General features: G+C 36.8%; 3 protein-coding genes across 3 annotated transcripts; all 3 read right to left on the reverse strand.

Annotated features, from left to right (window-relative positions):
• Nucleotides 1-10,287: 10,287 nt before the first annotated feature.
• On the reverse strand, nt 10,288-13,177 carry LOC104223004 (small ribosomal subunit protein uS12). The gene is made up of 4 exons (XM_009774356.2): nt 13,064-13,177; nt 10,967-11,122; nt 10,747-10,873; nt 10,288-10,634 (listed from the first exon to the last, which is right to left on the reverse strand). Exons 1-4 carry the CDS (start codon nt 13,066-13,068, stop codon nt 10,494-10,496), a joined length of 429 nt encoding a protein of 142 aa, XP_009772658.1. The 5' UTR covers nt 13,069-13,177; the 3' UTR covers nt 10,288-10,493.
• Nucleotides 13,178-22,390: 9,213 nt separating this feature from the next.
• LOC104223003 (uncharacterized) lies at nt 22,391-30,873 on the reverse strand. The gene is made up of 6 exons (XM_009774355.2): nt 30,796-30,873; nt 30,621-30,692; nt 30,351-30,518; nt 28,052-28,147; nt 23,977-24,099; nt 22,391-22,762 (listed from the first exon to the last, which is right to left on the reverse strand). Exons 2-6 carry the CDS (start codon nt 30,666-30,668, stop codon nt 22,679-22,681), a joined length of 519 nt encoding a protein of 172 aa, XP_009772657.2. The 5' UTR covers nt 30,669-30,692; nt 30,796-30,873; the 3' UTR covers nt 22,391-22,678.
• On the reverse strand, nt 30,867-32,389 carry LOC138886552 (uncharacterized). Its single transcript, XM_070168387.1, has 4 exons — nt 32,061-32,389; nt 31,603-31,633; nt 31,368-31,516; nt 30,867-31,012 (listed from the first exon to the last, which is right to left on the reverse strand). The coding sequence occupies exons 1-4, from the start codon at nt 32,078-32,080 to the stop codon at nt 30,880-30,882; spliced, it is 333 nt and encodes a 110-aa protein (XP_070024488.1). The 5' UTR covers nt 32,081-32,389; the 3' UTR covers nt 30,867-30,879.
• Nucleotides 32,390-72,089: the final 39,700 nt, after the last annotated feature.

The following is a 72,089-nucleotide window of genomic DNA, read 5'->3' on the forward strand; positions in this document are numbered from 1 at the left end:
ATTTTGGGCCAATTTTGGCTCAATTTCAATTAAAATATACCAGCCCTGTCCCTTAACCCCCCCCCCCCAACTATCTTATTTAGTCCTAAAGAAAATATACAAGTAGAAAGAAAAATCTTTTTGGTATATATAATTTAAAGATGCAAACTAAAATATACAAATAAAAGGTAAAAAAATATTTTTGGTATTTTTAATAAAGGAAGGAAAATAAAATGCACAAATAACTACAAATCATCCAAATATTAGTATTTGTAGGAGAATTAGAAGCGAGCAAAAATTAGGTATTCACAGTTCCCGCAAATTCCTTCATGGACCTCTCTCATTACATAGTCCGTCTCCGAGGCTCTTAAACATCGGGAATACGGTCCTTGGAATGATCTCCTATATAATTGTCCACCAAGAGGTTGTAGCGAGCCACTTTGGTGCGTAGTGCCCGGGACACCTTCAGGTCTTCGGGCAACTTGCCTTGTCGTATATAATCGATGAACTCATTCCTCCAGTCCCAGACTAGGTTTGTTGTATTTACTTCACAATGGTCGTCCACATCCAGTACCGAATGCATAAGTTTAACGACAGCACTGGAGTCAGATCTTTTGATATATGTGGACAACCCCAAATTGGCCAATGCATCTGCTTCTACGTTCTCTTCTCTCGGGATATGTGCGATCGACTACTCCTTGAATCGTGCAAGCAAGGTTTGAACTTTAATCACATACTGTTGCCTGTGTTCCTCCTTCGTGTCGAAAATCCTATACGCTTGGTTTACTACCAGTTGGGAATCATATTTGATTTCTATGACCTTGGAGCCAAGTCCCCAGGCCAATTCGAGTCCTGCAACCAAAGTCTCATACTTAGCTTCACTGTTAGTTAACATAACAGCTCTTATGGCCTGCCTCAGGGTCTCCCTTGAAGGCGTGATTAGGATATAAAGCCCCGTAAAATCTTACCTAAAAACTTGGAATTTCGTGGTGCCGAGATAGGTTTTTGGGTTGAATAGTACGCTAAAGAGTTAAAGAAAAATATTTTGTAGAAGTGTGCATTTCTGCGGCCCATTATGTGGCCGAGAATCACTTTGCGGGCCGCAGAATGGCTGCAGAGTGAGGCAGTCTTCTTGGCCGTTTTTTATTTCATTTTTGCGGTCCACCAAGCGACCGCAGAACCATTTTGCAGGCCGCACTCCGATCGCATATCCAACCTCAAGATTTCTCATATGGTAGTTTTTGGCGCATTATGCGACTGCAGAATGACCGCAGAAGCATTATGCGACCGCAGATCTACGTCAGGGCTCCTATTTTTTAATTTTTAAACCCGACCCTATTCAGTTAAAAACACATATCATACGCCATTTTTAGCTTATTCGTGATATTTTTAGAGTGAGGGAAAAAGTTCCTAGAGTGAGAAAGTGATTTTCATAAAATCACTCCTCAATCCTTGCTTAAAAATTTGAAGATTATCAAGAAAAGCACACTAGGTCTTCACCCTAAAGGTAAGAATCTATACCCTAGTTGTTAATTTCAAAAATTCAGTAAAAAGGGGATAACTAGGAAGGCAATTATTGAGTGTGGGGGTGGATATCTTGCATGCATGTATTCTTAAAGTATGTGGGAAGGTTGTGAGCTAAAGATAGTAAAGAATGGGGTGTGGAATGGTGAAATCTTTCATAAAAATGGGCCTTAAAACCTTAATGCACACTTGGAGGTTGATAAAATGCTCCCATGAGCTAGAACCATGATCATTTTCCTGATTTCAGTTCAATTTATTATATTTCTACAATAGATTGGTGTTGCTAAGATTCCCGAAATATTTTAGAGTGTAGGGGAGCTCAACTGAGGTATGCATGGCTAAAACCCTTCTTCCTATAATGAAATCCCACGGTGTTCACGTAATTGGTGTAAGTCCCCCATTGATCATTATAGAGTTTGCTATTCCAAATATGTTTGTGTTGTAAGATATATGTTCAAGGTGTAATCCAAATGCCTTAATGCTTCATCATGTTATCTTATCAATTGAGGATGTGTTCAAAATGTGGAATATGTGTTAAAATGTTAGGACTTCAAGTCAAATTCGAATAATGATTGTTATGCCAAGTTGTATGAAAAACCTCTATGTGCTTAGGATTCCCAAATTGCTCATATGTGTACTAATGTCTTAAATGATAAACCTTAGTGTTGTTGATGATGATAATAATGTTGAATGTAAAAAAGAAAAAAACCGGAATGGTGAAATTCGACCAAGTGCCAAGAATCACTTTATAAATGAGGCCACTTGTGCCAATGTATTGAAAAGTTGGGAAAGAAACATGAAGTGAGATGATTGATTGAAAGGATGATGTCTCAAATGAGATGGCTAGCCGATCGGGCCATAATCAAACGTCATGCCGTACATATGGTGGTAACTCTATTGAAAATTGTAATTGGAATTGCAGTGGTGGTTGATGTCTCTTATGAGATGGCCTAGCCGATCGGGCCGTGATCGGACGTCATACCGTACACATTGTGGTAACTGTGCTGGAAATGGTAATTGAAATTGTGGGTATGGTTGATGTCTCAAATGAGATGACCTAGCTGATCGGGCCGAGATCGGACTCCGTGTAAGAACACGGTGATATTATGGATTGTGGCATATCGGCACTAAAGACTCCCCAACCTAATAAGATGGAAATTGACTTGAGAACTTATGTGATCCTTACTTGATGTTTTAGTATTGTTGAAGTTCATATTGCATCCTTGATTGTTTTCTCCCCCATGTATTACTATTCATTCTATTGAGATGGTGATTTAGCTTTATATACTAGTACTATTTAATAGTATTAACGTCCCTTTTGTCGGGGGCGTTGCGTCTTTAAATGGATGCAGGTGGTTCCATAAAAGACATTGTTGATCGCAGTTAGTCGTGCGTCCTCTTCCCAGCAGACTCGGTGAGCCCCATTTCATCCCGGGGGTCATGTATTGTATCTTTTGTTCATATTTTTACCATGTTTTGAGTTATACCCGGGGTCTTATCGCTGGCATTATCATAACTCTCTTTTGTATCTTTAGAGGCTCCGTAGACACTATGTGGGTGGTATATGGGTGTTAGAAAAGTCAAACGTGAATGTGTGTATTTGAAACTTACCCATAATGTAACTGATGGAATGATTTAGTAATGTATATATGAACTTCCTATTGTCTAATTAATGAAAACATGCCTTCAATTAGTCATAAGTGCGTTGGGTAGAAAGTTTCTAACAGACTTGCTCGACTAGATCCACTCGGTTGAGCGTTGGTCGCGCTCCCCGAGGTTAGGGCGTAACATAGGACCACCCCGAGCCTGGACCCTTTCATATTGGAAGCTCCATCCGTGAACAAGGTCCAAACTCCTGATGTCATTTCTGACACTAACATCGCTTCTTTAGCAGCCAAGGGCAATAACCTGAGATTGAAATCGGCCACAAAGTTAGTCAAAACTTGTGCTTTGATCGCAATCCTAGGCTTATATTCAATATCGAACTCACTAATTTCAACTGCCCATTTGGCCAACCGGCCTGATAACTCAAACTTTTGTAGAACATTCCACAAAGGAAAGGTTGTCACAACGACTATCGGATGGCACTAAAAATAAGGCCTAAGCTTTCGAGAGGCGATTACGAGAGCTAAGGCCAGCTTTTCGAAGTGCGGATAACGAGCCTCCGCTCCTGATAAAATTTTACTAACATAATAAGCAGGAAATATTGTACCTTCATTCTCCCAGACTAGAACGGCTTTTACTGCTACTTCTGAGACCGCTAGGTATATTAGCAATTGTTCACCTTTTGCCAATCTCAATAGTAGCGGGGGTCTTGATAGATAACATTTCAGGTCTTTTAAGGCCTGTTGACATTCTGAAGTCCATTCGAAATTGTTCTTCTCTTCAGAAGTGATGACATTTTTTCTAGGATCAGAAGATGAACCTGCTTAGAGCGGCCAATCTTCCGATTAGCCTTTGAGACAGGTTGTTCCCTTTCACCAGTATTATACAATTTGTGATGTGCTCCTAAGGATCTGAGGTCCTATCATACTTTGGTATGTCCGGCATCTTGAACAATTTTAGAATCAATTCTGGTGTTGTGCTCGGCATAAACGGCAACTAGGTGTACTTCTGCGAATCTCGGCCCTTTATGGTGGTGCACCCGGAATCTAGTCCATTTAGGCGTGAAACTCCTTCGCGTTCTTATCCATCCACTCGTTCATCTCCCTCATGAATCTCAGGAGTTCGGTTTTAAAGGGATCATTACTGTTGTCATTACCGGATCCGCTACCGGTTCCCCAGCTCCGTCAACATCGACCTCACCCCTCGGGGTGTTGTTATCAACTCTTTGAGCCCTTTGATTTGCAGGAGCACAGAGAGGAACTGGGCCTCTTTCATTTGCGTTGTTGGAAGCACCTAAATGCTTCAATTACATTATGACCCGGTCCTACCTTGAGAGATGGCCCATGGTGGCTTTCTGTTGCTCTCTCAAGATCCTTACTATCTTTACAGCGAGTTTGTCCTCCATATCATCGGGAGTTAGTTCCCGCACATGTCGGGGATATTGTTTGCCATGGACTGGAGTTTCCACGTCCCCCTCGTTGTGGGTGTCACTGATTAAATCTTTATGTTAAGGCAAATTTTCATGCACCTCAACGTTGTGTGTGACGTTGACATCGTAGCTGTCATTTTCAATTTTTTGCTATGAAACAAAAAATCAAACTAGTTAGTAATAGATGCAGGGATCAACTCAATTACATCCAAACTGCTTAGCCGTAAAACGGTACGGTTGAATTTGCTACGTGATTTATAGACAAGCAAACTGATTTGATCCAAAAATGATAAACAAATTAAAGATAAGGCTTAGCGTAAAAATCAAAAAAAAAATGACATGCCTGGCTCCGAGAGCGATGCTTCCGAGGATAGAAATAAGAACAATGTTAAATAACAAGTAAAATTATCTTATTTAGCTTGAGAATATAATGTAGCATAAGTTTTGCCAATAATTTTCCCCTTTACAATGGCGGTTGAAACTACTATTTATAGCTATACATAGGAAACAAGATCCTAGGATCAAGCCTCTCTTAAATAACAATAAAGGGGGCCATTGATGAATATATAATGGCAGACCATGGATGCCAAAATTCTCTGCAACGATTGCCTGTCTAATACTAGGGAATATTCTTCATTAAATTCCATATGGTGACAAACATTCGACCCGCTCACGTTGATTATGCTCTCTTTGGAGCCTATTCGATGTCAACTATAGTCGTTGTTCCCGGTCTTGATTCTTACTCGATTTGTCTTCCGCCTGTCTGCGATTTCACGTGTCATGCTATCATTCAATCAATTTATATAAACTGATTTTGCCCTATACATCCACAAATTTGAAATTTTCAGATCTTCTATTTCAAAATTACCTAAAAATGTCATGTAAAACTTCTTTTGAATGAGCAAGATATACTAGGAATAAAATTCTTAGTAGGAAAGAACAAATGGGGCAAACAAATTATACATCTTCCATTTCGTGTTATATATGATTCTGTTTTAGTTAGTTCCGAAATTTATAGTAATACCATTCCATATTTGGTGTTGTAACTCTTTGATTAATTTTAACATCATTTCATTTTTATCACACCTCCTTTTTTACACTACACCCCCGAGAAGGGGTATATAAGGGAGTTTTTTTCCAACTTAGAGTGACAATCGAAACGGGATTATTTATTTAAAGATTCAGAGTCGCCACTTGGGATAATTTATGGTGTCCCAAGTCACCGGTTCAAATCTCGAATCGAAGAAAAGATTGACTCTATATTACAGTCCGCGAACCAGAAATCCGGATAAGGAATTTTATTAACCCAGGAGAAGGTGTTAGGCATTCCCGGATTCTGTGGTTCTAGCACGGTCGCTCAACTGTTATATTCATCTTAATTATCTGATTTAAACAATTATGGACCTATGTGCAAATTTAACTTTTTAACCGCTTTTATTTAATTTTAAGGAAGATTGCAACGTCATTTAAATTATGTCTTGAACCACGTCACATAAATACACCCGTAGTCCGCAACACATTTTATATAACGATGTTGAGATTTGGATTTGGGTCACATAAATGTGCACCCGAGTTTATGAAGGTAAATTATTAAAATAACGCGCCTAAAGCAACTGCGCGCTTTCAAGTTTGCGAGGGCCATGGAAGTTCAACTAAATGGCACGCCTCGATTTCTAAAGATTTAAAATATTAATTAAATGAGGGCCATGCATTTTAGGATTTTATTTGGCATGGCACGCCTCAAATTATTCCAAAGGGGCTTTACTCAACTAAAACAAACTACGGATGTTTATAAGTTTTTTTCTTAAACTACCTCAAGATTTTTGAAATTGCAAGAATAACTAAGAAATAAATCGTTGTGAGGTCGTCACTAGGAAATGTAATGGCTTGTGGAAGGCTTCTCACGAGAGCCAAGACAAAAAGAGATGGATGATGAAATAGTGCCCAAATGCTTGAAAGAACGAGTCCAAAGCCAAAGTAGAGGGACCTCTTCCTTTGTTCCCTTTATTTATTTATGTCTAAAACATACACTTTTAACAGCAAAAGACATGGACAAAGGATAAAAGCAGAGATTCTGAAACTTGAAATAGGAAACAAACGTCTTCTGCCACTTAGCACATGCACAATAAATGGCAGATTCATTCATTTGACCAAATGAGAGAACATCGAGCAAATTAAAAATATAAGAAGTAGGTTACTGATTTTAGCTCAAATTATGCACATAGTTAATACTTTATTCCATGCGGCCTTTCTTTAAAGTTAGTAGCTTGAATTCACATTCATGATGCATTCATGTTTTTATCCTCAAGGAATGAGTATATCAGGAACAAACAAATCAATTCAAAACTCTTGTGAGTTCACAAAGTGCTTAACTAACAGTATAGAAGAAAGTAAAAGCACACTCTGTTGTTCCCCTACAACCACACTTCTAAGAAGGAAATTGAAAATGCTACAAAGGAAAGGGAATTCACAGGGACCTATCCATGGCTTGAAAAAATAGAGCAACCTGCGTACATGGTCATACAGGAGAGATTTCAATTAAACCAAAATAGGTTCAATAACGAGGTCTAACAGTGCAGAATCTGTACTCAAAACTGCGCAGATCTGCTGCCTAAATAGTGCAGGACATGGCAGCTTTTCAGCAGGCTAACAATCCGAACAAATGTCCCCAAAATACTGCACGTATCAGCTCGATCTACTACTGAAATTGACTTCTTCAGCAGCTCGAAAAAGCAAAATTACTATGGCAGTATCAAGGCAGATGAAACTTTGACAGAAGAGGGAAAATAGAGCAAGTATGAGCATACACAATCCGCGAAACGATTTGGCTTTAACACCCCTTTAGACCAATGCAAAGCTAAATCAAACATGACAAGAATGAACCAAACTTCATCATGGAACCCAAGTTAAATCAGTGTATTACTTGACAAGTGAGATCTAAACCAGATGCCGCTTCAAAACAAACGTGAATCACTAAACTTCTGTCGTTCGTAACATGTTCTGATAGATGCAACTAGATGCAACTGATTGAGCAACAAAGCAGCAGTAAAAAAAGAACTAATTGGGTGACAATTTCTTGAACTCGTATTGAATTAGAGATGTGCAAGAAATTCTGTAATCGTCACTGAATCGACAAACATATGCAACACCTCATCTAACAACCACAGACTCGATCAAGCCTCCATCATTTCTACCAAAGTCAAGCAATTATGTCCTCCATCACTATGTTAGATGAAGACCAGAACAAGCGTATAACATCCGATCGATACATAGTTAAGAAAGCAAAACTGAAAATGAAGAATATAGCTCATATTCTGAAATCAATCACGTGCTAATCATACCATGACAAGAACAAGTTAAAACTAATTTTTATTGTCTTAAAAGTCTCATAAACTGATTCATCAACTTAAGCGACTAAGTGTAACAATAACCTCACTCTAAATGGCTTTTCAAGGTTTATATTCACCACAAACAACAAGTAAAATAGAAGAAAGGAAAGGATGAACCTGAAGAAACAAATCTGAATAACAAAAGATTTCAGCAATTGCACCAACAGAGAAACTAAAAACCACAGCTTCGATCAAAATGAACTTGACGACGAAACTCGAATTCGAGCAGCTCAGACAACTTCCATGATTTTAACTCCCAGAAATGAAATTAAAATGACGGGACCGATTTTTCTTTTTTGACTGTCACTTAAACCAACCTAAAATCTTACGTAGCAATTAATCAAAAATGAAACAGAATCACTTTTCTTTTTTGCATTTTTCTGGACTGAAAAGAGAAGAACCTCAAAGAAGATTAGAAAAAAAACCTAAATTTATCAAACTTTCTCCAAAAATCCGGAAAAAAAATCCCCTTACACCAGGAAGAATCCTCACCTTATATCGACCCGCCTATGTTCTCGAACCTTCCACCTTTATCTCCAAGAAATCTCTCCCCAAAAACAAAAATTCTCTCCCCAAAACAGATTTTTACCCTGTTTCTGATGAAAGGGGGACAAATGGAAGGATTAGATTAACTCGAATCCAATCTAACGCCCCCCATTTTTCCATATATCATCCAAAAGGTGAAAATCCGAAACAAAATCGAAAAGAGCATGTGAGGGGAGGGAATCTGTCAGAAACGGTAAGAAATATGGTGATGATGAGAGAGGGGGAACGCGTGAGGTGAGATTGGAGCTCACTCGCCCGAATTTTGGCAATTTTGGGATTGGATTCAGGTGTTCTTTGGAGAAGAAGAACAGTACGCGTATCTCATGGGTTTGGGACTTATGGCTCGTCCGTTCGTTTTTTGTGTTTAATTGGGAATGGGTCGGGTTTAGGCATGGAATTGGGCGGGTTTGAGGGGGGCTTGGGTACTTAACAATTGGGCCTGCGGTTCTTAATTGGATTTGGCCCAACAGATTTTTAAGAACAAATTCCCTTTCCCTTTTCTTTTGTTCTACTATTCCTCTTTTTTCTTTTCTATAATTAATTGAAATCCCAAATTTAAATTGATCTAATCTTTAAAATTAGGCTAATCATCTACTATAATATTTACAAAAAATTAATTACTCCTAAATTAAAAGAGGAAATTACTAATTTAAAGCTAAAAGGCTAAAAATGCAAAAGTAAGCCAATTTTTGTAATTTTTTCCATTTTTATAAAACAACTAATTTGCTAGTTAATCCTAAAATGTAGAATTAAATCCTAAATGCAAATGCCACGTATTTTTGTATTTTTCATTAGTTAAACAAAATTAACATGCACAGACAAATGCAAACAATTAACAAAAAATGCCACAAAAATCTACAAAATTGCAAACAACGGAAAAAATTATTTTGTTTTGAATTTGTGGGAGTAATTCATATAGGGCAAAAACCACGTGCTCACAATTTTTAATAGAGATTTCTTATAAAAATGATTTATGTCTGCAAATGGGAGGGATGATACTTTACTTCAAGAGGGAGAAACCCCTACGCGATATATGGGCATCATCTGGTGGCTCCTCCATCCAGCCAAAAGCCACTTACCGGAAACGAGAAAAAATTGTTTGAGGAAAAATCTGTAAGTTGGAAGAGCATTTGGATTTTTGCAAATAAAAAAGAAAAGAGAAGTATTTGATCGATGGTTTAATACCGAATCAATATTTGTCAATATTTGAGGGACTAAAATTATGAATTTCTCTTTAACTTATTCTCTCAAAAGGAGTAAACGAGAACACTTGCTCATAGTAAAAGTGGGTGCAGTAATTGCGTTTGAAAGTAGAGCACTATTTCATGAGAATATAGAAGTGCAGATTACAATACTTAGGTGCGACTAAAACTGCACTTTTACGTGTCACGCCATTAATTGGCAGTTTAATCTTCGCCTTCAGATCTGTTAGACTTAGGATGATAGTTTTTCTTGGATACCCTAAGCTTCAAGGGTAAATTTAATATTGTGGTCTATATAGAAGAAATGAACTGCAATATTAAAAAATCAAATTAGAAACTCAGTCAAATTTTCAGGTGGATTAATATCTTTCCACAGATAAAAGAAAAAAAGACAATTCGATTGAATATTTATTTTTATATTCTTTGCTGTTTGAAAACGAAGAACGGTCACAATGGGGATGGAATTAGACTGTGTTTATGGATTGAATGAGTTTCAAGCTATGTTGCATCTCGTCACGCCCTGATCCAACAAGCAATGAAAGTCCAAGGATTTTAAGAATGCATTTGCATAAAAAAATTTAGCGGGAAGGAAAACTAATAATAGCACACATTCTACCTCCAACGGCTCAAAATTCCATCAGAATATCATCCATCATTCATTAACAGAAGGTGAAACAATTGGCAGCAATTGGCAGGTATTGGCAGAACCACATGACAAACTATACTAGTAAAAGGTTGGGGAAAATGAAAATAAAAAATAAAAGAGCTGATCCTTACAAAAATTCATTCAGAAGATACTTGCACTTGACCTGGAAGTATTTAAGATCTTGGCTTCTCCTTCTTCTCTTTGAAGAGAGCCAAAAGTGAGACACCAGACACCTTCACAACCTTGAACCTAACACCAGGAATATCTCCCACAGCATGTCCCTTACGACCAAATCCAGCAATCAACACCTCGTCCTACAAACAATAAGATGAGATTTATTCAACATTAGAGAAAAACATAAGACAAAAAGGAAAAAGGACAAAAATTGCAACGATGGACACATAATGATATGATCGAAACACGTACATTCTCTTCAATGTAGTTCAAACAACCATCGTTGGGTACAAAAGCAGCTATTTTCTTCCCATTCTTAATCAGCTGAACTCGAGCACACTTTCTAATGGCAGAGTTGGGCTGCTTAGCTTCAATACCGCTGCAATTCGTTCAGTGAAAGTTAGGTCTGTCAAAACAAGTGCACAAATTTTTGTCTAAATGAATAGTAAATGGCTAGCAAATTTGGCCATACATTTTCTCCAGGACAATCCCCTTTGCATGAGATGACCCTGCAAATGGCTTCTTCCATTCATTGCCAAGATGAGATTTCTTATAAGATTTATCAGCCCACCGCTGCCTCCTACGGTGGGACTTCAGCTTACGACCAGCTCCCATTCCACGTGTCTTCCTGTATTAGAATGATTACAACACAAGCTTCTAAATTACCAAAAAAGGAAATTTCCCAATATTTGGCCAATCAATGGAGAGAAAGCACATGTATATACAGAGAGCAAAATAGAGAAGTTGACCAGCAGATCACAAGGGATTAAATAGTTAAACTACTCAGCAAACAGCATTTGAACTCAAAACCAGAGAAAATGGTGTGCAAATCATATACTCTAAAACCAGTAATATACATGAGAGATTTTGCAAACTACTTACACGACACTTATTACCACTTAGAAAACAAAATCAACAATACATGTAACCCAAAATAACTTCGGAAACAGTGAAGGAGATCAATTACAACAGGACATTTGAAAAGATATTTCAAAATGGGGAGCCATGTGCAAAGACGGAACTAATGCATGGGGTGAAATGGATTTTACTAGACAATTTCACCTCAAAAACTAAAATGGCTTTGCAAACCCAACTCCGTTCATGCTAGAAATGCAAGCATCATCTGAAAACATTACTAATGTTTCTACTAATCCCAGCTTCAGCTCAGCCATTACAAAGATTCCATAGTAGATCAATACTGATTCTGTTAAAACTATAAGGGATACTACTTAGTAGCTTATTTATCTCTTTCACCTTCCTCAAAATGGTGTCTAGAAAGTGAAAAGTAATAGGATAGATGTTTCATCTCCACTGATATGCAACTCCATGGAGCTACAAGAGCCCAGAACAGTTTAGAGAGACAGTTGTTGTATGTCCATTAGCATTCAAAGCAATTCACTGCCCTGTAAAGGGCTCAACTGCTTTGCCAAGATGGACCAAAGAAACACTCATATATATCCTTAAAATAGAAACTCCATCAATCAACATACCAAAAGAAACATTGTGATAGTATTGAATCCACTAGTCTTTCCAGCACAATAGAAATACTGTTTCACAAGTATCACCTTAAACAAAAAGAAAGTTTCTTAAATGAGGCTTTCCAAAAACAGCATTGAGTCAGAAAACATATGTAGACAGCTGCTCTAGATCCTAACTACTGATTCCAAACACCTCCTGCGTCCTACCTTTACTCTTTTTGGTTTAGGTAGATGTTTCATCTCTACTGATCTATAACCCCATGAAAATTGAGGAGCCAAGAACAGTTTAGAGTGACATTTTGTCTAAGTCCATTAGCATTCAAAGCAATTCATTGCCCTCGAGAGGGCTAAACTACTTTGCCAAGATGGACTGCAAAACTAAGCGTTCATATAGAACCGTCAAGTAACAAGTTTTAAAATATTCCCCGTTGATTTAACTTTGCACAATGACCCAGAAAAACTAGCTAGAAACAGAGTTATCACAATGTGCATTCCATTCAACACTATAATAAGTACACAAATTGTTATATTTCTTTCTTTTCCTGCAGAAAGGGGGTGGGGGGTGTTCATTAGCAAGATGTTTCATCTCTACTGATCTATAACCCCATGAAGATGGAGGAGCCAAGAACAGTTTAGAGTGACATTTGATATAAGTCCATTAGCATTCAAAACAATCCATTGCCTTCAATAGGGCTCAACTGCTTTGCCAAGATGGACTGCAGAATTATGCATCCCCACAAAACCGCCAGCTAAACAAGCTCATAATTTGTTGTCCCCATAAATCTAACTTTCTCAACAAAGCAGAACCAGCTAATATTAAAAAGTTACATTACCAAACTAGTCATTTTTCCACGTGCTTGTTTCTATTATTTTCAGTGAAGTTCCTTAATACCAATATAGCCATAAATGATCTCATTATGTTTTGTTTCAATACCCATAACTTTTCAAATGCATTTCTATAGACTGATATGGATTCTATTAGCATCTCCAATACATTAAAAGCATTATAACATACCTAGATGAATGGTTTACAAATAAAGTGAAGAAACAAGCAAAGAGACACGATGAATAAGAGAAGAGGAATAGATTACCCCATGATGATAGAGCGAAATTGCCTTTGCTGCTGCAACTGGGAGGATTGAGGGTGGGGCTGAGGAGCTGCGAAGCTGAGACTACTGAAGCGAGCGAAACCCTAAATCTCTAACGAGTTTTAAAGGCCGCTTTCGGGTTTTATCTGCTATTTTTCTGGGCCCACTACGGGAAATTTCTTGTAAAATAGCACGGTATAACAAGTTTTCGGACTGGTCATTCAAAAATAACCAGTATTTACGAAGTCAATGAAAAATAGCCACTATTTTGCTGCAACAGAGATCGGTCCAGCATAATATACTAGAGTTCGATGCACCTGTATATGAACTCCAGCATATTATGCTGGATCGGTATACTTTGTTGACTCTAGTATAATATACTGGAGACTGGAGCACCGATGCTCCAAACTCCAGTATATTATACTAGACAATTATACTTGTTGGAATTCCAGTATATTATGTTGGAGTTCTAGTGTACTTATGCTGGAACTCCATCATATTATGCTGGAGTTCCAACATACTTATCCTGGAACTCCAGTATAATATGCTGGAGTTCAAGCATACTTATGCTGGAACTCCAGTATAATATACTGGCGTATTTTTCGGATTTTGAACAGTGTTTTCGCTCAGATTTATCTTTACATGAAAAATGGCTAAATTTCGATTACTTTTAAAACTGGACTATTTTTGAACGACCAGTTGTATTTTCCGTCAATCACCCTAATGAGTTTGGGCTAAAGCCCATCATCAACATGATCCAAATGAAAGAAATTTGGGAGAAATTCAAAAATAGTCAGATTTACAAGTGACCATTCAAAAATAGTCACGCTTTCAAAAGTAATTGAAATTTAGTCATTTTTCATGTAAAGATAAATCTGAGCAAAAACACTGTTCAAACTCCGGAAAATAAGCCAGTATATTATGCTGGAGTTCCAGCATAAGTATACTTGAACTCCAACATATTATACTGGAGTTCCAGGATAAGTATACTGGAACTCCAGCGTAAGTACACTAGAACTCCAGCATAATATATTGGAGTTCCAGCAAAGTTTATCGGCCCAGTATAATATGCTGGAAGTTCATACACAAGTGCTTGAATCTCCAGTATATTATGCTGGAACTTTCCGTGTGTTGGAGTTCCAGCATAATATGCTGGAAGTTCATACACAGGTGCACCGAACTCCAGTATATTATGCTGGACCGTTCTCCGTTGCTACAAAATAGTGGTTATTTTTCAATGACTTGACAAACGCTGACTATTTTTGAATGACTAGTCCGAAAACTGGTCAGCCCGTGCTATTTTTAATATAATTATAGGTTAGATAGATAGAGTATGAGCAAATGCCAGTGACTTACTTTATAAAATTTAAACCTATTTTAATTATATTTCTTTAACAGTTTTGGAAATGTCTCCTTCTATAAAAGTTTCTTTCAAAAATTGAAATTGTTGATTCTTTTTTCAAACTGGTCTTGCGAACGTTTCGTTTAGTTTTGGTTTCCACCAAAGCTTTTCTTCAGTTAATAATTTGTTTTTGTTTAAAATTATTTTATCAATCAAATAGGTTATTACTTTTTTAAAATCTTTTTTTAATGTATAATAAATCTGAGTCAAACACCACCCGACTTCTGTTGGATAACGATAAGAATAAAAGTAAAGAAATTTAAAGATGCGGACGAATTATCAGCCAACATTCACAAATTTAAAGATTCAACCTTTCAATTGTCAGTAACTATCTTTTGGCTATGTTAAAGAGCCAAATCTAATCTATAAAATATGACATTAAAAGAGACAAAATTACTTGTACAAAGATTCGCATAAAGATATTTTATGTTGCAATGTCATAAATATAATGAAACTATTTATATAGAGGCAACATATGTGTTTCATACGTGTGATTGTGATGGGTTTTGAATATGAGATTCTACTATCGTTCTGTGTAATTTTTCAGGTAGAATTAGTATATAATTATAACGGTAAAAACTTACTCGCATCGGGTGTTTACACCAAACCAATAGATACATGACATGTGTCTTGCATATGGACTTCAATCATTTAACCATGGTAAATTATATACATTCTCATCTAATTAAATTAATTAACCATAGTAAGTTAATATAGTTTGGTGTAAACACCCGGTGTGGTTAAGTATTTACCGAATTAGAACATTACATTCGATTATTTAAAAGAATTCTATTATTAGCTAGTATCGGATTACTAAATATTAGGCACATTATTATTAAATTACTATTTTATCTCTTTTTAACAAAATATTTAAGGGTATAAAAGTCGATTATTTTAAAGATATTTTAGTTGTTCAACATTTAGCGTGAAATATTCGTGCTTTTATAATATATAGATTAGTCTTAGGGTACGCGCTTTGCGCGTGAATTCATATCGACAGATAAATTATTTTAAACAATAGTATAAATATTAGTATTAAGTAATGTGTTTGAGTTATAAAATAAAAATTATTAGAAAAAGTATAAGTTATGAGAACTTCTTGCAAGAATATCGTACAAAAATTTATTGTTATTTCTATAACCTAATACTAAACCCAAACAAATAACACGAAAATACTTTTATCGTGATTCTTTAAAGATTTGTCAAATAAGATAAATGAAGTTCTTTTTGTGGTCTTTTAGAGATTTTATTTTTTATTTTTTGATAAAAGTCTTTTAGAGATTTGAGAATGAAGTGGTTGATCCTATATAGCTCATAGAAAAAAAATTGATTAGTATGACGTAAACTCGAAAAATAACTAATGTTGAGTTAATATTTTATAATAGTAACTTAATATATAAAAAATATAAGAAGATGTAATTTGTTGGGGGAAAAAGTTTAATTAATGACAACACATTTAATTTAGAATGTATTTTATTTTTGTTATTTCATCCTTATTACTTCAAGTTTTAATTTTAATAATTTGACTCTTAATAGTATACTATAGGCAATTTCTTTCACTGTAGTGGTCTCCTTATGAAAATAAATTTAAATAATAATTGTCAACTTGAAAAATAATTTTACTTGTATGGTAAATTTTATTAATTAATTAATTAATTTTTCAATAATTAGTTAATTCAAAGAGTAATATTTTCTCTCAACTTTCATAAAACAGCTAATAAATTTTTAATGCATTTTTGTAATATTAGCTCATTCTTAGTTTTAAATATCTAACCGCTACTATAATTTTATCAAAAAATAATTCTACTTTCAAAAGGTAAAAAAGTTAGTCTTACATTTCATTTTTAAATTTTTGTATTTAAAGAATCATTAGTGATGTCGACTTCTGTCAACTACTCCTCTCTCTCTCTATCTCTCTTTTCTTATATTTTTATATTTTTTTTTAGTTATTTATTTTAATTATTGAAGGTAGTTTTCAGTTATTTTGCAAAAGATAATAATTATATTTAATAGTAGTACTTATTAGAATGTAATTATTTTTAATACAAAAATATTTTAGCAATAATGTTTGATTGAAGAATAATTTGATCGTTCAAATTTTCATGGACATTCAGATTTATCAACTGATTATTTAAATTTTCTCACTTTTATAATAGTATAATAAATAATGGATAAATTCCTTATTTTATCTCTTTAAATAATTTTTCCACCATCTTCTCGAAATAGATTGATTAGAATTCCTCTCATTATTCTCTCCTATGTGACAACGCCTTCAATTATTTATGTTTGATGAATTAGTGCTTTTTCTGTTTATGAGAAGATAAAATTCGTGTTGGTGGCTAGATTCAATTGGTCAAATGGAAATTGTTCATAAAATTGATTGTTAACAAATTTATCAAATATAAAATTATTTATTTAATGAAATATTTTAGTTATTAAGGATATAAAAAGAAAAGAAAAAAGGAGAGCATGCTTAGGGACAACTAACATATTGTCGAACATGTTAAGGAGAACAAATGTTGGGAAACTTTAGTTAAATTTAATGTTAAGATTTTCTACACAGTTCAATAAGGAAAGATTTAATAATTAAAGTTTAACTAATTTCAAACTCTTAAATATTAGGAAAATAATTTAAATGACAATTATCTAGTGTAAAATCTATTTTTAAGGGGTTAAAAAGACTAACGGCATTTCACTGAGGGCCTTCGTGCTTTTAATATATTATAGATTTTTTATATAAAAAAAAACTTTGGTCTCACACACTTATTGCTTGTTAGGGATTTCTCTATTGGATTGGTAGATTTATACTATATTTACTCTACTGATATTATTAATTGTTCACAAACTCTACTTGGTTTGCATGATTTTATGATTGTTGACCACCAAACTCTACCATATTGGCATAACTTTGTATTATATGCATTTAAACCAATTATTAGATTCTTCATCAACCAGTTGACATGACTTTGTGTTTGTTCAATTATTTACTAAACTATACCAAATTGGCATGACTTTGTGTTATATGCAATTGACTTATTTGTTATATTGTTTAATTAAGTTTAGGGATCTGTACACAAATAGCCGTCCATATTTATTACTTTTTCTAGCTATATATATAGTTTATATATTGATTATGCATAATTATACACATATTTGGGTTAATTCTGATTGACATAATTTTGTTGTATATTTCAACAACGTATCCTTCGAAATTGCAATTCCAATTCGTCAAAATCACATCAAATCTGCTTCAAATGATCTCAACTTTGAAACAAAACTTTCAAATATTACAATTGATCCTCGATCGCCAATTTTGTCAATAACACCAAATAAAAAAATCACTTTGCTTTTTCAACACTTTCTAAGGACAACAATAAAATTTAATTTTTAAAGTAAATCACTAAATCATTGTTTGAACTACGAGTTTAAGCATAATTTTCCAGCATTCAAATGATTATTAACAGTAATCAATCATTAATTTCCAATTTTCACCCTCAAACAAAAATTTCAAGCTTTCAATATTGAGTAACTATATTGTTCTTCGTGAAGGAAAAGTCTATTTTATAATAAAGTAAAATATGGGGACAATATTTAAGGAAAAATTACGTCCGTTGTCACTTGACCCAACTGCCTAACTGAAAATGGCTTAGGTTTGAAGCCCTTATCCTGTTTGGCCTAGGTTGTATATAACCTAAAAGAATCTTTTCATCATTTAAACCAACATTAAAGACTCAGTTCCTCTATAGTCCATAGCCCACATAAGCTTCTTGATATCTCTCTTTTATGCATATTCTGTCTTATCATATAAGCACACTTCAACTCCAAGTGCGAAGCTGGATCTTTGAACAAGATTTGAAGTTGCACAGTTACAAATTTACCTCATCCTTGCTACTAGGTTTAGTATTCTCTTCCTTTCAGCGTATATAATCATAAAACCTCCATTATTGGAGCTCAAGTTTCTCAAATCTAAAATTTGATTGATTAAAAAAAAAAACTCCATTGAAGGTTAAGGCTTTAAGTTTGAATCATATATGAAATTTTGAGTTTGAAAGCAAATTCAGATCTAAGATTTGAGATTAATTTGAAATGGGTGTTATTGGGTTTGCTTGAAAACATCATTGGTTGTTGTTCCAATCGATTTGAAATATCAAGAGGAGTTCAAAACTTAAATTTGAAGTGATTTGAAGCAGATTTGAGCTATATTTAAGTTAAATTTTAGAAGAGACTCAAGAAAGAAGAAGAAGAAGAAGATGAACTTGTGAAGCTCCATTTATATGATTCATTGGTATGGCAATGCATAATATTATATAATAGTATATATGGGTATATAAACATCTCTTATACACTATTATACCAAGCTGATACATTATTTACAGGTATTCGGTGGATTACTAACTTCTTCTTCTTCTTCTTCTTCTTCTTCTTCTTCTTCTTCTTCATGATTTTAGTGTTAAAATTGAGGTGTAATGGTATCTAAAAGGTATTTTGTTTGTAAACGTATATAATTATTGTTTTTACACAATTATACAACATAAGTATATTGTTTAGACATTATAAACACAAGTGTATATATATTGTATAAATATGTATAAGTGTATATAATTTGTATATATAGTATATAAGAATGTACAACAGCGAAATTAAATTTTTGTGTGTTTTCTTACCTTTTCTCAAGTTGGACAACCTCCTTTAATTGTTTTTAACTTATTCTTTATTTTGGGTTAAACTCTATTAATGACATCATTGAAGAAAAAAATAAAGAACTAAAATCTAGCAATAATGTATGTATAAGAAGGAATTACCACCATTGACAAAGCAAAAAAGCAGCGAAATTTATTTTTATTTGTTTGTTTATAAATGAATGTATATTTTACTAATTGTTTAATCGATTTCTTCTACTTTTATATTCATATATTATATATTTAGTAACTATTTAATTGAAATCCAGCAAATTCTCTGCAACTGACAAAGGGAAAAAATGCTACCAGTTCTTCTATTCTTCTTTCTCTTTTTATATTTAAATATATTTTTATTAATTGTCTCATAAAGTTAACTTTGGTAGGAGATGAGTACATAATCTCTCCTCAACAATAGAAATGTTGAATAGCATTGACCATAAGAAATGCTGACTGTGTGAAAAAATGTCGGGTTTTTAGATTTGGGCCTATTGTCTTTGGGCTATAGATTTGCAAAGTTATAACTGGGCTACTCAGTTGCAATGTGTGTGTATGAATTATACTTATACGTAATTCTCCCAATATTTAAAGATCAACCCGTTAGGGGAACCACCGATACGATTGTGAACTCATTAGTCATTATGAACTCCAAGATCAAATGTCTTTGGTTTGGCATTTGGATTTGTTTTTCTAATTTATTTTTTACATTTAAAAATTTTGTTTTAAGGGGGAAGGGGGAAGGAGTAAGGAGTAAGGAGGTAGGGGTGAGCCATAAATCGTGCATAATATAGTTATAACCCTTACGCTACAACTTTAATACGAATTAGGATTTGGTTTTGGCTCTTTTCAATATCAATTTTGGAGTAATTTTTGGACGATATTTTTGGAGAAACCGAAGCAACAATAAAGAAGAAGAGTTGTACTACCCTTGTATAAAATGTGCATTATACTTACTTCCATGAAAATTCAGTATTTGCTGACCAACATATATTCACGTTGTTTAATCTTGTGATGTCCCTCTTTTATTTATTTTGCATATACATACTCCCAAAGAAAGCAAGTATACTATTTTTATTGTTTTATTTGTTTGATTCTTCTGTCCCTCTTTCATTTATTTTGATGCAGTTATTTTTTTTTTTTTTTTTAATCGAAAGAAAGTAAGTAGAGTCTTTTTTTTTTTATCATTCTCGTTATTTGATCCTACTCCTTTGCGCTATATGCAAGTCAACCAAACTTCAATTTTTGTTGCTAATAATTCAATAAAGAGGTTCGAATTTGGCTTAGGAGCCATGCTCCAACCAAGTCTTGCTCTACTGTGACACACGAACGTTTATTAACAAAGGATAAAATGAATTTGACTTAGGGCTCATGCTCCAACCAATATAAGCTAATACCTATAACGAAACATGAAATAAATGCAATAGGCTTAAAATTGACAAAAAATTGAAAGATTTTATGAAGACACCGGGACGAATTTATGTAGGAGGGGTGGGTTCACGTGAACCCATGCTCCCTTCCCTAAATTATATATCGCATTTGTATTTTTCTGATTTTTGTAAATAAGCACGTCTAAACCCATGTTGAAGTGTGAACTTTGGCTTAGTGGTCAATTAAAGCATTTGTAAACAACGTATGATATTTAAAACGGTAAGTAATAATTTTATTATTGATAGTTTACAAAGTATAAAAACTCGTCGAAGAAAAATAATGCTAATAATTTCTTACGTTATTATAAAAACATGCTTCTTTTTCTTTATAGTTTCCCTTTCTTTCTTTGTTCGGCCTAAAGTTATTCTTTTAAATTAATCTTTCACTAATAACGCAAAATCACGTATACATAAAAAGATTCACATAATAGGATGGATGAAGAATTTTTTAAATAATTTTTAACATGCTATATACAACGTAAGATATTTAAAACGGTAAGTAGTGATTTTATTATTGATAGTTTTCAAAGTATAAAAAATCATCGAAGAAAAATAATGCTAATAATATTAATTAGAGTTTACTCGTCAACTTGGATAATCGTGAAAAAACAAAAATTATATTGTTAAATCATATAGATATAAAGATATTAGCACACCCATGTTCTAAACATCCCTGATATGCCTCTTAGAATATCACATTAGCTTTCCACTACATCAATGCAGTCTCAGTTTACCAAAAGTGAAAAGGATTAAAAATTAATGTGATTCTTGGAAAATGGCATAAAATTTTGGACTTAAAACCTAGGTTCAATTCCTACTTGTTCCTTTATAAGTTTTTAATTACACATGCTTCTTTTTCTTTATAGTTTCCCTTTCTTTCTTTGTTCGGCCTAAAGTTATTCTTTTAAATTAAGCTTTCACTAATAACGCAAAATCACGTATACATAAAAAGATTTACATAATAGGATGGATGAAGAATTTTTTAAATAATTTTTAACTTGCTATATACAACGTATGATATTTAAAACGGTAAGTAATAATTTTATTATTGATAGTTTACAAAGTATAAAAACTCGTCGAAGAAAAATAATGCTAATAATTTCTTACGTTATTATGAAAACATGCTTCTTTTTCTTTATAGTTTCCCTTTCTTTCTTTGTTCGGCCTAAAGTTATTCTTTTAAATTAAGCTTTCACTAATAACGCAAAATCACGTATACATAAAAAGATTTACATAATAGGATGGATGAAGAATTTTTTAAATAATTTTTAACTTGCTATATACAACGCAAGATATTTAAAACAGTAAGTAGTGATTTTATTATTGATAGTTTTCAAAGTATAAAAACTCGTCGAAGAAAAATAATGCTAATAATATTAATTAGAGTTTACTCGTCAACTTGGGTAATCGTGAAAAAACAAAAATTATATTGTCAAGTCATATAGTTATAAAGATATTAGTGCACCCAAAAATTATATTGTCAAGTCATATAGTTATAAAGATATTAGTGCACCCATGTTCTAAACATCCCTGATATGCCTCTTAGAATATCGCATTAGCTTTCCACTACATCAATGCAGTCTCAGTTTACCAAAAGTGAAAAGGATTAAAAATGAATGTGATTCTTGGAAAATGGCATAAAATTTTGGACTTAAAACCAAATGATTTCTGGAGAGAAATGAACACTATACATAATGGAAAGATCCTATAAATTTCTGGACTTAAAATAAGAAATATATGGTATGAAAACCATAAAGAAAACAAAGATCCCTTTACCTTTAGAGCCATATAGAACTAAAAAACGAAGCATGTAAAGCATTGCAAATGACTCAAAGAAATGTTCACCAAAATTCAATTAATTCTTTTGAACTCTATAATATACATTTTACAGTTTTAAGATCAAGAAGCTAAACTGTATTCATTAAAATGTCTCCGGTTCAACATGCCTAAATTTAGCATATGTGCCTTACCAAGTAGTCGCGGACAGCAGACCTATCAGTCACCAGAAACTACATTGTAAAGCCTAAGGGACGCCAATGATCTTTCCATCCACACCACATAATATGGATATGAAATCTAAAAACAAAACCAATAGCAGCTGTGAATTGCACAATCATGCAACAGACTTTTCGCCTTCAAGTGGAGACTCCTCTTGTATCATCCAACTCCTCTCAGCCAAACAAGGCCGGCCAAGTTTCTGCCAATAAAATGTTATCAGTCATAACATCAATCTGAATGCAACACATACATATGAAATTTATGTTTAACTTGAAAAGTGCAGGTATTCTAATCAATACGACAAAACTCGTAATTGACAACCAGGTCCTACTGAGGTGTTATAGAAAGAAAATTCCAAGTCATTGTGCAAGAACCAATCTTACATTTCTCTTTCACCAAAAGCTTTAAAAATCAATGTGTTAATTTAGATACTTTTTTGATTTATTATTTTGCTTAAATAAGTTAAGCTCTGCATGCTAAACTGTTCTACCGAGCTGCTTCTTTGAAGGAAGTGAACCTTCAAGGTTTCAGCTAGAATATTTTGTCTGCTATCTCTCGTCTTTTTGGGCAAAATATGAACTTTTAAATACACATATCAGGTAGTAAATATTCTCCACTCTTCGAGAGAGCTTTAGACTTTTTGAGCATAGCTTATATGACATTGCACCTCCTTGGTGCTTCAGTTAGTTTCATTTTATATGGCAGTGTTGATTGAGCAAAGGAGTTATAAGCATGAAAATAAAACTTCCTCGCTATCTTTCTCAGTTCCTTTCCTCATCCAATCCTATCTCATTTGTCACGATCTCACAACTTCAACGATTATTATACTTTCCCCACTACTTTGATGTTCTTGGGAAGAGATGATCTTAAAACGAGTATTTTAAGATTATACTGAAGGCCAAGCAGGACTACACCATCACCCCCCTCCCCCCCCCCCCACACACACACAACAAAAATAAAAGGAAATGTGAAGCACGAACCCAAATAAACATTAAATAACGGTTTAACCCGCAACCCATTTTTTGAACCAAACTTGGCATCAAATAAAATGAAAGGAATATCATCCCCGCACTCATTGGATATAATGATACTATAATATAAAAGAAAACTAGTTACTCTAACCTAAATAGAAGGCTGCTGATGGGATTTACCATGTCATTGTTGTAAACTAAAGGGAAAAGGATATTAAAACAAATTGAAAACGTGGAATAGAAATTACGCAAAGAAATAACGATCCTGCGGCAGCTTGAGGAAGCAGCAGATAAGAGAGCATACAAAAAGATATATCCAAAGAAGTCAAGAAACTTAAGCATTGCAGAGATCCAAATTATTTATCAAGTCACAAAATAAGTTTGGAAGTGAGGTGATCATATAAGCCCAAAAAAAGAGAGAATATGTATCGAACTGCTTTACCATATTCAACGAATAATCACTTTGTTTCTCTAACTCGCGCAACACCTCCACTTTCAACTCAAACCATTCGTCAATCCAGGCAAAGCAATTACGATGACTTTCCAGGAAGAGAGCCCTTTCACCCTAAGAATAAAGATGCCAAGGGAAAATCAGAAAGAGGAAAAAGAGCAATATCATATTTAATTCCCAGTGAGTTCATGGTGATATAGATTATAAGCACTGGAGCTTGAACATAATCTTTAAAAGTTTTGGAAAAAAACCAGTTATTTACATAACAGATTCACTAGAACAATCAATTGTTCTCTGCACTTGTTCAATTGAGTGATCATTTACACAAGAGCTGGGCCAACAACTTGAGTATTCTTCACTAAACAACCATCAAATGCACCACAAATAATTAGAGTTTGGAAACTAAGCACACTGCTCCTAGATGTCAACACATTCTTTTACCTCCCTCAATCTACCTCAGCGATACAAAACTCAGTACTTAGAAATCAATTACATCAGTTTTGTAGAGGAAACAAGCTTTGGCAATGTCACTAGATAAACCACTTGCTATTGCAGTCAGGTGTTTCAGAGAACATAGGTATCCTCCTTTAACTGATACTAGTATTAATACCCGTGCGATGCACGGATAAACTCTTAAATATATTACTCATCAAACTTGTGAAATATCTTATTAAGGTACATTAGACATTTTTCTTAAATTTCAATTGTCAACGCAATGAACCTAATAACAACCTTTCTAGTAAAAGGAAAAAAATCATTTAGTCACAAAATAACTTGTTTGTAATCTTCTCTTTTCTCCGGAGCTTCACGAATATTGCCATTTGCCATTTGCCCCCTTCTTCAATTGACATTTGGATATGAGCTATACTTCGCTTATTTTTCTTTATTATATTTTTTTTATCAAAGTTGATGCAGTGTTCTATGAACTAATTGTTCTCCTTTTTCATAATTGTCAAACTTGATACAAATTTTCTCTTCAATCTCGAAACCCTCTTGGCAAGCTAATTGACAACTCATATGTTCTTCATTTAATAAGTCACTCGCTCAAACTTATAAGAAAATAATATTTTATCCATTCTTATATTTGTCCAAACGGGTGGAAAAGGCCAGTATGGATTAACTAAAGTCTAGGAAAATGAATCATATTCTAATGTGATTTCTATGAATTATTTTTTCATAAGAACAAATAAAAGAGATAAATTTGGATTTTGTGAAGAAAAGAGATAAAATTTATTACCTCACAGCAAAGGGGCAATATTCCTGAAGGCATTGATCGAATTTTTTTTATCATGATTCTTATTTAAATATAATTTGATAACCACCTTCACTGTCCAAATTGAAGAAAATATTAATAATGCCGGAAATAACATATGTTTTTCTCTCTTTCTCTGACGTTGTTCCATAAATCAACTACTTTCTACTCCAAGTTCCTATAAGATTTGCAATATGGCAAACTAATTGGCGTTCATCTGTATCCCTTTACTAATTTAGTGTTACAAAGGTACTAAACTAAGCAAGAAAAACATTGATGAGAAGGCAAGGGAAAAAAAGCATCAATACTGCATTTTTTTCTCTCGAAACACTCTTATACGATTGTTTAATTATATTTGTTGAAAATGGGGATTCTAACTCACCATGCCATAGTGATCTTTTTCTTTTACTTATTATTATTGGACTTTTGGTCCAAAACACGTTCGGAACGGATTTTCCCCTTCCATTTTTACCACAATGTCAATAAAATATTTCATACCTTTTCTCTTACCTATATTAACTCAAAGCATTAACTTAAAAATTTGGAACATCTGTCTAAAAGGAAAAGGTATTTGCATAGATTGTACTTAAAACAATAATAAAGAAGATAGATTATTTTAATATAATACAAATCTATATTATATTAGGTTTAATACTATTTGCTTATGTTCTTTTTTTTTTTAAATTAATGCTTGCTTTATTTTCTCACTTTGAAGGAAACCATGAATATTCATTTCCTTATATTCTTTTCGCTAATTAATGGTTAATTTATTTATTTACTTTAAAGGAAATCGTGAATATTATTTGTCATATAATATTACTCTAAATATAGTCACGGACAACTCTAATATGCAATTCCTAAGGAAATATTTTCTTTTCAATTATTAATTAAATGCAAAAGAATATCAATTAGTAATTTTTTAATATTATACAAATAGAATCCAACAAATAGATTCTTTAAAAATGCCCAAATGTTTACGCCATTTGGCAGAACCATATGCTTCATTACCGACCTTTTAATATAATATAGATATAAATTTTTATTATTTTTTATTTTTCATAAATAAAACTTCAATTTCGTGATATTATTCATAATTTGAGCATTCTCATCATAGTTTTAAGAACTTTCTAATCTCAAACTCAAATAGTCTTTCCCTTTCATTTCTAATAGTAAATTTTTAATAATTTAACGTAATTTTGCTATTTTTTTTAAATCTAATATACAGTCTTATTGCGTTTTGTGTGACTTTTCATTACTTGTAACTTTATTTAATATCATTATCAACTACTATTCTTTAATATAATATATAATTTTTCAATCATAAAATAAATATTTATTTGAAAAATATTGCTTGAAAATTTTAAATTATTTTAATTTTAATAATATTTAAGTATTGTATATTTACTTTATTTTATTTTATTTTCTAAATGTATGATTTATAATATCCTCATATTATCTCTAATTTATTTTATTATTCAATATTTTTAGTTTTTAATTTTATTTATTAGACTTGAGTTACGTGAACTTATCCATATTATGCCTTTTCTTATCACAATATAAAAAAAACTTTCATCTCAAATTTAAATTAGTGTTACCTTTTTTCTCTATGATAAAAAATCTGAATTTTTATTTTTTCTCTATTTATTTTTTATTTTTGATATTATATTATTCAATTCCTAATATTATTACACTGTCATGTGGATCTTTATTAGCTTGTTTGAATTTAATACTTATTTCTACCACACTCATTCTATATAATATATATAAAAATTGAATAACTTTCTCATCTCAAATTCAATTAATTTTTATTATTCTATTTTCTAAATTGGATCGTATTTTCAAAAATTTATGTCCTGCTTTCAAACTTAAACTAACTGCACTCAATTCAAATATTAATCATACAAAAAAAATTTCTTAATTGTTTGAACATATTATATCTTGATGTTGTCATAATATTTATGTATAAAATATTTGTTTGCCCGATTTATCAATATTAATATGGCTTTATTATTCTTGTTATTAAAATAATTTTTGCTAATTATTTAATTTTTTCTTACCTTATAAATAATTTGCATACTTTATGTAAGAACTTATTTTGCTTCTTGAATTTATTTAATTTTAAACTTAATAAATCTTTAAAATTTTAAGTAAATTTTAGTTTTATTTTATATTTTAACTTACTCCAAAATATAAATAGTCATAGTTTATCTCAATTTACGTCTTTTTATATTTATTTTTTTCTATTATAATTTCTTAATTAATTTTCTACCTCTATATTTCTAGCTAATTTAGAAGAAAATCTATGAGTGGATCAATATATAGATATAAATATAGATATAGATATACATTCAAATACAAATACAAATATAAATAAATAATATTAATATATATATATATAAATATATATATATATATATATAGAGAGAGAGAGAGAGATTAGATTTATTTAAAATATATTTAGATTATTATAAGATTCATTAAACTACTTCCCTTAATTATATTTCAATTTATAATTTGTATTAATTAATGTTGTCTTAAAATTGCCAAGTGGCTTCATTTTAGTTTGCCACTTAGCTTAACCACAATGCATACTACTCTCCTTTTAATATAATATAGATATGCCATGACATGGCTTTACGTGTCACTGGCTCATTAGATCAGTCAATATTAGTGGAACGTGTTGCATATTTAATGAATATTTTGATGTTCAAGTTTTGAAAGAAGTATAGATACCCTCGAATCATTTTCAAGCAGACAAATATAAAGCAACAATTCCATAACTCAAAATTTTAATGAAATATCCGAAATTTGTACCGCCATCAAAGCTTGTTCCAATCTGCTCCCAAAGCCCCAGTATGGAGCATCTATAATCACCAGCTTGTAAGCTGTCATAACAGGACTACAGTGGTCCTGCCAATACCAAGAAACAGAAGAGTTAATAGGACTCATCAAAGAGTGGAAGTTGCACTTCACTGTAGTGATTTTTTTGCAACTGAATGCGGCACATGTTAATCCATAGCGACATATAAAGGCCTTAAAAGTGTGTCACAATTCACAGATTATACAGTAGGCACCAGGTTCACAATAAGGAGTTTAATCTCAGCTGGACCAAAAGGACTTAAAGGTAAGAGAATTAGCAGAAATTTTAGGACATCCTTGTAAATATTTGCATTGGTATCATGTATCTTATGAAGCAGAAAACAACACTCATGCTAGCTAGCTATATATGACTGAAAATTTCAATCTGGATGACAAAATCAAATAGAGAAGAACCGAAATGAAGTAAAACTTTCTTGATTTCTCCCCCTAAATAAAAAGAAGTAAGCATAACCACAAACTTTTACCCCAACAATAATAGTTTTATCCTAGTTATGATCATTGTGGTCATTGCTTATCTATGTAATCCTACATACTTTTAGGGGTCATTTGGTTTGTGGAAATGAGAGGAAAAGGGGGGGTGGGGTGGGGGTTGTTTGTAGTACCATATCATTCCAAATTCCCCCTTGCAGCTAACCCTCACACACTGCTCAGCCCAGGCCATTCGGTCATAAGACTTTATTAGATTATCAACTTATTCTCATTTTGAAAACAAGACTTCATCCCATGATTTAATCCCCTTAATCCAACCCCCCAAAAAAAGACACGAGTTACCTAACCTGATCCTACGCAAAACTCAGTATTACTTCACTTACGAACTAAACGACGCTTGAGACAAAGGGAAAAAGATACTCATCTAAGTTCATAAATAATATCTGCAATTAGATTTTCTAGAGCTTATAATAACCATTCCTTCTATCATTTCCTCACATTTTCTTCGACTGAACTCTACTTTTCCCACAAGGACCCCTTACTCCCTTTTTTAAAGATATGTCGTGTTCGTCCCACCTATACAAGTATTGAATAACTTTGACATGGAAAGAAACCACCTAATGTTTTCCCTCTATTGAGATTCAGATCTCTGGTCTCTCCAGATTCCAGATTCTTGACTAGGCTACACCTTTGGATACCACAATGACCTCTTAAATCTTAGAAGGACCAAAGTAAAACAGCTTCACGATCAAACTTTGATGGTGTTGCTGGAGTCTTCTATCATCAACTCATTAACCATAAAACATAGCATTTGTGCCGGTTACAAAAAGCGAAACTAAACTGGTTTGCTTCTCTCTCTCTCTCTCTCTCTATATATATATATATATATATATATATATATGTAATATAGGAGGTATAACTAGTCTTTCTAGCTAATAGCAGTTCTGAATTCAAGTTCATTGTATTACACTCTTCCTCCGTTAATGAGGATCATCCAATATGAAATATCTTTATTACAAAGTAACTATTAGCAAAGGCCTCCGCCTCCATACCAAAGTACTTCCCTTGTCCTTTATGGGTAGGAGTGACAAACGGTCGGGTCGGGTCGGATATGGTTCGGGTTGAAAACGGTTAATGAAAAAACGGGTAAATTATCCGATCCGACCCATATTTAATACGGATAAAAAATGGGTTAACCGGCGGATAATATGGATAACCATATTATCCATGACTTCTTACATATGATCACTTTTAGGAGAATTCTTAGTCTCCCTAACTTGAGGAACCCCCAATTTGAGGTTTTACAAATGTAAAAGTTAGACACATTGGTTATCCATTGGTTATCTATTTTCTAAATAGATAATATGGCTCTTATCTATATTTGACCCGTTTTTAAATAGTTCATTATCCAACCCATTTTTAATAGATAATATGGGTGATTAACTGTTTTCTTTGAACCATTTTGCCACCCCTATTTATGGGAAAACAAATCTAAAGCAATTAAAGAAGCGAAGGCTAGAATCAGAATTCTATACCTAGTTGTTCATGCCGTTGGACCAGTTATGGGTTTTAAGGTGGCATTCATATTTTTTGACTATGTAGTGTTAGACTCATAGCTTCAAAAATATATGCTCTATCTGACTCGATGCAATAGTAAATAAATAAACAAAAGTATGAAAGCCAAAAGAGTTAGCATAAGAAATCCAAGGCCTCTAATCTGTTTCCAAGCCAACTAAAAAACCTTCTAAAAGGAGGGGATGGGGGTTTATCATGCACATCTACTGTAAAAAAGGGATACACAAACCTGCCAGCCTTCCAAGAGTGGGCCACGACCACTTCTTGCTGATCGGAAATTAGATAAATCGACATCGTTTCGTCCCACTATGTAACTCCAATAATCAGTGGCAGCTGATGCAATATCAATAACTTCCACCTGCCTAGCTGCCAGTTGTTCCTTGCTCAGGCCATGCACCTATTACATTATTATCTCAAGTCAACGCCAATTTCCATGATACCCACGGGAAAGATAGCACAACTCTCACGGTAGCTCTACAATCAAGTACACGGAACTTACATTTTCAGAACATCCATTGTCAGCTTTGTGGATTGTGTCAATGCTCATAAAGAATCTCGAAAAATATGGGGACTGTATAAAGAAATCAATCAACAATTTTAACACTCCAAATTGTATCAGAGAGTTCCACAATGTATAGGGAGTTAAGGATTGCAGATGTCACAACAGTAGTTACCTTAACAACTGCATCGAATGGTGATACATTTCCGACAGAAACCAGTAAATAGGTTAGTACAAAAGCAGAAGAAAGACTTGGATGCTAACCAAGAAGAACATTAAATTGCAAGTAAGAACATAAACCTGATCTACATTTAGGGTATGCATTCCAAGCTTCCTCTTGCATCACAAGGGCATCAGCTGGTGCAAATGCAGTCAACCAAGATGGTGCTTTGCTGCAATGACGAGGCTAATCGAGTCTCAGACTATAAGTTTCAATAAATAAATAAAAGATACTCAAAAAGCCGTCTTTATATGGCATCGCAGGAACTTCTACAGCTAGAGACTAGCTATTACCTAAATAACAGTTGAATCAATTTACAATTATCCGCACACGACTACTACTAGTTAACTGGTTTCTTAAGCCAGATCAATTGTGTGCAAGGTACTTAACTCCTTTGACTCATAAATAATCATCATAAAGCTAATTACTTGTATTGATTAATGGCACACAGCTTATTCAATCAATTGGAGACAAAATAGAGCAACTGTCAAATAAAATTCATTAAATAAGTTATGAACTCAAGTTACCTCTGCAAGTGGTAAACTTTTGAAGTGTATTGGCCCTCTCCAAATTCATCATCACTAAATGGTTTGTTTTGTAAAACCTCTACTCCTTCATCACCTGTAGTGCTCTGTTGTTGCATTTTCATGACCATGTACATTTGAGCTATCTGATACTGCAATGCAAATACTAAATTTATTATCCATCAAACACTCAAATAAGCATTCAGTTTATTTATCAAAGTTTTTCACTTTAGCATACCTCTTCCAATGACAAGGGCATCACAATTCGACTTCAGAAAATCCCCAGTAAAAAAAGAATTATTGGTCAAGGAAACACCAATAAAATGGAAAATCACAAAACAGCTACATTTTAACACTTCATTTCAAGCACTTAAAAGAGTGATTTTCAGCCTTAAAAATATTACTTTTATTCGGCTAAACCAAACGGGCTCTTCGTCCGCCATCTCATTTTGTATCTAGTGGAGTTCCCAAATTTAAATGTAAAGATCAAATAGTTTCTATAAATTATAATATCTTTTAGACTAAAAGAACAATTCTTGAAACACTAACTAAAAAAGCAATAAACGGAAGCTCATAATAAAGATTACTCCTTTATCATCATTCAATGTCAATATCAATATGCAATATCATCTAAGCAAAGCATAATATTAAACGAGCAACCATAAAAAATGCTAAAATTTCATCGCTAAAGGATACAATTCTTTTATCTGAACCATTGTCGCAGAGTCAAGGATTGAAAAAAAAAATATCTCCTTTGACCCAAACAAAGTGATTAAAACTTCAAGAAACTTGAAGAAGCTGAATCAATTGTTATAATTTGAGTGGCCCAGTAAGCCAAAACAAGTCAGCAGGCAGTGGACGGGGGAAGAGAAGAAATTAAGATGAACTTTTATATCAACCCTATAGAAGCAAAAAATGAAGAGAGTAAACGAAAAAGAGAATAATTTGGGGAAGTTGCAGAAGATGGTGGTGTTGTAAGCAGACGCGTAGAAGAATGTTCAAGAAAGGCAAGGTGCTGAGCAGACACGTTTGACTTGAGGCTGGCGGTCGTTTAAAACGACGTGTCGTGTGCTGCTTTGATAATTTTGCAACAAAATAGCCAAATGGACAATGGCCGTCCTTTGATTTTCCCAATGAGATTTCGAGCTTGTTGGGACACGATTTTACTTTTTTCTGAAATTAGTGTTCCTTCAGCCATGGGCCCGCGCCCCGGATTCGCCTAAAAAAATTTCGGGACATCAAATAAGACCTGAGAAATCACAGTTATCACCCAGTCATGATCGTTTCTTATTTTTTTTTTTTTGGCATTTTACGACCATAAAACTTGAATTCCACCCGATTCCTATATTTTCGTGTGCTATAGCCCACGCATGGGCCCGGACCCGAGATGAGTTGGGTTCAATAGGCCTAGATTCAGTCGCTGCTTTGGCCATGAAATTTCAAATTTTCACTTGAACATGAATTTTAAAATTTTTCGAGAATTTTAAAAACACTAAAAAACTATTTTTTAAAATTTTCACTAAGATCACTCACAAAAATTCAAAAACAACCAAATTATATTCATGTCCAAACACACATCTAATTTTAAAATATTATTTTTCTCTTGAAAAAAATTTACTTCTTTTCCAAATTTTACCATTCTTATGTCCAAACGACCACTTCATTTGGTTACTCCCCACCTTAATAATATGATAGTGATTATTTGTATTACTAGATTACTAGTGAGTATGCAGTAAATACAGAAAAAATAAAAAATTATCTTTACAAATAAATATATACTGTGGGACATTCACAGAAAATAATTAAAAAGAAAATGTATAAGCGAAAAAAAGGTGAAAAGACATCCCAAAAATAAATCCAAGTTAAAGCATCACATACCTTTTTATAGAATTTAAATAACAAAGTTCTTGAAGTAAAGTCCTCCCTTGGGAAAGACATGTCAACAGTTCATTTAAAGAGAAAACAAATATTGTTACATGAGTCCCCTATCCTTTCCTTCCTATATAAAGGTCTTTCATTTCATTATAATACATTTTAAATAATATTGACTCGTGATTATATTTATATGTAAATATTATTCATAATTAAAGACTTATGATCTCTATAAAATTTAATTATTATACATATATTAAAAATTGAAATTGTGATTATTAATCATATATAATTTTGATAATGGTATTTATTATGACTATATTTAGCGACTTTGGGAAAAATTCACTAAAAAGGGTAAAGTAAAATGAAAAGAGAAGAAAAAAACTCTTTTTTTGTAACTACTCTATCGTTAGAATTATACAACTGAACAAATGTTGATTCTTTTTAAGTAGTGTGTTTATCGATAGGAGTTACAGACATATGACACAAAAATAGAAGAAAAAAGAGCTAAAAGTATTCTAATAATCTAACTAATGAAGAAAATAACTATTGATAAATTTTAGTTATACCGGTTTTGTATGCAATCTATTCTAATTGCACATATAATTGTTGTGTTAATTGTGATTTCAAAATGAATATTGTGTTAACGCTATGACATTTGGCTAAAAATTTATATTTTTGTATGTAATTTGCGTTACATTATGCCTCGATCTTGTCAATTTTATTGTGAATATTTATGACTCGAGCTTAATAATGGTGCTTATATGCGTAGTAGTCAATATCGTGCTCCGTTTTCTCGCGGGTTTCGACACGTGACAACTCTTTTAAGGAAGATATTAAAAGAGGAGAGTCACCACCTAATAATTTTTAAGGTGCGTTAGGGCACCTATTTGCAAATGACTCTGTTTTAACTAGTTTGCATCACCAAAGATCGGGTAAGGGCTCGAAATTACCTCGAAGAGAAGGTGTTAGGCACTCTTAGAGGTCCACAACCGTGGGTCCTGGCCGAACTTGAATTATATGAATTAGTCGGATAAACAAAGGTATAGAATGCAAGAAGTTTGAGAATTTTTTTTATAAAAGACTTTAAATAAATGAGTACAAACACTTGATTCAAATAAAAAGGAAAATAAGATGGGGGTCCTAAGTTTTTTTAGCCTAAAGGATCACCCCGTGCAATATAAATAATACTTCGTAACTCCCTCGAGATGAGGTGCTACTCATATTATTCAGCGGGCACAAACTATCATCTCCTGCTACCCGATTATTATCTTTAAGTTATTACCTAAAACGCACTAGTTCAGTTATAAGTCATACCTTATGCGTGCACTACCCGTCCCATACCTATGGTCCAAGAGGCATTGGACCTCTATTTTTGGGTGGTTCTAGACCTTACTTAGGGTGCTAAAAAAATGTCAAAACTAGGCGACATACAAAAACATGTTGGACTTAACATATAGGTAATTAAAGGCCCAAGTTAGCCTCCACACTTAAACAACAAATGCATGCGAAACAGATTTTCATGTTAGACAGTTCAAAATTAAGGAACTTAAATCCATATAGACATGATTTCTATGTGATAGGCATCAAGGCATGCAAGCAGTTTTAGGAACCAACATTATTCATAGACAGGATTGCATAGATTGTTACACACTGATTATTGAAATTATAGGTTTCCAGTTATTAAACCTGTTATGTCTAGGTGACTTGTGCAGTAAAGGGGTAATGAAAACGATTGAGAGGATACCAGAATTATTTACGCATTTGACAATGGCCTAACTACATAATAAACCATATTGAGAGATGTAGCATTGACCCTTTTTAAGACAAAAAGTGATATCCTATAGCCATGATCTCTAATGATTAGCTTGAGCTAATTTTATTATTATACTTAACCCTATATACATGTTTTCTAGGTGAACAACGTGATGCATTAACAAATGAGATGATTAGAGTCCTATAGGCATGATCTCTAGTGGATATGTTGCAGCAATGCCAATTAAAGGAAAGTTTAACGAATTTATTTCCTATAGGCAGATTTTCTAACAATAGGTAGCAACAAAGATATTAAAGCATTTGAGCTCATGCTTTACTAATAAACAAGTAGTGCAAGTATGTGCTCTTCCTAATGACATGATTTTTACGGTATGCATAGAGAGTGAACGACATAAAGCAAATGCATTATTCAATCCTATAGGAATGTTATCTACCCATCACATATTAATATTAAAATCTAACCCATCCCGTTTTAATAACAACTCAATCGTTTATACAAAGACATTATTACAAGCCCAATTACTGAGTAAAATAATAATATTACATAATAATGAATAGGCCTACAGTAGGCCCAAATAAAATAACTAGATACCCAGCCTTACTGGTGTCACACCTCCTTTTTGCGCGCCCGCCCCAAAGGGTAAATGTGCGAGGGAGTTTTTCCAATTTAAGTGACAATATTCGAAAATGGGATTATTTATTTAATTCAGAGTCGCCACTTGGGAAAGGTTTGGCTTTTGGTGTCCCAAGTCACCGGTTTATCTTGAATCCCAATTCGAGGAAAATATTCGACTTTCCAAATGAAGTCTGCGAACCAGAAATTCTAAGTAAGGAATTCTGTTGACCCGAGGGAAGGTGTTAGGCACCCTCGAATCCCGTGGTTCTAGCACGGTCGCTTAAATTGTTATAATGGCTAAATATCTGATTTAAATACATGTTATGACTTATGTGCTTTTATTAAGTTTAAACCGCTTTTATTATTATCATTTATTTTTTATAGAATTGCAACGTCGTGAAAATGCATCTCGAACCACGTCACAATCAATGCACCCGTAGTTGTTAACACATTTCGACTCCGTTGAGATTTGAATTTGGGTCACATAAATGCGCACCCGAATTTAAGAATGTAATTTAATTAAGTCGCGCCTAAAGAGTCTAACGCGTTATTATCTTTGGGGAAGGCAGTGAAATTCACTAAACAGTCCATCCCAAATTCTAAGTATTTATTATGATCAATTATTGAGGGCCCCTCGATTTGCATTTTTATTTGGCGAGGCTCGTCTCATTATTTGAAAGGATAAACCTACAGCGACTATATTTCTATTATGTTTGTCTCTAAAAAATTGAAGAAAGAAAATACATGCTAATTAAATTACATGCTTGGCCAATTCTGGCTTCTTATTAGTTATTGGATTAATTATTTACGAGGCGGGGAATCGTTTCGAGCCTTATTCCATGAGCGAGCATGCTTTTAATTCGCTAATGGAGATTAACGTACAAGATTAATGAAAATGCTAAACTTACGCTAAATGTTCTTCAAGTTCGAATTTAAACTAACTTATTTAAACTAGATTAATGGAGTTAACTACTAGAAACTGCTACTAATGGGATTCAAACATGGTTCTATAGACTGCCTAACGGAATCAGATTTAATAAAGTTAGCTCAAATGATGAAAAAGAAACTATATTACATTTGGCAAGATTAGAAACAGTACCTTATGTACAAAATATAACTAAAGATGAAGTCTAGTTATTGCTATACCAACTACTCGTGCATTTTACAAATTGCGTAATTATCATACATATAACTGAACCGCTATAAATCACAGTACCTAAACAACTAAGTTTCAATTAAGTACGAAACTAACTACTGTATTATGCTATTGAGTTACAACCTAACAAGTTACAAATCTAACAACATCTACAAAGCTGTAATTACGCAGCAAATGATTAAACTTCTTCACATCTTTCATTTCATGCTTTCACCGTTACAACAATGTGAAATTCTAGTGTGTACCTGGATGTTGAAACACAAAGAAGAAGAAGAAGGTAGAGAAGTCAGCAACAGTAACAAGAATAGCAGCAACAACAACAAATACAGCAGCAACAGTAGAGCAGAATCAACCCCAGATGGACAAACCAGAAGTAGCCCAATGAAACAAGTAGCCAGTACCCAAACAATCACACTCAACAAACTCAGTTGAGACTCGGAAATACCAATGTTAATCAACAGGCAGTAATAGGTGAATCCGACACAATAATGGAACACAATTTCTGATTTTTCAAACACTCAAAGGAAGGACCCTAAGTTTGACAGAACAAATAGCAGGTTAAGGCTAATTTCCAAACAGAAAAAGGTGAGGAAAAGCAGAGTTTTCAGCTTCAATCAAACAACAGAAATCTTCTTTTCTATCTCCCTCAATTCTTTTCTCTCTGAAACCCTCACTTTTCTGATTTTTCAGAACTATTTTTTGCCTCCCTCTCTTTTTGATGTCCTGATCTCCTCCCCCGAACTAATGGAAACCTTCTGTTTTTATAGCTTCTATCAGCCCATTCAAACAGCCTGTTTAACAAACTGAACCCCCTCCCATGTTCTCCTCCTGTTTTCCACTCAAAAGATTAAAATAAAAGTATTCCCCATGAGATTCTCCCTGACAACCCTCTTTTCCTTATGAAAAGTTTATCCTTTGTTAATTTAAGCAAGTATGGGCAGCATGAGTGTGTCCTGATAGCACATGCTGTCCATTTTACTCTAATTCATTAAACAGCTGACAAAACACATGCTGCCCAAAGCCTAAAGTGAGTAAACATGCTATCAACTTAAACCACAATCTGAAACCTATGCTAACACTAACAGCTATCCAATCCTTAGGTGATTTCTGATTCAAATAAAAGGCTAACACACAATGTAATCAATTCTCAACTGATTTGAATAAAATCAAACCAACAGGAATCAAATTACTATCATTCCAAACTGAAACTATTTGACGACATGTATCGAATCGACTGTGTGAATTACACTGCGTACATTTAAATCATACCAAAGGAATCAGAATCGAATGGTACTAACAGGGGGTGCAAATTGTACTGCCCAAAACAAAGTTAACCCTGAAACTAATTAATCGACCCAATGTATTTTCAATCGATTATATAGTTTACACACATACACTTAATCAGTTAATAGAAAAACTTGAACAAATAAAGGTCCGGGCAAAGTGGACAGGACAGTCGACACAAAACAAATCCACTACCATTTAAACACATGAACAAACATTAAGCAAAACAAACAACATGAATTGGCAAGGAAAAAGAAGAAGAAAATACCTTAAAGAATTGAAAATCAGATGACCATGTCTCGGATTTTGACTCGAACCTCTTTTGGGGTTGAACGGACTTTAATCGAAGTGTTTTCAACTGAGAATACTTCGATTAAAATCTATTAGACCTCAAACTTCTTGTTTAAATGGACAAAAACTCGGATTCTGGACTTCTAGGGTTCCTGGGGCAGATTTGGGATTCAAGTTTTTTTGGTTAGATTCGGACCAAACCAAGCCTGGTTTGGTCACGAGGGAGGTCAGGGGAGTGTCTGGTATGGATTGGGGGGGGGGTTGGCATGGGTTGGGGTTTGGCTTGAATCTTCAAATGAAGATTCGAGACGATGTAGGTTGATTCGAGCCAAACGGTTTATAGATTCGTGTTCAGGGGGTCAAGGTGCACTAGGGGTGTTAATTTGGTGACCGGCGGCGTTGACGCCGCCGGGTTTCAGGCGATGGGGTAAGGGGGCGGCGCTAGGGTTTCGTGGGGTTTGGGTCTGGTGAGGGAGACGACCTAAAGGAAGGGGGGGGTCTGGCTTAGGGGCGTGGGGGTAAGGGATGAGGGATTATATACGGGGTGGTCGTTTGATCATAGCCGTTAGATTAGTCGAGATCAACGGCCTGGATCTCTCACTTAAAGAAAACGACATCGTTTGGTTAAGTGAGACCGGGTTGGTCTTTGGGTGGAATGGGTCGGGTCAGGTAACGGGTAAGGAAGATGGGACGAGGGCCGTCAGATCAACTTGGTTTGAACGACTGAGATGGGTTGTTCTTGAAACGACGTAGTTTTGGCATCAAACTACGTCGTTTGGTGGTCTGGGAGATGGGTCTCTTGGACCGGCTGCCTTGGGCTGGTTTTGGTGCTTTTGGGCCTCGAATTTTCCTACAGAAACTGGCCCAGTCCGATTTTTAGACCAATTTGCACTCTTTTCTTTTATTTTTCTAATTTAAAACACAATACCTAATTAAAGTAAAACTAAACACATATTAATTAACACTTAACACAATTATCACACACATATTAAAATATTTAAATAGGTAAAATCACACCATGATAACAAATAGAATAAAAGATGCATATTTTGTAATTTTCCTTTTAATAACCGAATTATGGTTTAATTACACACGACATATATTTTTTTGTATTTCTGTTTGATAAGACTAAATAAAAACGGACAAGACCACAAATAACTACCAAAAATGCCACGTAAATTCCAAAAATTGTACAGCAAGACCATTTGTTATTATTTTTGATTTCTTTTGGAGTAATTGTCGTGTAAACAAAAATCACGTGCTCACAGCTGCCCCTCTTTGTCCGAAAACACGAAGAGTTTTCGTGCAAAGATAAAGTGAGCGGATATGAGCGATTTTGCCCATTGGACTACTCCGTGTGAAGCACATTTTGAAAGATTTGACCGAATCTTTGCTTCAAAGATTTCCTACATATCCTGGCCTAAACAGGAATCAGGTCAATGTAGTTCGGGAAACTTTGGTAGCTGGGGCTACCATGGGATTACAATGCTTGCTGTTACTGCTGTCGCTGTTGCCACAACTTCTTTAACTGACCTCCTTATTACAACCAAAGGAAATTGAAACTGAACTAACTATTTATGCCTGTCAACCGCTAGTTACAAGATTCCTATCTATAATTCTTTTGCAACTTGATCTTGGGTCTTAGCTGATTCTGCTTGTAGACTTCGATCCGAATCTTGATGCTTGCAAGTTGTAGGCGCCTGTTTATTTCTGCGGTATTGAGTGAGACGGAGTTGGCGGAGCTCGGGACTTTGATCAACTTTTGGAGCGACCCGCCGTTTGTTTGTTCTAGTATTTGGGAACATCTTCTCTTTTTGTTCTTTTGTTCTTTTCTTTATTCAAGATTGAGACTCATCCCGTAGGTCATCTCGATCCATGCGCCTCGTGGTCAAACCTGCTGAGACAAACAAAACAAATGCACAAAATTTTTCTGCCACAGTTTCACTAGGAAAATTTCGTGAGTTAATTGCCATAATAAATTTACAATACTGATGTGGGGATTGAAAAAGAAAACTCTAGTATACAAAACGCAACTCAGGGATTGGAGCCCTAATGTCGACAAAGGTTAAAATGCACGACTCAGGGATTGGAGCCCCGATGTCGGCTGAAGGAAGGTTGCTTAACTCAGGGATTGAAGCCCTAATGTCAGCTAAAGGAAAAACGCTCAGTTCAGGGATTGGAGCCCTAATGCTGGCTAAATGAAAAAGTGCTCGACTCAGGGATTGGAGCCCTAATGTCGGCTAACAGAAAATAAACGCTCAGTTCAGGAATTGGAGCCCTAATGCTGGCTAAACAAAATGCTCAACTCAGGGATTGGAGCCCTACTGTCGGCTAACAGGAAAACGCTCAGTTCAGAGGTTGGAGCCCTAATGCTGGCTAACAGAAAAATGCTCAGTTCAGGGGTTGGAGCCCTAATGCTGGCTAACAGAAAAAATGCTCAGTTCAGGGGCTGGGGCCCTAATGCTGGCTAACAGAAAAAAGTGCTCAACTCAGGGGTTGGAGCCCTAATGTTGGCTAACAGAAAATAAACGCTCAGTTCAGGGGTTGGAGCCCTAATGCTGGCTAAGTGAAAAAGTGCTCAGTTCAGGGATTGGAGCCCTAATGCTGGCTAAAACAAAATGCTCAACTCAGGGATTGGAGACCTAATGCTGGCTAAAACAAAACGCTCAGTTCAGGGATTGGAGCCCTAATGCTGGCTAACAGAAAAATGCTCAGTTCAGGGGTTGGAGCCCTAATGCTGGCTAACAGAAAAAATGCTCAGTTCAGGGGTTGGAGCCCTAATGCTGGCTAACAGAAAAAATGCTCAGTTCAGGGGTTGGAGCCCTAATGCTGGCTAACAGAAAAATGCTCAGTTCAGGGGTTGGAGCCCTAATGTCGGCTAACAGAAAAAGTGCTCAGTTCAGGGATTGGAGCCCTAATGCTGGCTAAAAAAAATGCTCAACTCAGGGATTGGAGCCCTAATGCTGGCTAAAACAAAACGCTCAGTTCAGGGATTGGAGCCCTAATGCTGGCTAACAGAAAAATGCTCAGTTCAGGGGTTGGAGCCCTAATGCTGGCTAACAGAAAAATGCTCAGTTCAGGGGTTGGAGCCCTAATGCTGGCTGACAGAAAAAATGCTCAGTTCAGGGGTTGGAGCCCTAATGCTGGCTAAGACAAAACGCTCCGTTCAGGGATTGGAGCCCTAATGCTGGCTAACAGAAAAAATGCTCAGTTCAGGGGTTGGAGCCCTAATGCTGGCTAACAGAAAAAAGTGCTCAGTTCAGGGATTGGAGCCCTAATGCTGGCTAAAACAAAATGCTCAACTCAGGGATTGGAGCCCTAATACTGGCTAAAACAAAACGCTCAGTTCAGGGATTGGAGCCCTAATGCTGGCTAACAGAAAAATGCTCAGTTCAGGGGTTGGAGCCCTAATGCTGGCTAACAGAAAAATGCTCAGTTCAGGGGTTGGAGCCCTAATGCTGGCTGACAGAAAAAATGCTCAGTTTAGGGGTTGGAGCCCTAATGCTGGCTAAGACAAAACGCTCAGTTCAGGGATTGGAGCCCTAATGCTGGCTAACAGAAAAAATGCTCAGTTCAGGGGTTGGAGCCCTAATGTTGGCTAACAGAAAAAATGCTCAGTTCAGGGGTTGGAACCCTAATGCTGGCTAACAGAAAAAATGCTCAGTTCAGGGATTGGAGCCCTAATGCTGGCTAACAGAAAAAATGCTCAGTTCAGGGGTTGGAGCCCTAATGCTGGCTAAATGGAAAATGCTGGGGATTCTAACTGACCCATTTTTTGAGTTTTCTTCTTTAGTAAAATGTAAGAGAGAATTTTGGGGAAACTTCACTTTTGAGTAGATTCCTTATTGCCACGCTGTTTCTTGCATTCACGTATTCCTTTTCTTTTTAGGCGACCCCTGCTTCTTGCAACGGTTGCTTTGGATCACACCTGTTTCAATTTTCCAAACAAAGAACAATTGTCAGTTTGAAAATGGTGGTTGGTTCGGTGACCTTGATTGTTCCAATTGCTTTGTCGCATCCTTATTTCTGTTGAGAAACTCTGCCATTGATTGGATTCACAGGCGAAACCCTTTTAGACTGCTCAAACTCGCATTTCCAGATTTTGTGATGATTTGCCCGTGTAAGGCTTTGGTTTTTCCATCCCATTCTGCTTGGGGATTTTTATTGGGGAGACTCTGTGGGGATTTGTACAAGGCAGACTCGTTGGGGATTAGCTGGGGCAGACTCTTTGGGGATTTTTACAAAGGGAGGCTCTGTGGGGATTTTTACAAAGGGGGACCCTGTGGGGATTTGTACAAAGGGGGACCCTGTGGGGATTTGTCATTGTTTTTTTTGTGTGTGTGTGTGGGTGTGTGTGGCTTTACTTCAAATGCAGCCAACATCATGATCCATCGGGATTGGACAAACGTACCACTGAAGCGGGGTATTTACTTTTTACGAAACGGAGCTCCGTGAAACCGGTCCTGCCACCTATTCTTTCTAGTATATCTGGAACTTGAGGTTAAAAATGAAAGGGATTCAAAGAAAAGTAAAAACAAAGAACGAAGAAAGCAAATTTTAGAAGAGAAGTGTTTCTTTCGGGACAAGAAAGACTTATCTGAGGGAAACATGCTGACTTTAAATTGACATGACATGCTTTTTGGACTGGACGCCTGACCTTCACGAACTTGTATTTCCTTATGAAACAAAGCGGATCTATGTTTCCAAACCGGTGGAATTTTTCCAAGACTTTCTGATGCGGAATTATCTTTTCGGCCGACAACGCCCTTTGCGGGTTTTCGCTAGTCGACCTCTCTCATTTCTCTTCTTGTTGTCGCTTGATAGCACTCTTTGCGAGTTTTTTACTAAACAAGCTCACTCATTTTTGATTTCTCTACTCCTGTCGCCTCACGGTGCCCAAAGGTTTTCACAAACAAGACTCTCTCATTTTATTTTCTCTCAATTCTGAATGTACTGGCCTCCAATCATGATATCTCTTGGCCTCCCCTGCCTTTGGCAATTGATCCGAAGGACTTGTGTTTGGTAAAAGAATGGTAGATGAAACTACAACTTCTAAGCCATTTGGTGTGCCCCGGTTTCAATTTCAGTGTAAATTGGATTTTATTTTGGTGTGACTGAACCCCAGAAAGAGGCTGCCTACGTATCCTTTCGGAATCAAATCAGACGTAGTTCAGGCCCAATCAATGTTTGTTTGTTTTTTTTCTTTTTTTTTCTCTTTTTTTAGTTAGCCAAAGAAATGCAACCGGCTCAAAGGGCTTGTGGAGAGAGTTGATAGTGTTTGGACAGTGGGAACAACTCCTTCATCATCTCAAATGTGCCAAGACATCACCGAAGTAAAACTCAGACATAATATCTTTTGACTGCATCTGCATTCACTGCTGTTTCAGGATCATTTCCTTCAATATCGCCTAGATACAATGCTCCTCTCGGCAATATCTTCCGGATGATGTATGGGCCTTTCCAATTAGGAGCGAATTTTCCTTTCGCTTCCTGGTGATGTGGCAGAATGCGCCTTAGTACCAGTTGACCCACTTCAAAATTCCTGGGTCGGACCTTCTTGTTGTAAGCACAGGCCATTCTTTGTTGGTACAACTGTCCGTGACAAACCGCAGCCATTTGTTTCTCGTCAATCAAAGTCAACTGTTCCAATCGAGTCTTAACCCACTCACTATCTTCAATTTCTGCTTCGACAATGGTTCGGAGCGAAGGAATTTCTACCTCTGCTGGTATCACAGCCTCGGTCCCATAAACCAACAGATAAGGGGTTGCTCCTACTGACGTGCGTACTGTGGTGCGATATCCCAGCAATGCAAAGGGTAACTGTTCATGCCATTGTCGGGAACTCTGGATCGTCTTCCTCAAAATCTTCTTGATGTTCTTGTTTGCTGCTTCAATAGCGCCATTGGCCTTGGGCCGATAAGGAGTGGAATTCCTATGCGTTATTTTGAACTGTTCGCATACATCCCCCATCAAGTGACTATTCAGGTTTGCCGCGTTATCTGTGATGATAGTTGCAGGAATACCAAAATGACAAATAAAATTTGAATGCACAAAATACACTACAGCCTTTTTAGTGACCGACTTGAGAGTGACAGCCTCTACCCATTTCGTGAAGTAGTCGATAGCAACCAATATAAATCTGTGTCCATTTGAGGCCTTCGGCTCGATCGGACCAATGACGTCCATGCCCCAGACAACAAATGGCCAAGGTGCAGACATGGGATGCAATTCCATGGGAGGTGCATGAATCAAATCACCGTGCACCTGACACTGATGACACTTTCGAACGAAGCTAAAACAGTCCTTTTCCATGGTCATCCAGTAATAACCTGCTCGAAGGATTTTCTTTGTCAAAACATACCCGTTCATGTGGGGCCCGCACACTCCTGCGTGTATTTCATGCATGATCCTTCCCGCCTCCTCAGCGTCAACACATCTTAGCAGATTGAGGTCCGGGGTCCTTTTATACAATAACTCGCCGCTCAAAAAGAAACCACCTGCATGCCGCGTAATGGTTCTCTTTTGATCTCCAGTAGCATGTTCAGGGTATTCTTGTGTCTTCAAGAACCTCTTGATATCATGGTACCATGGCTGTGTACACGATCCTGCCTCGATTACATTACAGTAACCGTGTCTTTCCCTGATTTGGATTTCCAAGGGATCGACGTGGGCGTTGCCTAGGTAGGGTAACATTGAAGCTAAGGTGGCAAGTGCATCCGCTTGTTCATTGTGACACCGCGGGATATACCTGAACTCTATTAATTTAAAATGCTTGCCGAGGTCCTCCACGTGCTGTCGGTAAGGAATAAGCTTGACATCCCGAGTTTCCCATTCACCTTGGGCTTGCCGGATAATCAGGTCAGAATCTCCCATAATCAATAAATCTTCAACATCCTGATCGATCGCCATATGCATGCCCATGATGCAGGCTTCATATTCAGCTGTATTGTTTGTGCAAAAGAAATGCAGTCTAGCTGTAGCAGGATAGTGCTGACCAGAGGGCGAGATCAAAATTGCCCCGATTCCTACACCTTTAGCGTTTACGGCCCCATCAAAGAACATCTTCCAAACGTGAGCGTTTTCCGAGACCACTTCTATGGTATTTATTTCTTCATCTGGAAAATAAGTACTCAATGGCTGGTATTCCTCATCAACCGGATTTTCGGCTAGATGATCTGCTAACGCCTGGGCTTTCATCGCCGTGCGGGTGACATAGACTATGTCAAATTCGGTAAGCAAGATTTGCCACTTGGCCAATCTTCCCGTAGGCATTGGCTTCTGAAATATGTACTTCAAAGGATCCAACCTGCTTATGAGGTAAGTAGTGTGAGCCTGGAGATAATGTCTCAATTTTTGAGCAACCCAGGTCAAAGCACAATACGTTCTTTCCAGCAGAGTGTACTTGGCCTCGTAGCCGATGAATTTCTTGCTCAAGTAGTAGATCTCTTGCTCCTTCTTTCCGGTTATGTCATGTTGCCCGAGGACGCAACCGAGAGAATTTTCCAAGACTGTCAGATATAAGAACAGGGGTCTCTCTGGCTCTGGCGGGACCAAAACTAGGGGATTTGAAAGATATTCTTTGATTTTGTCAAAAGCTTCTTGACACTCAGCCGTCCATTTGATCGCTGTATCTTTCCTCAATAGCTTAAATATGGGCTCACACGTGCTAGTAAGCTGGGAAATGAATCGACTGATATAGTTTAACCTGCCCAACAGACTCATCACGTCTTTCTTCGTTCTTGGGGGAGGTAGATCTCTGATAGATTTTATCTTTGTTGGATCTAATTCGATACCTCTCCTGCTTACTATGAAACCCAAAAGCTTGTCTGATGGGACTCCAAAAGCGCATTTGGCTGGGTTCAGGTTCAAGTTGTACTTCCTCAGTCTCTCGAAGAATTTCCTCAAGTCTTGGATATGATTGTCCCACGTCCTGGACTTGACTATCACATCGTCCACATACACCTCTATTTCTTGATGCATCATGTCATGAAAAATGGCAGTCATGGCCCTCATGTAAGTTGCCCCAACATTCTTCAGACCGAATGGCATAACTCGATAGCAGTAAGTGCCCCAAGGTGGAGTGAAAGCAGTCTTCTCGGCGTCTCCTTCATCCATCAATACCTGATGATACCCAGCGTAACAATCTACGAAAGACTGGATTTCATGTTTGGCGCAATTATCAACAAGGATGTGGATGTTGGGCAATGGGAAATTGTCTTTGGGACTCGCCCTGTTCAAATCTCGATAATCCACACATACCCGAGTCTTCCCATCTTTTTCGGCACTGGAACTACATTCGCCAACCACGTGGTGTACTGGACTACCCGAATTACTCCCGTTTTCAGCTGCTTGGTGATTTCTTCTTTAATTTTGTCACTGACATAGGTTTTGAACTTTCTTTGCTTTTGTTGAACTGGAGGACAATCAGGATGAATTGGCAATTTATGAACCACTAGATCAACACCTAATCCCGGTATGTCATCGTATGACCAAGCAAACACATCTTTAAATTCAAAAAGGAGTTGAATTATCACGTCTCGCGTTTTATCGTCCGTGTGAATGCTTATTTTGGTTTTTCGGATTTCTTCAGGAGTTCCCAAATTAACCAGTTCAGTGTCATTCAGATTCGGCTTAGGTTTATTCTCAAAGTGTTCCAATTCTCGATTTATCTCCCTAAAAGCCTCTTCTTCGTCATATTCTGATTCTTGGTTCATTATTTCACAATTAAACAGCTCGTTGTGATCTGGGCGTGAAGTCCGCAAACATGTCATATTATTTAAAGCCGCATTATTATAACTGAAAGAAAAGATAAAGGAAAAAATAACAAAAAATCAGAACAAAGGAAAAAAATGAGAAAACAATGATTTTTATTTCTTAGAATTTGGAAGATAACAATGTTTATATTTCAGGAATTCAAAACAACAACTGAAAGGAAAAACATCCAAGTTATATCCTGGGGATAACTCGTGATGCAGGAAAGGTGGCAGGACAGGTCTACCCGGCCTCCTGTCTAGTTGGGAATGGCGTGGCCTCCCAGTTTCGAAGCTTGGTGTTTGGCCCCACATATAGCATCTCAGCGGTGCTTGTGCCTTCTCCCGGTTGAACCATGTGAGCTTCATAGAGCATTCCTCTCATTGCCCCACATATCTCCTCGATCTCTTCGGTCGTGAAAACCTCATCGTCTTCTTCTTCGATGTATTTCGGTCCGACGAAAGTCTCATACAAATCTGGCAAAGGCCGAGGCAGTTTCCAACCCTCATTTTTCCTCTTCCTTACCCACTCTTCATCTTTTATAGTGGGTTGAAAACCTATCCCAAAAAGTTTCTTGGTGGAAAGCAGGGCAATGGGTTCTACTATTCCTTGCAACGTTCGTCCAAGCCCTTTCCCTGGCATGAATCCATGTCGGATCATTTCTTTAGCCACCATGATTGAGGCATTGGACAAGAAAGGTTGGGGGCAAGGTCTTCCTTCTTCATACTGCTCTGCTAGCACAACTTCGAAAGCCTGATAAACCGTGTGCTCGCTCCCTTCCCTTGATTCAAGATATGGGATGGATGAGTCCCGATAAATAGACTGTTCGTCTTCTCCGTGGACCACAATTTCCCGATCTTCATATTCAAACTTCACCATTTGGTGAAGAGTGGAAGGTACAACCCCTGCCACATGAATCCAAGGTCTGCCGAGGAGAAAATTGTAAGACGTATCCATGTCAAGCACCTGGAAAGTTATTTCAAACTCCACTGGTCCTACAGTCAACACCAAGTCTATTTCCCCGAGGGTGTCCCTCTTGACGCCATCAAAAGCCCTTACGCAGACATTATTGGGGAGGATTCTTCCGGTCCCAATTTCCATTCTCTGCAGTGTGGAGAGCGGACAAATGTCAACACCTGATCCTCCATCCAACATTACCCGCTTGACGTAGTAGTCTTCGCATTTAACTGTCAGATGTAAGGCTTTGTTGTGAACTGCTCCCTCTGGAGGTAAGTCGTTCTTGCTGAAATAAACCTGGTTAACGGCGAAGAACCTCTCCGTCATTCGTTCCAGTTGTTCGACTGAGGTTTCAACGGGTACGTACGCTTCGTTCAGGGTCTTGAGCAAAATCTCTTGGTGTTCGGCCGACCTCATCAGCAGAGATAGCATGGACACTTGCTCGGGGCACTTGCGTAGTTGATCTACCACTTCGTAGTCTGGCATTTTCATCTTTTGGAAGAAAGCTTCCGCTTCCTCAATGCTTACAGGCTCCTTGGGTGGGAAGCGCTTCCGTGTGGCATTGTTTAACTCTTGAGTGTTCGAATACCTTCCAATGAAAGTGTTCTCCGGAAGTTCTCCCGTGACTTCTCTGCCTTTGTACGTAACCAACGTTCTTTGATAGTTCCACGGTACTGTGGACGGGTCTGTCATCGGCTTCTGTGGCACGTGTCCGATAACCACTGGCTCATTCAGCCGAGGTGGTTGAATCATCCCCTGGACCACATAGGCCCCTTTTGGTACTTACATTGGTTTTGCCCTTTTGACTTCGAACCTCTGCGGCTTCTCTGCTCGACCTCGTGGAACGTAAAGAACTTCACTCCTCACAGGCACCATCGTCACTGTCTTTTTCTCAACTTTCTCTTTGGGCTCAACCTTGACAGTACTGACCTTCTTTTCCCCTTTCTCTGGCTTCGGGATGGTTTTAGGCTTTTTCCCTGCATCGACGATGGCGATTATAGCTTTTAAGTCAGGATCAAATTCTTTGTCCTCACAAATCATTCCAATCAACGGCTCGTTATTGTGAGCGGGCAACAGATTGTTGGTCACATTTGGGACTTTCTCGTCCCTTAGTACTATCTTCCCCTGCTCTATCAAGTTCTCAACCAACCTTCTCAAAGTCCAACAATCATTTGTATCGTGTCCTTCTGCTCCTGAATGATAAGCGCACGTAACACCGGCTTTGTAAGCAGGTGATGACAGATTGTGCCTTGTCGGAGGGGCTGACTGCAGGAAACCCATCTGGACTAGCTTTGGGAACAAGGTAGAATATGGTTCACCAATGGGTGTGAAAGTCCATCTTCTAGGTGGTTCCTGAGGGCGGAAGTTATTTTGAGGAGGCTGTGGATTATAGTGGTTCCGGTAGGGAGGCTGATTTCTAGGAGGTGGAGCTTGGCCTCGATTGGCTTGCTGTGGTGGATGGACATAGGGCTGGGTATTCATGACCATATAGGGTTGAGGAGCATAAGTCACATTTTTGTGGGGGTAGTAATGCTGTGGGGTTCTTTCTGGAAAACGGGGCCTAGGATTACGATATTCCCTCGCTTCTGATGCTGCCATGGACGTTTCTTCCTTTTTCTTTCCTCTTGTCATTCCTCCGGACCCGCTTTGGACGGCTTGGGAGGTTGCCCTTATGGCTGCTTGACTTAAGATTCTACCCATTTTCAAACCATTCTCTACCATCTCCCCGATCTTGATTGCTTCCGCGAAAGGCTTTCCCATGGCTGACATCATGTTTTGGAAATAGTCTGATTCTTGAGCCTGAAGAAAAGTAGTGACCATTTCTATCTCGTCCATGGGAGGTTTTACCCTCGATGCCTGCTCGCGCCACTTAATAGCATATTCTCTGAAGCTTTCTGAAGGTTTCTTCTTCAAGTTTGACAGAGAATTTCTGTCTGGTGCAATGTCAATGTTATACTGGAATTGTCTCACAAAATCTCTGGTGAGATCATCCCATATATGCCATCGAGATATGTCTTGGTCCATATACCACTCTGAAGCCATTCCTATCAGACTTTCTTCGAAGTATGCCATCAGCAATTCTTCTTTGCCGTCGGCTCCCCGCAACTGGTTGCAATACTTCTTGAGATGAGCAATGGGGTCGCCGTGTCCGTCATACTTCTCAAATTTTGGGGTTTTGAAACCCACGGGTAGGTGCACGTGAGGGAACATGAATAGATCGGTATAGGAGACACTCTTCTGTCCGTTTAAACCTTGCATGATTTTCAAACTCTGCTCAAGGCTCCTCATTCTTTTTGCCATCTCATCTTGTTCAGCAGTTTTGGGGTTTTGATCCTGCCCAGGTGCAACCTCGTATTGAGGTTGTTGAGGATGAGTGCTGGTGGTGAACCGAGTTGGTTCCAGTGAGAAGGATGGTGCTTGGAATGTGAATGAGGATGAGTCAAAATTTGGCTTGTATGTAACAGGTTGTGCCACGATTGGACAGGGAGGTGCAGTAAAGATGTTTGTAGCTACATCTGTTGTTGACATCCGGGGATAAGAATCAGAGGGCGATCCAGCAGAGAGGGCTGAAATGGCTGGGTACCCGAATGGGGTAGCCGGATAGCTTATGGGGACGTTGGAAGTCCCACTTGTCCTGGAGAACAACTCAGGGAACCCAGGGATTACACTCGATGGCTCTTTTTCGTTATTCCAGTCATCCAACATTTCCAACATGCGGAGCCGCAGGATTCTGTTTTCCTCAGCAGTTGCTGACTCGGGCGTCAGGACGGCCGAGATTGAACTCTCCTCGAAAACAGGAACTGTCGGCAAAGGAATTTCTGAAGACATTCTTATGCTTCCCTTTGATCTTGTGAAGTAAGTGTGAATACTCCCTCTCAACTTAACAACGGGTAACTGAACACTCCCTTTCGACCTTGTGAAGTATGAATGTGAGGCCAGACCTCCACCAAACCAACCACCTTTTCTAAAAACCTGGATGACTCAGCAGCAAGCAATCGGTTAGTGCGAAACAAATAACAGATAGGTAATCGCACGTTGGGGTGTGATGCACCTACACAGTTAAGTGAATTTCTACATGTTTGCAACAAAGACATCCGTCATTCCGACTTCTCTTTAGGCTTTCCTTTTATTTATCACCATTTTTATTTCTTTGTTTTTTTTTTATTATTATTATTGTTTTCATTATTTGCGGTTAAAAATGTGACCGGATCCGATGAGAATTACCTACGTATCACGATGCCGCGTGAATCAGATCATTACGTAGTTCAAAATAGAGGAGTGTAAAAGAAGCACACATTTTATTACTGAAGCAATCCATTACAACCAACATTTGAAAAAGGGAAAATAACAAACCTTGAAAATAAGTACAGACTCAAACGGACTAATGCACCCTGATGCGAAAAGACGGACAGAAGATGCTAAGATACAGACTCGACCTATGAATACATTAAGGTTTCGAGAATTGGCGCCCGCGGGGCATTGTTCGGCTTTGCCGCGTTCTTAGGTGTGAGATCCATTTCAAGTTGTTCCAGCTCATGCATGGTCTGCTTGACATAAACCATTACTGCCGAGAGAATGGTAATGCTGGTCATGTTTTCACATCGTAGACACCTTCTGATGATGGCATGGGCAATGGTCCTAATCTTATCTCTGGTTTGCCTCTTCTCTATAAGCAGGCGTTTTATCTGATCACTGCATGTTTTTCCTGAGAATCCTGCATATGCTGATTCTTCAGTTGCCGCACTTCTACCTCCATTTGGGCCAACAAGTCGTAACAGTGTCTGCTCTCAATTTGGAAATCCTCAGCCTGCTTAACTGCTTTAACCTCAAGTGTAGCCACCTTTCTCTTCATGTTGGCAACAGTTTTCTCGTAGTCGTGTTTCAATTGATTCAAGTATCGGCAATGCTTATCTGCTCTTGTACCCCACTGTACCTTGAGCTTTGCCATGACGTTTTCAGATTCTTCTAAACCATGTCGCCATTCCCTGACTTCATTTTTCAGCCCTTTTATCAACTGCTCGTCTGATCGACTCCTTGGTTGTTTATCAGGAGCCATTCTCAATTTCTGGATTTGGGCCCTAAGTTCTTCATTTTCTTGGGCCAATCTATTCTTTTTGCCTTGATCCGCGGCGATTTGCATACTGTTATTGAATTTCAGACTTTCAACCTGTTGCTTCAACTCACCGATCTCCACCCGATACCCCTTTTCCTTTGCTAACCAGTTCCATTGTTCTTGGGATGACTCAACAAAATCTTTGAGATGAGGTATTTTAGCTGGTCTCTCGCAGGACATGTCACCTCTAAACCAAGCGTGATACCCCGGGGAAACTTGTCCTTTAGCCGTATCCAACACATAAGTGTTTGCCGTCAGATGTTGACACTCACTCCAGATCTGGCGAACTTCTTCTTCGGGGAGCCGACCGTCCGGACTGATTTCAACCACTTGGTTACTCAAGTCTTCATCTTTCGGTACTACTTGATACCTTCCAAGTTGCCTCAAAACCCGATACGGTGCATAGGGTTGGATGCTTTTAAGTCCCATCAACAGAAAGTGGGGCCTGGTTGCCGGCATGTATATGATTTCCTCAACAGGCAACCATCTGAGCGTCCACTGGATTTGGTTGGCAGTGAGAGTTCGGAAAAATGACGTCCATGCTGTGACTCCCTCGGGTAGACTAAACCCTTTGATTCTTGTGTAGAATTCTCCAATACAAGTCTTCTCGGGCGAACCGTAACCCAAGAGCGGGGAGCGGTGGCATAAATGATCGGTCATCCACATTTGCAACAATAGGTTACATCCTTCGAAAAGTCGCCCCTGGCTCGGCAAGCAGTGAGAGCCCAAAAGATGTCAGCCATAATCATAGGCGCCAGAGTACTTTTATCTTGGGTGAGCAAGGTACTGACGACCCCAACTACTTTTAGATCGATGTTTCCGTCTTTCCTTGGGAACACTATAAGACCCAAAAAAGCTGTCATAAAAGCTACCAGCCTGTGTTCGTCCCACTTTTGTCGGTTACCTCTACTGCATAGTTTGAAGTCTGGCTTATTGAACCCGCCCACGTGGCCGTATCTAGCATATATGAGGCGGAGATTGCAGAAACCTTTTGCAAGATCTGGATGGTGAAATGTTCGGGGTATTTTTAGGAAATCTAGAAACCAGTGTACCGTGACGGCCCTAGGTGCAATCAAGTACTTGAACCTTAACGGAGCTTCATCACTTCCGATGTATCCCGCTATTTCTTCCAATGTCGGGGTGAGCTCAAAGTCCGAGAAATGAAATACATTGTGTGCTGAATCCCAGCAAGTGACCAATGATCTGATAATATCACCCCGAGGCTGGATGTCTAGTAAATCCGGGAGATCTTTCAGATACTTCTTTACTTTGTCTTGCCCTTCCTTGCCTAGGTCATTCCACCATAATCGCAACTCAAAAGGGATCTTGGTCATTATTGAAAAGGGTTTGTTTTGTATTGTGCTCATCCTGCACATTTATTAAGGTGAATATGTCAACGAAAAACTTTTATTAGACTCAGAATAAAACTATCTATGCTCTTTTCCAAGATTTTTGTTTTCAAAACGATGGACTCGATTTTCAAATGCGGCTTTTAGCACTTCGGGAACGAAGATTTTAAAGCTGCGGGGATCAACCGGTCAAAAAATCAAAAATGATGACCCAAAATGGCCGCTTATGCAATGTCAGCCTTCCAGCGTCCCGCTTAGGAATATTCGGCCATTTTTACAAAAACGGCATCACCCGACTCTTTTATAAAAGTGGCAACATTTCTCAACGGGAGGTTGGACCCGATGGGGGTTACCTACGTATCTCACACCCTGTGAGAATCAAACCGGCGTAGTTCGGTCTTGATCAAGCGTAGAGTAAATAAACTAAACCCCTTCTGAATACAATCTTTTTTAAAAAAGAAAAAAAAATATTTTTTCTGGATTCTTATATTTTTTATTTTTATTTTTTGAAAAGAGATAAAGACTAAAAAAAAATCTTTTTAAGGAAGTATTTGGACTACTAGTCTGAATTTATAAAAGAGATACAACAAAAGAAACAACACATTTTTTGAATTTTGAATTTTCCCCTTTTTTTTACTTTTAAATATATATTTTTTGATTTTGAAAGTGATTAAAAGAATTTTTTTTTAATAAATCAAACTAAAAGACAAATTTTATTTTCATTTTTTTTAAGGAAATTCCGGCGAAGTTTTGACACTACTTGGACATTGGTTTTATTTTTCCAAAAATAAGTAATTATCTCCCTACGCTGCTATTTTTCTTTCCTTTTTTTTGAATTTTTTTAGAAACCGGTCAGCATGCAGATCTGAAGCAAATAAATGCGCAAAACAAACGGGATGTAGCAGGATGGTCTTTTCATTTCAGGTTGCCTGTCCTAGATGGACCCAACCCCTGTGTTGAGTCCCCTATATCAAATGCAACATGATGCAAATAAGCGTTCCTACTAGGGATCCGGCATGAGGTTTCGTTATACTAGGTTTATAACCTGGGTATATGTTCTAGACTGTGTACCCGAGCGGACAACTCGAGTCGAGGAGGGGGCAACTTACCGGGAACCAAAAGGCCATCCGGCTTCGTAACTTGTCCGAGCCTCTTTTTTATTTCAAGGTATGACACTAACAGAATAGGGAGTCTCAACCAGTAAGCACATCCCCGGAGGTGAAGAGAGAAGAGTTTCGGCACAGTTTATATACAGTTCAGATAATATCAAAGCGGTAAAAGACAACATTTAGCACGTTATGCCAAAACATATAATAAAGATCAGATAATAAAGCCAAATATAACAATTATTCTAAGCTCGAATTCTTGAACCCTGAACCAGTGGTTCTGGAATACTTTCTCCCCAGCAGAGTCGCCAGAGCTGTCACACCTCCTTTTTGCGCGCCCGCCCCAAAAGGTAAATGTGCGAGGGAGTTTTTCCAATTTAAGTGACAATATTCGAAAATGGGATTATTTATTTAATTCAGAGTCGCCACTTGGGAAAGGTTTGGCTTTTGGTGTCCCAAGTCACTGGTTTATCTTGAATCCCAATTCGAGGAAAATATTCGACTTTCCAAATGAAGTCTACGAACCAGAAATTCTAAGTAAGGAATTCTGTTGACCCGAGGGAAGGTGTTAGGCACCCTCGAATCCCGTGGTTCTAGCACGGTCGCTTAAAGTGTTATAATGGCTAAATATCTGATTTAAATACATGTTATGACTTATGTGCTTTTATTGAGTTTAAACCGCTTTTATTATTATCATTTTTTATAGAATTGCAACGTCGTGAAAATGCATCTCGAACCACGTCACAATCAATGCACCCGTAGTTGTTAACACATTTCCACTCCGTTGAGATTTGAGTTTGGGTCACATAAATGCGCACCCGAATTTAAGAATGTAATTTAATTAAGTCGCGCCTAAAGAGTCTGACACATTATTATCTTTGGGGAAGGCAGTGAAATTCACTAAACAGTCCTTCCCAAATTCTAAGTATTTATTATGATCAATTATTGAGGGCCCCGCGATTTGCTTTTTTATTTGGCGAGGCTCGTCTCATTATTTGAAAGGATAAACCTACAACGACTATATTTCTATTATGTTTGTCTCTAAAAAATTGAAGAAAGAAAATACATGCTAATTAAATTACATGCTTGGCCAATTCTGGCCTCTTATTAGTTATTAGATTAATTATTTACGAGGCGGGGAATCGTTTCGAGCCTTATTCCATGAGCGAGCATGCTTTTAATTCGCTAATGGAGATTAACGTATAAGATTAATGAAAATGCTAAACTTACGCTAAATGTTCTTCAAGTTCGAATTTAAACTAACTTATTTAAACTAGATTAATGGAGTTAACTACTAGAAACTGCTACTAATGGGATTCAAACATGGTTCTATAGACTGCCTAACGGAATCAGATTTAATAAAGTTAGCTCAAATGATGAAAAAGAAACTATATTACATTTGGCAAGATTAGAAACAGTACCTTATGTACAAAATATAACTAAAGATGAAGTCTAGTTATTGCTATACCAACTACTCGTGCATTTTACAAATTGCGTAATTATCATACATACAACTGAACCGCTATAAATCACAGTACCTAAACAACTAAGTTTCAATTAAGTACGAAACTAACTACTGTATTATGCTATTGAGTTACAACCTAACAAGTTACAAATCTAACAACATCTACAAAGCTGTAATTACGCAGCAAATGATTAAACTTCTTCACATCTTTCATTTCATGCTTTCACCGTTACAACAATGTGAAATTCTAGTGTGTACCTGGATGTTGAAACGCAAAGAAGAAGAAGAAGGTAGAGAAGTCAGCAACAGTAACAAGAATAGCAGCAACAACAACAAATATAGCAGCAACAGTAGAGCAGAATCAACCCCAGATGGACAAACCAGAAGTAGCCCAATGAAACAAGTAGCCAGTACCCAAACAATCACACTCAGCAAACTCAGTTGAGACTCGGAAATACCAATGTTAATCAACAGGCAGTAATAGGTGAATCCGACACAATAATGGAACACAATTTCTGATTTTTCAAACACTCAAAGGAAGGACCCTAAGTTTGACAGAACAAATAGCAGGTTAAGGCTAATTTCCAAACAGAAAAAGGTGAGGAAAAGCAGAGTTTTCAGCTTCAATCAAACAACAGAAATCTTCTTTTCTATCTCCCTCAATTCTTTTCTCTCTGAAACCCTCACTTTTCTGATTTTTCAGAACTATTTTTTGCCTCCCTCTCTTTTTGATGTCCTGATCTCCTCCCCCGAACTAATGGAAACCTTCTATTTTTATAGCTTCTATCAGCCCATTCAAACAGCCTGTTTAACAAACTGAACCCCCTCCCATGTTCTCCTCCTGTTTTTCCACCCAAAAGATTAAAATAAAAGTATTCCCCATGAGATTCCCCCTGACAACCCTCTTTTCCTTATGAAAAGTTTATCCTTTGTTAATTTAAGCAAGTATGGGCAGCATGAGTGTGTCCTGACAGCACATGCTATCCATTTTATTCTAATTCATTAAACAGCTGACAAAATACATGCTGCACAAAGCCTAAAATGAGTAAACATGCTATCAACTTAAACCACAATCTGAAATCTATGCTAACACTAACAGCTATCCAATCCTTAGGTGATTTCTGATTCAAATAAAAGGCTAACACACAATGTAATCAATTCTCAACTGATTTGAATAAAATCAAACCAACAGGAATCAAATTACTATCATTCCAAACTGAAACTATTTGACGACATGTATCGAATTGACTGTGTGAATTACACTGCGTACATTCAAATCATACCAAAGGAATCAGAATCGAATGGTACTAACAGGGGGTGCAAATTGTACTGCCCAAAACAAAGTTAACCCTGAAACTAATTAATCGACCCAATGTATTTTCAATCGATTATATAGTTTACACACATACACTTAATCAGTTAATAGAAAAACTTGAACAAATAAAGGTCCGGGCAAGGTGGACAGGACAGTCAACACAAAACAAATCCACTACCATTTAAACACATGAACAAACATTAAGCAAAATAAACAACATGAATTGGCAAGGAAAAAGAAGAAGAAAATACCTTAAAGAATTGAAAATCAGATGACCATGTATCGGATTTTGACTCGAACCTCTTTTGGGGTTGAACGGACTTTAATCGAAGTGTTCTCAACTGAGAATACTTCGATTAAAATCTATTAGACCTCAAACTTCTTGTTTAAACGGACAAAAACTCGGATTCTGGACTTCTAGGGTTCCTGAGGCAGATTTGGGATTCAAGTGTTTCTGGTTAGATTCGGACCAAACCAAGCCTGGTTTGGTCACGAGGGAGGTCAGGGGAGTGCCTGGCATGGATTTGGGGGTGTTTGGCATGGGTTGGGGTTTGGCTTGAATCTTCAAATGAAGATTCGAGACGATGTAGGTTGATTCGAGCCAAACGGTTTGTAGATTCGTGTTCAGGGGGTCAAGGTGCACTAGGGGTGTTAATTTAGTGACCGGCGGCGTTGACGCCGCCGGGTTTCAGGCGATGGGGTAAGGGGGCGGCGCTAGGGTTTTGTGGGGTTTGGGTCTGGTGAGGGAGACGACCTAAAGGAAGGGGGGAGGGTCTGGCTTAGGGGGCGTGGGGGTAAAGGATGAGGGATTATATACGGGGTGGTCGTTTGATCATAGCCGTTAGATCAGTCGAGATCAACGGCTTGGATCTCTCACTTAAAGAAAACGACATCGTTTGGTTAAGTGAGACCAGGTTGGTCTTTGGGTGGAATGGGTCGGGTCAGGTAACGGGTAAGGAAGATGGGACGAAGGTCGTCAGATCAACTTGGTTTGAACGGCTGAGATGGGTTGTTCTTGAAACGACGTAGTTTTTGGCATCAAACTACGTCGTTTGGTGGCCTGGGAGATGGGTCTCTTGGACCGGCTACCTTGGGCCGGTTTTGGTGCTTTTGGGCCTCGAATTTTCCTAAAGAAACTGGCCTAGTCCGATTTTTAGACCAATTTGCACTCTTTTCTTTTATTTTTCTAATTTAAAACACAATACCTAATTAAAGTAAAACTAAACACATATTAATTAACACTTAACACAATTATCACACACATATTAAAATATTTAAATAGGTAAAATCACACCATGGAAACAAATAGAATAAAAGATGCATATTTTGTGATTTTCCTTTTAATAACCGAATTATGGTTTAATTACACACGACATATATTTTTTTTGTATTTCTGTTTGATAAGACTAAATAAAAACGGACAAGACCACAAATAACTACCAAAAATGCCACGTAAATTCCAAAAATTGTACAGCAAGACCATTTGTTATTATTTTTGATTTCTTTTGGAGTAATTGTCGTGTAAACAAAAATCACGTGCTCACAACTGGGCCTTCACTACTTCTGACATAGCATACTTAGGCCTTCAATAAAGAACCACCCGATCACAAGTCCATAGGGGAGTCCAAACCAATTCAATGAGCCACAACACCAAGTGTTGCACCACTTGGAACAACCAATATAGATACACAGTTCATGACAGGGAAATAGAGTATTAGGGATAGTTTTGGAGGTAGAGGAAATGACTAGAACCAAGCCCTAGTGTGTTAGAGTTCACAAGGGCCTCAATTGGACCCGAGTAGTGCTCACACTAAGAGGTCAACAATAGAACCTAGATAGCCTTGGCTTTCAGCCGGCTAAGAATAGGAATTCAGAATATCAGAGTAACAAGTAAGGGGGTGGACCAAATCACCAAATTGAGCATACAACACAACTGGTCGAGCAGACTAGTAAGTTTAGCAAGATTCACATAGCAAAGTACCACATAGACAACCATCATTAGGAATCAGGAGAAGAAAACAGGTTTACAGACATACATAGGTTATCATGCATGAAGTTGGACTAGTCGAAGCCTAAAGACCCAAATTTGTTAAGTCTAACCTAATACTAAATTAATCAGTACTTAGACATAAGTGAGCGATACACATTGTGATAATCACAGAAAGAATAGAGTAGCAAATGAACCAAGGTATACGGGGAAACATATTAGTATAAGAGTAAAGTCCTAGTCAATAGAAAAATAGAGTGTTTGTCTTTTAGAAAATCAGGATAGCATGAAACAAGTTTAGAGCAGACTTTATGGCAGCATTCCATAGAGTTAGGTCTAATACACAAAGGGCAAGTCAAGTACACAAGGTTTAGCACTAAAAAGTTCATTCAGAGTTTAATACACAAGGTCTAAAAAGAGTGAAGAGTGTAATAGCAAAAACCCCAGGTCCCCAGTGCTTCAGAGTTTACAAGAGCTTCAAGAATGGGTTCCGAGAAGTGCTTGCATAGGAGGAGGTTATTTAATAATTTTAGAGAGTGTTCGAGTGTAACAGTGAGTAAGTGAGTGAGAAAGGAGAGTAGTGAAAACAATAGCAGGGATTAGGAGATTCAAAATCTTGTTTTAGGGGCTTTAGGGGAGGAATTTATATAGTAGCAGATCTAATACATAAAACAGGGAAACACAGTAAAATTAAACACAGAATAAGGAAAATATGACATGCCAGAATCAATTAGAATCAATTTTAGAGCAAATAGCACATAGAATAAAGAAGTTCAATAAATTAAACAGAGTGAATAAGGAATATATAGCATGCGAGAATCAATTAGAGGCAAATAACACTTAAAATAAGGAATATAGTAGGTTGAATAGAGAATAAGGAGAAATAGCATAATTCGAGTCAGTTTTAAGGCAAATAAAATTTAAAAATAGGAAAATACAGTGGGTTAAACAAAAATAAGGAAAATATGAGTCAAACACAAGAAAGGGAAGAATATTAATAAAAAATCGTTAAAGAATAAGAGAAAATCTCAAACCCTAGTTCGACGGAAATAAAAGAATTGACCAAATAAAGTGGTGAATCGGCCTCATATCACATTATCATAAACGTATATAGACAGAATACCGTGTAAATCTTGAAGATTGAAAACAATTACACACAACTCAGAGTCTGGTACTTGCCAAAAATGGGCAAGTACTAGGTGATGCCAAAATCGTATAAGTAATAAGGTGACAGAGCATATATGGAAAGAAAATCATAGAGGATTTCCATATTAAGGTCGTAATCGGAGAGAGATTGGGATATGGCGGCTAGGGTTTAACAGAGAAGAAGAGAGGAGAGATGTTCTTGAGGTGGCGGGGCAAAGGGGAAATGGGTTAGGGTTTAGGTAGGTTTAGGTAATTAAAATGGGTTGGGGGTTAGAGAGATTGGGATATGGTGTCTAGGATTTAACATAAAAGAAGAGAGGTGAGAGGATCTTGAGGCGGCGGGGCAAATGGGAAATGGGTTAGGGTTTGGGGGTTATTGTGGACCGTTGATCTTGGGAGATCAACAGTGTGAATTATAGGATAGGTGGGGCGGGTTGTTTGTAGTGGGTTACTGGGTATTTTAAAAGGGGTAATTTGGTTTTGGGCTTGGGGTAATTGGGCTAAGGTTTGGGTAGTTTTAGGTCTGAAAATAGGTAAGAAATTGGGCTATTTTTAAATACCCCAAAATTTATCAAAATAATTTATAAACTATTTAATAAATGAATAAAATATTATTTATGCACTGAAATAATTTAAATAATAACTTTATATTGTAACAAATTTGCTAATAATATAGAATAAAGAGCCTTTATGTAATTTTAGTATTAACAACAAAAATTCAAACTATGGAGATAATGCTCTCTACTCTAACTCCTACTACATCCCAAATCTTTGCTTTTTCTATCTTCTTCTCCACTCATCCTGTTTAATTCCCTCCAAACAATCATGGAGCCACCAAATCAACAAAATATGCAAATTGACAAATCCGAAATCCACGCACCAACTAAATCCTTTCTTCAAACACTAACTTCAAATTCCTATCTACCAACTTACATTTCGAACTCCCAACCCATCAACAACACAGGTGACCTAACTGATGAAACATCAAATGAAGATGATTTAGACAATTTTATTCCATTAACAGCTGAAGAGAAATCTCGACTATACACTCCTTGAAAAAATTCTATAATAGTAAAGGTCATTGGAAAAGTGGTTGGACACCAACTACTAAAAAATAAGTTAACAAATTTATGGAAACCAACCGAAGAAATTCATCTTATAGACTTGGGATGCAATTTTTTCCTTATCAAATTCCATCATGAGGAAAATATGGGTAAGGCTTTACATGAAGGGCCCTGATTCATATTAAATCACTTCCTCTCTGTTCGTCGTTGGGAGCCTAAGTTTATTGTCTCCGCAACCCAACTAACGTATGCTGCTCTATGTGTATGCCCTTCCAGAACTTCCAACGGAGTTTATGATTTTCAAATACTACAAAAGATAGGAAACGAGCTAGGGCAACTTCTAAAGATTGATACTTGTACAACTTCTACAACAAGAGGGAGGTACGCCCGGATATGCATTGAGGTACCATTGGAGAAACCACTGAAAACACATGTCCATATAGGCACTTACAAACAGGTTATACTCTACGAAGGGCTAAACTTACTCTGTACAAAATGTGGAATATTTGGGCATGCAAATTGGAGTTGTCAATTTTCACACACACCACCGCTAAATTCCATACCCATTATTACTACACCTATACCATACACTTCCTCCCCCATATCGATAACTCCTATAAAGGATTCCGAATGGAAAACAGTCAATTTTCCAAAAAAATCACCTGTCAGATACAACAAGAGCACTTAACGCCGACAACAAAATGAATTATATAATCTTTCGATGGAGGATCCAACGGGGAAAGGGAAGGCGGTAGACACAACAACCATATAGGTAACACCAAGTAAGGTTACAAACCCTACTCAGTTATTGCTTGCCAACACGTTTGGCAAATTAGAGAATATGGACTCAACCCATGTAACTGAAAATAATGGGTCTGGGTCTATCACTCAAACACCCGATAGACACATGAGCCCAAGACTGTTAAAAGATGTAGTAATGGCCCAAAAAGATTTTGAGGTGGCTAAAAATAGTTTTAATAATAATAGCACCTTAAACCATAATACTAAAAATAAATCATTTGTCAACAACCCTAAAATGCTGACCAATAATTCAACTTATAAAACTGTTAAGGTAGTAACTCACCCACTGATGACCTAATGGACACTAATACTATATCCCAATCTTCTACCAAAGCCAATATAGATAAATCACCAAAAATCCCTCATATACCTATACACGCCACACCTGAACAAAGATCTGACAAAATCTTTACGACTTCTATTTCTGACCACCTACAAGCCGTCTCTTTGCATGCCACCCCTCAATGCCCAATCACTGAACTCCCTTCCTCAAGAACACCACACTCTTCTCCAATTCCGATGGTCAATCATCATTACCCTCCATGTGACAATCCATTGCATATACTTAACCCTACCCCTACTATACACAATGAAACCACTAACACTACTAGTACGACTGTTAATCCAAACATCCTGCCAAACTACAAAACGACCCGGCCGGTCGTCTTAAGAATTAATGCCCCGATCCCTTATTAACTGCTTTCCTTGTATTTATTTCTACTATCTTAATTCGTCGGGATGTTCGATTTTGAGTTTCGGAGAGTTTTGGGACACTGAGTCCCTAAATGAGAGCTTAAGTTTGGAAAATTTGACCGTAGTCGGAATAGTATAAAGATGGCCTCAGAATGGAATTCTAAAGGTTCTATTAGCTCCTTTGGATGATTTTGGGTTTAGGAGCGTGATCGGATTATGTTTTGGAGGTCCGTAGCTAATTTAGGCTTGAAATGCCGAAAGTCGAATTTTTGAAGTTTTCGGTTCGATAATGAGATTTTGATCCGAGGGTCGAGATGGAATTTTGGAAGTTGGAGTAGCTCCATAGTTTTGAAAGTGACGTGTGTGCAAAATTTTAGGTCATTCGGACGAGGTTTGATAGACTTGCCGATCGAAAGCGTAATTTGTTAGTTTTTGAAGTTCTTAGGCTTGATTCCGATGTTAAATTGGTGTTTTGATGTCATTTTGAGCGCTTTGAAGGCGGGGACAAGTTTGAATGATGTTTTAGGATTGGTTGGCATGTTTGGTTTAGGTCCCGGGGGCCTCGGGTGAGTTTTAAGTGCTTAACGGAAGTTGAATTTGGACTTAGGAAGAATTTGCATTACTGAACCTGTCATAACCGCACCTGCGTGTGTGGGACCGCAGGTGCAGCGCCGCAGAAGCGGCTAGGTGGCTGTAGAAGCGAGTTTGGGCCAAAGCTCCAGGACCGAAGGTGCGAATGGGTTTTCGCATATGTGGTGCCGCAGATATGGCCAAGTGACTGTAGAAGTGGACCCAGCCCGTTAAGTGATTTTCGCACCAGCGATGCCTTCTTCCGCAGGTGCAGGACCATAGGTGCTCTCCTAAGACCGCAGATACGGTTTCACTGGTCAAAAAATAGGGATTTCGAGTGTTTAGTTTCAAAACTTGAAAAAACTAAATTGAAGCTCGGGAGAGGGCAATTTTGGGAGGAAGTTGAAGAGGAAATCATTGGGTAACAATTCTTTTACCCTTTCTAGTTATATTCCATCAATCTATGGTTAGTTTTATCATTTAATTTCGGATTTAAGATGAAAATTGGGGAAAAGTTGGGAGAAAATTTTTAGACCTAAAATTCGATTTTGATTGGGAATCTGACCTTGGATTTTGGTACTTTTGGTATGACTGAACTCGTGAGAGTGTGAGGATTCTAAAAATGTAAATTTTACCCGATTCTGAGATGTGGGCCCGAGGGGCATTTTGGTTATTTTACCTAATTTCACGCATTAGCTTAGAATTTAATTGTAGAATCAGTTACTTGAAGTGTTATTTACATTATGCAATTGAATTGAATAGATTTGGGCCATTTAGAGTAGAGTGCTCGTGGCAAGAACGTGGTTTCGGGTTGACTTTGAGCCGGTTCGAGGTAATTGGCTTGCCTAACCTTGTGTGGGGGACTTTCCCCTTAGGATTGATATTGTGATAATTGAAATGCCTTGTATGTGAGGTGATGAGTGCGTACTTGTGCTAATTGTTGAAAATCCTATTTTCACTAAAATAGCTTAAATTGTGTTTTTCTTTGCCTGCTTATACTACTTGGAATTTAAACTTGTTGTTAGCTTAGAGAAGCATGTCTAATTGACTTAATTGCTTTATTTGCTTAAACTACTTTATTTGTATTATGTGGAATATGCTAGGTTAGAATTACATGTTTTACTTTGGTATGAAGTTGAGTTTGATTGAGTATTCATTGTACTATTGTTGTGTGTTTTACTTGGGACTACGGGATGGAATCCCGGGATATTCCCTGTACATATTTATGATTTGAGTTGAAGTGCGGTATACCGAGAGATCCCTGACACGTACATTGAGGATACCAAGAGATCTTCGGGATACCAAGAGATCCCCAGCACGTACATTGAGGATACCAAGAGATCCCCAACACGTACATTGAGGATACCAAGAGATCCTTGGAATACCAAGAGATCCCTAGCATATATTGAGGATACCAAGAGATTCTTGAGATACCAAGAGATCCTTAGTATATATTGAGGATACCAAGAGATCCTAGGGATACCAAGAGATCCCTAGCATATAGTGAGGATACCAAGAGATCCTCGGGATACCAAGAGATCCCTAGCATATATTGAGAGTACCAAGAGATTCTCGGGATACTGAAAGATCCCAGGTTATTATCTTTGTGAAGAGTAGTATTCCTTGTGATTGTTTTGCCTCTGTTTCAGTTGTTGTTATCCTTATTATCCTATATGAATTCTTATTATTATCTTTCAACTGTGCTGCTTTATCTTATACTATCGTACCTTATATTTTATTTAATCTCAGTAGGGCCCTGACCTTCCTCGTCACTACCCGACTGAGGTTAGGCTTGGTACTTACTGAGTACCGTGGTGTACTCATACCCTTTCTGCGCATGTTTTTCATATGCAGATCCAGGTACCTCCACTCAGACTTATCACTCGTGAGCCGAGGCGCTTGTAGAGACTCTGAGGTATATCTGCCCGCGTCCGCAGACCGAAAAGTCCCCTTCTACTCCCCTTTTTTAAGTATTAGCCCTTCCGAATTTTTTTTTCCTTGTTAGATATTTTGGAGTTAGATACTGGTAGATATTCAAAAACTTGTGATCATGAGATTCCGGATTTTGGGAAATGTATTTAGCTTTCGAGATTTGATATTGTGTATGCCAAGCAACACTTTAAATTACTGTTTTATTTCGCTACTTCGGTTTTTAATTATTTATTCTAGAAATTGATTTATTTTCCGCATTATTAGACTTACCTAATCGTACAGACTAGGTGTCGTCACGATAGTTCACGAAGAGCGAACCAGGGTCATGACAAAACCACAATATAACACCACCAAATACAACTATCCACAATACAAAGACCTTGGTACACAACCTTCAGAGAAAACCACCAGATCAACCACCAACACTTTCACTTCCCACGCTTGATCATGAGCGGCCCACCTCACCCACAACCTACAAATACGCTGATATACACTTCCCAAACACCACCATTGGAATATCCACTCCAATCATGGTTTGAGATGGGGCTACAAGGATACTCTCTAATCTTTACAATGGAACTAAACAATAAGGAGATAATTTTACTAGTCCAGAACCCAACTCACCTTGCGGAGATTGTCACAAAAGGGATGAGACTAGGGATGGAGGTAGTGACTCAGTCACAGTGGTCCAACATACACACACCACTAATGTTGGAACACACAAGACCCTCATCATCGACATAGTCACCATGAGCTCACCCAAAATTTCCACTGCTATACAGCTTCAATCAACTCATGGGGTCTCTCCCATTCTACCCACAACACCACACATGGATGATCTATGGCCCATGGTTCCAACATATGAACTCCTTCTCACCACCACAAATGAGTCCACCGAGCGTCCAAGAGCCAATGTCACCCTTCCTGAGTCCTCCAATAACTCCACCTCCATCGCCCAACGAACTAGGAGAGCAAACAAGGCTTAAGTTAGCACAAATTATGGAGGAAATGAGGGAAACCAGAACATTGTTCATATGGCTAAAGGGCTTCTATCTCTACAGCCTAAATGAGCAGTATGCAAAAAAATTCATATTGAAATTCCCTTCAGAACTCATAACATGCAATGTAAACTTCAGGGTAAATCAGAACCAACAGGAGGGGAAATATTCCACGGTAATAATCCCATCTCTGAGGCAGAACCCTACAAGACAACAGAACACTCAGGCTCCATTGGGAGCAACAATTTGATATTGCTGATCTAGATGAACCTACCAACCCACAACCTATCATGAATTTAATCGTATGAAATTGTAGGGGTTCAAACAATGCATAATTTAGAAGACAATTCAGATCACTTTTGGATAATTACAGACCTGTCTTTGTGGTACTACTGGAAACTCGTATGCATGATCACATTGTCTTAAAAAATGATTTTAACTTCTCACATATGGCATAAGTTGAGGCACAAGGAATGTCAGGTGGTATAGTATTACTGTGGAATGCAAATATGGTAACAATGGAAGATCTTACAATGACTACACAAGAGGTGCACTGCATGGTCTAGGTATAGCTTAACCCTACTAAATGGTTGTTTTCTTCAATTTATGCAAATAACTCAACCTCTTTACGTAATATACTGTGGCAAAACTTAAAATGCATCCATGACTTATATAAGGGTCCATAGTTAGTTGGAGGGGACTTTAATGAGGTAATTAGAGAAAATGAAAAATTTGGTGGAAACCTCATCAATAACACAAGGGTGGATGCCTTTGCACAATGTATTAACTATTGTAAACTAGTTGACTTAGGGTTTAAGGGTAGCAGGTATACATGGACAAATAAAAGAAGGAATGGACATACTATACTAGAAAGTTTGGACAGACTCCTAGCAAATTATGATTGGCTTCAAATATTTCTTGAAAAAGTAGAGCAATACCTTCCCCGTACATACTCAGACCATTGCCCTCTTCTAGTCACACTTGAACCCAATAAAATACCAATAATATTTTTCGATTTGAAAAAATCTGGACAACAGACCCTTCACTCATAAATGTAATTCGACAGTCATGAAAAAATTATCCTTCAATACTTGAAGCTATGACTATTTTTAACATAACGTAAATTATTGGAATAAGCACACTTTTGGAAACATTTTCGTTATAAAAAGGAAAATCCTAGCAAGGATTAATGGAATTCAACAATCCATGCACTATCCTATTAGCAATTTCTTAAAAGGCCTAGAGATACAACTAAATCATGAATTCAGTGCTCTACTAAGGCAAAAGGAAGATTTTTGGAAATTGAAGTCTAGAATTCAATGGCTAAACGATGGCGATGCTAACACTAATTTTTTTCACATGTTAACCTTACAGAGACATAGACGTAATCGAATAAATGCCTTAAAAGATACTGTAGGGAATTGGACTTATGATCCAATAGAAATTCATGACCAAATCTATCAATACTACACTACTCTATTCAAAACACAACACACAGTTTCTAATCAAATAAAGGACAAATTGACAATGATTAATTCTTTAACATATGTAGATCAACAACAATTGACACAACCATTAAGGTTGATGGAAATAAATAAAGCACTATTCTCCTTCTAACCTTTTAAAGCATCAGGGCCCGATAGACTCCATCCATATTTCTTCAAAAAATATTGGAACGAAGTGAGTCACTCAATTATTAATTGTTGTTACAATGCTTTCAATCAAGGAAAAATTCCAGAAGATATTAATAACACTTATGTGCCTAATTCCTAAGGTAAAAAATGCCGTAGCAATCATTCAATATCGTCCTATAAGTCTTTGCAACACGATCTACAAACTAATTACTAAAATCATTGTATAGAATAAAGCCTTTCCTACACCAAATAATTGGACCAACACAATCAAGCTTCCAATAGGGTAAACGAGCTTCAGACAATGCAATCATCATATAGGAAATTCTTAACCATTTCAAAAAAAGAAAAAAGGAAGAACATGTCAAATGCTGCTCAAATTAGATTTGGAAAAAGCTTTTGATAAGCTTGAATGATCCTTCATAAAAAAATACACTCCACTATTTTAATATACCACACAAGAACATTTCACTGATCATGTCCTGCATTACAACGTCTTCCATATCTATATCGATAAATGAATCACGTACTAACTTCTTTAAACCATCTAGGGGTATTTGTCAAGAAGATTCCCTATCTCCTTACATATTTATTATGTACTTAGAATGCCTCTCAAGGAACATATTTCAATCATTAGATTACCTATTATGGAAACTCATACAAATTTCACAAAATGGCCCTCAACTATCACACCTTTTTTCGTAACGATATCATCCTTCTGTCTAAAGTAAATGATAATAGCTGCAACACCATAATTGACACTCTTAATACTTTTACCAAATTATCCGGAAAAACTATTAATTTCTAAAAATCAAGAATCTTTTTCTCAAATAATTGTAACACTGAAGCAAAACGAAATATACTATCTTGCTTTAGTATGCATGAAGGAAAGCAGTTTGGAAAATACATAGGTTTACCCATGTTTCAACAAAGACCTAAAAAGTCAGATTTCCAATTTTTATTAAATAACTTCAAGGCTAGACTTGCAGGATGGAAAACAAACTTCCTATCACTATTATTTCAGGATGGAAAAATGCCAACATGGAATTCAATGGAAAGTAGGTACAAATTCAAAATTAAACTTCTGGACGGAGGCATGGATTGCTCCAAACACAACACTTAGATCCTTACTACATAGTCCTATACCTTTAGATCATACTACGCATAATATTACAACTTATAGAGATCAAACAATTGGAAATGGGTAGAAATACCGTTTCAACTTACAAATTCTCTTAAAAATAAATTTAATAGGATCAATGTACCTATCTACACAAACAAAGTAGACACTATCTATTGGGGATTATCGAATAATGAAAAATTTACTGTCAAATCTATGTATTCACAATTACCACAAGAGGAGATAAACTTACAAGAACACACAACTCCTTACAATTGGATTTGGAAGATTCCAATACCACCCAATCTAAAAACATTTCTTTGGCTTATAATGCATGACAGATTACCAAAAAAAAAGTACCTATATCACAAAGGAATAACATTAGATGACCAATGTCAAATATGTCACACACATACAAAAACTACCAATCACATCTTTCTACAATATCCTAATATAATTATTACAACTCATATCCACACGCATTAGTTCATGTTATATATTAGTTAATATAAATCCAAGAAGAAATTACCTTTGAGATGATAAGAAGTTAATCTATTGGTCTTAAGTGATACAAGGGTGTATAAGGGTGATTAACAAGTATTAGAAGTTAAATGAATCAAGGATGTTGTAACTCGTGTTTTCAGGTAAACTTAGAGGTTCTTCATACACTCAAGAGGTCATGTATTATGGTATTTGAATTATATAATATCCGTATCATAAGTCTTGAAGTCAAACGAGTTATGAAATAAAAGTCGACAAACGTTGTCGCAACTTAGTTCATAATTTTACTTAAACATTAGGTCAAATGTTTCTAAGCTTTTCTCCCAATTTACAAGGAATTACGGGGTGATCTACCCACCAAATTAAAGATCTATGAGTCTAGTTTTCAACGCATTAAACTGTTTGTCAATATGATCTCTAAGTATAGAGATATTCGTATTTTCACAAGTCTTGGTAGGTGACAAGTAGGTGCATCACCTACTTGCCAAAATGAGAGGACAAAAGTAAAAGACCCAAAGTCGGCCAAGAGAGGACTTTTAAGGGATTATAAATTCAGTTATTTCACCCTTATTTCAGACCTTCAAAACCAAATTAAACCCCTGCAACTCCTCCCCAAAAATCCCACACAAACTCTAATCGATTTTCTCTCTCTTTCAAGTTCTAATTGAAGATAAAACCTAGAGTTTGAAGAACCAAGGGAAGAGCTGAGTTATCCAACAAGTAAGGTAAGTTACTGACCTCTATCATACATTTTTTTCTGCTGTGAATTCATGGTAATTCGTTCTATACATGTAAGAACTCACGGGACGGTGATCGGAAGCTGTGAGTTCGAGTTATTCACTTGTAGCGGACTGTTTTGTGGACTGTTTTGTGTTGCTGTTGGGCTGCTTGGTTTACTACTATTTTGTAGAGTTTTGGAGGTGTAAGGGGGTGGAGAAACACCATATATATGTAGGGTTTTGGGCTGATAGTTCTTCATAACATTTTCGGGTCGTTTGACACGACTACGGTGGCCGTCGTATGTATGAAGTGATACGGTTGTGCGTGGACTGTTTTGGGAGGTTCAATATGATTATTATTGATATTGTTTGGGCTGTTTGGTGATTGTTTGAATTGTGTGAATTCATATATATATAGGGAAGGTGCTGTCCGTTTCATCGTAAAATAGGTTGTGGTCGATACATAATAGTTATGACGCTTAAATGATAACGATAGTATCTTCTCTTATTGTAGACTAAGGAGTTGTGACAATTGCATAACTTGAGATTGGGGCAGTATATAAAAGGTATGTGAGGCTATCCCTTTCCTTCTTTTGCACGACTCCGATTGTACATAATGTAATGAACGAGCTTCCAAAGATACTCTACTCTTAGAAGCTAGCAGTACTTACATTGTTTTCCCTCTTATGGAACGATTGATGTTAATGTTGCTTCTCTTATTCTTATGTTATCAATGTTGTTGGTACTTCCTGATTCTTATAAGGTTCATAGTGAAGAGTTAGTCCTAATAACGTGTACAGAGGATACCGACCTTACATCACTCCGAAAGGTTTAGAATGTGATTCCATGAGTCGAGCATGCATTATATATATGTATCTATTTTACTCTATCGAGCCACGCTATAGTTGGCCGGGTACGCACCTATTGTGTAACCACTAATTAGTTGGGTTTTACCGAGCTCCACATGGTCGGGTACGATACTACCGAGCCTTATGATGGCCGGGTACATTTTTTTACCGAGCCTATTACGGCCGGGTACGATATGATGATATGCCCACAGAGGCGTATGATTTAAAAATGTTTATGTAATTATATATATATGTATCATGCATTTCATGTCAGTATCCCTCAGAGGTACTCAGATGTTACAGGTTGTATATTCTCTATCCCTGCTTACATTACTATTCGTATTTATGGTTCCCTGCCTTACAAACTCAATACTTTATTCGTACTGACGTCCTTTTGTTTCTGAACGCTGCATGTCGTGTTGCAGGCCCTGATAGACAGGCAGGTGCAGCTCCCCTACCATAGTAGTCTGTCCAGTTCAGTAGTGATTGGCGAGATCCCGTCTTCGGACTTGCCGTGGTCTTGGTATGCATTTTTGTTATAGACATTATGGGTATGTCAGGGCCCTGTTCCGGCTATGTTGCAGCACTTATGTTCATTTAGAGGCTCATAGACAGGTGTCAACTCATGTATAGTTTGGTATGCCTTGTCGGTTGGTTTTTGTT

The sequence above is a fragment of the Nicotiana sylvestris genome, chromosome 2, assembly GCF_000393655.2.
Source record: "Nicotiana sylvestris chromosome 2, ASM39365v2, whole genome shotgun sequence".
In the NCBI taxonomy this organism is placed as follows: Eukaryota; Viridiplantae; Streptophyta; class Magnoliopsida; order Solanales; family Solanaceae; genus Nicotiana; species Nicotiana sylvestris.

Coding starts and splice junctions, on each gene's coding strand:
- LOC104223003 (XM_009774355.2), bottom strand. CDS start 30,668: ATGAGCATTGACACAATCCACAAAGCTGACAATGGATGTTCTGAAAAT. Junction 28,148..30,350: donor CACTCTTGGAAGGCTGGCAG/GTTTGTGTATCC, acceptor TGGTATTGGCAG/GACCACTGTAGTCCTGTTAT. Junction 24,100..28,051: donor TGGAACAAGCTTTGATGGCG/GTACAAATTTCG, acceptor CTTTATTCTTAG/GGTGAAAGGGCTCTCTTCCT.
- LOC104223004 (XM_009774356.2), bottom strand. Junction 10,874..10,966: donor GGGATTGTCCTGGAGAAAAT/GTATGGCCAAAT, acceptor AACGAATTGCAG/CGGTATTGAAGCTAAGCAGC. Junction 10,635..10,746: donor TGAACTACATTGAAGAGAAT/GTACGTGTTTCG, acceptor TATTGTTTGTAG/GACGAGGTGTTGATTGCTGG.
- LOC138886552 (XM_070168387.1), bottom strand. CDS start 32,080: ATGGTTCAGATAAAAGAATT. Junction 31,517..31,602: donor TGCCCTTGTCATTGGAAGAG/GTATGCTAAAGT, acceptor TTTGCATTGCAG/TATCAGATAGCTCAAATGTA. Junction 31,013..31,367: donor AAAGTTTACCACTTGCAGAG/GTAACTTGAGTT, acceptor TCGTCATTGCAG/CAAAGCACCATCTTGGTTGA.